Genomic DNA, 72,089 nt, shown 5'->3' with positions numbered 1-72,089 from the left:
AGTTTTGATGGCCGAAACTTGCAAGGAAGAAGAAGGTGCTTGGTGGTTCTCATCTCGGAAGATCGTTGCCCACACAACGTCCGAGGTTAGAAGAGGAATATGGTAGAAGATCAAGAGGTCTTTCTAGAAGGTATAACTAGTAATTTTTCTTTCCGCATCATGCTAGTTATTTATGGAAATAATACCAAATACAAGAGGCATGCGATTCTAGTATTTCGAATATGTTTTTCGATGTTATGTTCTTTTGTTTTTTTTCCTTGTGATTTGATTGTTCTTTTCGGTTAACCTAAAGTTATTTTAGGAAATTAAATATTAGCTTTCCATAAAAGGTTTTGTCTAGTCGGTGGTGGTTGCTCCCATATCCAAGAAGGCTATGTGCCTCGCCACGTCAGTACTGGGAACCAATTATGGAAATTAATATTTAATGAAATTAATAACTTAAGGTGATTTGGGTCGAACGTGTTAAGTTCCGCAGGAGACCCAAGTCAAAACCTAAAAGAACGAATAGATTAAGTTTTGGATCAAACGTGTTAAGTTCCGCAGGCGATCCAAAATTTAATTTAAAAGAACACATGGTAGCTAGGAAAAGGTTCAGACCTTTGTACAAAATTTTTGTACAGTGGAACCTCTAGGTTTTCCGAGTAGCAACCAACACTTGAACCATTGACTGCATTGAAATATCAATATTATTTGATGTTTCAGGAGCTGTAACAGTAGTCCCAGAATACGAACCACCAGATGACCCAATTGGTTCATATAAATAAGGCTCTCCGTGGCAATACCAATTGTAGTAATTTGGCACAAATCCATTTCTACATATGTGCATTTTTACGGTATCCTCATCACGAAATGCTCTATTTTGACATTTTTTATGATTGCACGGACACCGTAACTCAGAACCATTCATACATTCTGGATGACTTTTAGCAAAAATCACAAACTGTTCAACTTCAGCAATAAAATCATCTCTGATAAAACCATTGTCTAATCGATTGTACATCCAAGCTTTGTTCATATACATTGTTATAACCAAAAGAGAATATAAATTGAAACATTATTAAACTTGTTGTATCACTTGAAATAAGTTTAAATAAAGAATTATGTGCACAATTTCATCTCACGATCATCATATCATATTACCATAAATCACCTCTACACTAGAACAATTAAATGAAAATATTATAAACATGTTGTTCCTTATAGCATTATCAAATGAAATAATCATACATATATGAGAAACATCGATCAAACACTTGTTAGCCACTACGTTTTATGCAAGTACAATAGCGAAATAGATCAAAATATGTCACGACACTTAAATTTTCTAGGGTTTACATTGTGCTCAGCTACGAACAGTAACAAAGCACCGCTATAATTGCGAGCAGGCTGCTGGCCGCGAGTAGCGAGCCGTGAGCAGCGAGTCGCGAACAGGCCGCCGAGCGGATAGCCAGTCACATGATACAATCAACGATAGCCTGGTTATACTGCTGAGCGGCTCGCTCATCAAAAATGTACGGAAAACCCCTTTGGGGTAAGACACAAAGAAAAAGTTGGTCAGTGAAAGTTAGGGATATTAGCATATAAATGCCGAGCGGTTACGTGCGAAAGCCTAGCGGCTGCGCGGTCGCATGATAGATGTCATTAAGACGATCGAATTGGGCCGGACAGAATCGTTGTGCTGAGCGGAAAGGATATAAAGAACACTTTTAAGTCATTACAGAGATAAGTTGGGCCGAACGGCGGGAATACAAAAAAGTTCATGAAAACGCTCCTCACACATCAAAATCAAAAAGAGCGTCGGGGATGGAGTCCATCACGCTCGCAAGGTCCTCGGGGGGGATGGTCAGCTTGGCAGGCAGGTGGCCTTTGGTCTTCAGATAGCCCACCGCCGCCTTGATCGCCTCCTCGAAAGTAAGGGATATCTTGTCGGTGAACTTCTCTCCGAAGTCTTCCGAGCGGAGGAACGCCTTCCTCCCTTCTTCGGAGCGAGCCGACTCCCCCTCTTGATATTCTTTGAGCGCGGCGTGGGCAGCGTCGCTGGCGGCCTGAAGATCCTTCAAATCTCCATCAAATCTTTGGAGATCGGCCGAGCGGCTCTCTTTCTCGGTGGCAAGCAGGGCGTCCAAATCTTTGATACGTTGTTCTAGCCCCCTGATCTCCACCTTCATGCGGTCCATATCATTGATGGCCTGTTGCTTCCGAGTGGTCACCGTTTTGATCTCCTTATCTCGTTGCTTGATCATCGTTTCAAGCCGAACGACCTTGCTCACCAAATCGTTAGCCCTTTTCCGTTCGGCATCCAGTAGTTTTTTGGCCTTCTCCAAAGCGGTCGTCGACTGCTCGGTACCCCCCGCAGCTTTTTGTTTTTTCAACTCGTCCTCCAGTTCGGCCAATCGATCGCTAATGGCGATCTGCTCCACCCAGTTCTGCTAGCAAATGTGGGCAGGTTAAAAACATAATTTAAATACGCAAACAAAGAAACAGAGCATACCCCGATGACCTGTTGTAGATTGCTGTCGCCGAGCTGCCCGGGAGTCAGCCTGGCTATTCGACGCCGAGCGTCCACCCAAGCTTGGGCCAGAGGGCCTGTCAAGGTAATCTGCTGCTCGGGAACCGCAGGCCGATCAGCAGCAGCCATGTACGCCTCCGAAGGAAGACGCAGAACAGTTTTAATTAAATTCTGGCCGCTCGGCTCGCTCTTGGAAGCGTCGGCCTTACCGGATGGCCCACCGATGGACGAGGAGGGAAGCTCGCCCAAGCGCCTGATACGGCGCAAAGTTCTTGAAGGGCTGGACGGCAGCACCTCAGAGCTGGCCCTTGGAGAACCACGAGGGGTCGGAGTACTCTCGAGGGAAACCGTCTCGGACAGCACCGGTGCATCCGCGCCCCGCTCGGGCTGTGACTCATCAAGTGTAGTCGAGGCAGATGCGGATTCCGGTCGTCGGCGCTTCCGAGTGCGTAGAGGCGCGTCATCGGCCGAACGACCCTCCACCTCGGCTTCGGTAGGAGGTTCTATGTCGCCCGCGGCCTCATCGTGAGAGGCAGGGGCGTCTGAGGCTTCGGGGACAGTTGGTGTCCCCTCCCCTTCTTCGCCGGCCGGATCAGCTGGAGAAAAGCCCCGTTCGGCGGCCTCCTTGTTCGTCACCGCCTCGATCTGAGCGGCCTTCAATTTGAGCTTCTCGGTAGCCTTGGCGCGCCACATGACTTCAGCTGCAGAAGCAAAAAATAAATCAGTTAGAACAAAACAAACGGGAAGATAAGGGAACTTACTCATGCTGCAGGGCAAATCGGCTGTGGTAGAAGACAAGCCGAATATGTGCATTACTCCCGGAAGGAGCAGCTTGTCGATATGATAACGCTGACCAACCAGCCGTTCGACTGTATGAAGGTAGGCCGCGTCGCCTCTAAACTTGCCGAGCTCCGGTTGCGCTGGCATAGCCGTCTGCCACTTGGTGCGAAAAGTTGGCCGCTCGGGAAAACGTATATAGAAAAAATGCTCCTTCCAATGTTTGTTGGAGCTCGGCATGCTATTGAAGAGGACGAAACCTATCCTGGATTGAAAAATAAAAGTACCCCACTCGGCCTGCTTGGGATAGTAGAAGTAATGGAAAATTTTTGGGTCTAAAGGGATGTCGTTCAGTTTGAACAAAACTATCACTCCGCTCAGCAGCCTAATAGAGTTGGGAACTACCTGGCCGAGCGGAATGCGAAAATAATTGCAAACTTCTAAGAAAAACTTGTGGGGTGGAAAACGCAGTCCGACCAGAAATTGGTCTCGGAAGAAAAGAACGGTGCCGGGTGGCGGTTCATGAGGCCGATCGGCCGGTGTAGCTAACACTATTTGGTGGTCGGTCGGCAGGTCGTAAGTTCGAACGAGACGCAATGCGTCTTCCTCATCAAAGCGGCTCTCCATGGCCGTGTACCATAGACCCGGAGCGCCGCCGGTCGACTGCGAGGTGCTAGTCATAGGCGAAATATGAGAATACGGGACCAAAAGAGAAGGTTCAAGCAAGGAATGGAGGAAAACCGACTGAAGGAAACGAGTAACAAAGAGCAGAAAACGTTGGGGAACAAGAAAGAGGATCTTACGAGCAAGAAAGATGATCGACGAGGGCCTAAGGTTTGCCGAAGAGTGGAGGGGCGAGGTCGCCGGAGAAAAAAACGAGCAGAGAAGCGCCGGAGGAGGATGAAGCAACAAGGCGGCGGAAACGGAGTCGCGGGCTTTATATCGCCGCCCGGGAGCAACCTCCACCGTCCGATCCAGGTCGTCGATAACGAGGTCATCATCCCGCCGTCCATTTCAACGGCGACTGTCCCATCGGAAGTGACGCCACCGTCATACTCTGACAAACGCATGATCGCCACGTGTCAGCGAGATACTGGCCGCATTTAATGAGCTCCCCTTACCGTGCGCAGTGCACGTGATGAACAGTAGGGGAGAGCGTAGGACATGGAGTTCAAGAGACCACAAGGCACGTACCAGATATCGCCGAACGGACGAGCATCATTAGGCCTGGCCGAGCGGCCCAATGCAATGATCGTTGTTCTGTCAGATCGGCAGTCCAGTCAGTCGGACTTCGCCTCCCTCGACTAGACTCGAAGGGAAGGCAAGTGATCCGGTGGTAAGAGCCCGGGACCCCCTAACGAGGGGTCAACGCCATGTAGACGTCAAATGGCCAAGCAGTCCGCCGAAGAATTGTGAGCCGACCGGACTTCGAAGAATGGATAAGGCCGATCGGCCGACCAAGGGACATTCGGTACAAAAGGCGCCCTGACCGGGTCGGGGTTCCGACGCTCTGTCGAAACAGTAGTTAAGAGCCGAGCGGAAGAACCAGGGAAAAGACACTGCTAACAGTCTCTACATAGCGCCTACTGGAAATTTCCTCAGCACACCAATGTCAATGGCGGGCCGGATGCGAGGTGAGTGCCGTCCGGCCAGCGCGTAAAAGGAGGAAGGGCCGGCCGGACGGACTCCCTGTCCAGCCGGTCGGACGCCCCGGATTATGAGCAGTAAAGAGGGGGGAACATCTTCTGACAGCCGTCGAATCATATGGCTAGGTCATACTCCTAGTCTGACAACGGGGTGTCCTGTTGTCCCATCAAAGGTGCCAGGGGACTGTCGCAGTATGGCGTCAGGTAAGCTCTCTGACAGGTACACACCGAGGCATGGGCTGCGGACACGCACGCGCCTCGATAGGCGTGTAGGAACTTTTTCACCGCCCTATATAAAGAGCCGTAGACTTCGCCGGAGGTACACATTCTGCCAGCTTGGGAGCTCCTTTTTCCACCACTTAGCTGACTTGAGCGTCGGAGGGTCGCCGCCGGGAACCCCTTCCCGGCCCGACTTCTGTGCAGGTTCGCCGGAGATTCGTGCGACCAGACGGAGACCTACACCATCGACTAGGAGCGCACCACATGCCCAGCGTCCTTTGGTTCGGCGATTCGGACAGGATCAACTATTAAGAGCACTTCAAAGATCTCCTTCAAATATGAGTTAGAGGTAGAGAAATCCCTTACAATGGTTAAGCACAAAAGCAATGAAAATAGGAATGAATATAAATGAATACAAGTATGTTGTAAACTTCAAGCATAAGTCCTCCTTTTATAGCCGTCATATTCGATTTGACTATTTGCTGATGTGGCACATTTAGGGTGCCTATATTTGATAAAATTGATCCACTCGATAATAGCCTTCTCAACGACTTTAGATGACTTCGAGCATACCAGATGCCTGGAAGCGATACGAGCACTTCGAGTATGTTGATGTGGACACCATCTTAATTCGTTTCAATAATGCCTCTTGCCGATGTGGCCACAAAACTCGAGCGCTTGGAATGGATTTAGGCGCCTAGAGGTCTGGTGCATGGAATCATTCTAGGTGCCTGGGATGGTCAACTTGCAAAGTATTGAAATCGTTCTAGGTCACTTGGGATGGTCAACTTGTAGACCATTTTCTTCTCTAGCCATATGGGTGATTGCGTCTCAGAATTTAACTCACCTCTAACTCAATTCCGTTCTTCTTGAGTAGTCTTTCTCCCAACTTCTCGTCCATCGAATCCATCCCTTGCATCCTTCATGCTCCATTAGAATATTCTTTCATAGCTCCTCATACCTCAGATGCACCAAACCCATCTGTCCTTTCCTATGTAATTCTTCTTGCTCACCTATGTCTTCTGCTATCTCAGGTATCTATATGTTCTTCTAAGTCCCTACGCACTTAAACATACATATTAGATCTTCAAGGTCTAACTTAATCTCTGTTAAACTCACATCAGAACTAGGACTCAACCACTTGAAGTACTTATAATCTTTTCTTTTTTGATATGAATCAATACAGACTAAGTTAAAGATAAAATAAAAAGAATGCATGAAATATTTCAAAGCAACAAAGTAATAGATATTAAAAACTCTGTCAAGAGTTATGCATTTTTTCTTATAACTTTGTATTCTTCCTATTTAATCACAATACAAATAATTTTAACAAAATTTGTTTAATTGTCAAAAAAAAATCTAAAATATTTAGCAGATGTAGCTCACAATATTTTCTATCACCGAAAATTAATTTTCAATGAAAATTTATTTTAATTAATTTTCATATTTTCAATGGAAGAATTTTCTTTGATTAATTTTAAAAAAATATTAACACAATCAAAATTTTTGAAAATTTAGATAATGACAGAAAACATGTCATATTTTCATAAAAAATAATTCTTATACAAAATTTATTACAAAATATAAAAAAAATTTAAAGTTGATCAGAAAAAAATCCTTTTCCTTAGTTCATATATTTTTTAAATGATTAAAATAGATTTTGTCATCCAAAATAAATTCATGCCTACTTGATTTTTCAAATACTTTTGAGGGATAAAATATTTTGATTATTTTCTAATTGAGCCCCTAGAATTCTAAAAATTATATTTTAGTCCTTCCCTTGCAAATTTTCTTCTTTAGTTCTTTTGTAAATCTACTTTAAGGGTTTCTACTTGTTCCTTAATTTTGCATTTTCATTTTTAAGATTTTCAAAATCTTCATGTTGGTGCGGGAAACATCTGACAATCGAACCTATGTTTTGATTATGTCAAAGGGTTTAAAGTTAAGTTGTTTTGTTATCTAACAAGATTTGTTGAGTTTGCAGGAAAGTCCTAAGTTATCTTAGGTAAAAATCCTAGTGGATTCTAGGCAGGTGGAAAACCTTAGGGGGTGGTAACCCTAGGTCTTAGGGGTCCTAGGGGCGATAACCCTAGGTCTTAAGGGGCGGTAATCCTAGGTGATGGAAAGTCCTAGCTACGGTTAAGCAGGTGGAAAACCCTAGGGGTGGTAACCCTAGGCTGAGGAAAACCCTAGGGAGTCGTAACCCTAGGCAAAGGAAAACCCTAGGGGGTGGTAACCCTAGGTCCTAGGGGATGGTAACCCCAGGCGAAAAGTCTAATCGGTCTGGAGGACTGAGCTGGCAACAGGTAAACGCTCCTGAGTGGAGTAGGTGAGGACGCGTTTCCCAGTGAGGGAACAGTAAGCGTCGGTTCGACCTAAGGTTTCCGGAGGTGAAATCCAAAGTTAGAATCGGACAGTCCGGAGACTGTCAAAATAACTTTCTATTTATCTTATTTTATTGTACTAAGCTTGTTTTACAGGGTATACTTTGTTTGTAGACTAACATGCCTTACATAACGGAACTTGAACAAGAAAAGCCTCGGATGAACAGTCCCGAGGCACCCTCCATGGAGCTTGGAGGTGCCTCGGGTGACTTAATCGACAACCTTGCAGCAAGGTGCGAGGGCGCCTCCATGGAGCTTGGAGGCGCCCTGGACACTGGATGGAAGGTGCCCTCCATGGAGCTTGGAGGCGCCCTCAAGCGGATAAGCAGTGAGCGTTGTGGAGCTTATCAACGCGGCTGACTCGGGGGGCTAGAGGCACCCTCAACAGGCTATTTAAGCTTGGTTTGAGCAACAACTTGGACAACACTTGAAATCACGATCCTTCTTTCGTGAGCTGCCCAAAGAATGATCCGAAAAAACTGTAACTCGACTCCGACGACCAAAAGCTTCAAGTTTACTGATTTTAGTTGTTGGTATATTTTACTGCATTTAATTAACTATACTTAAAGTTGTAATATTTTCGAATTGATAGTGATTTCTCAAAGTAAATACTCAACGAGTATGGGCCTTGGAGTAGGAGTCGCCACAGACTCCGAACCAAGTAAAACTCTTGGTGTTCGAGTATTATTTTTATTTTTTCGTGAATGTTTTACTCTAACGAACGAATTAGCCATGAGCGCTATTCACCCCCCCCCCCTCTAGCGCTTTCGATCCTACACTTCATTTGTGCAAGAATTGCCCAACTTATTTTCTAAGTCTAATTTGACCTTTTTCAATTCTATGCACTTATTTCTAACTTTGCATAAGGAACTACAAAGATTTTTTAATGCATCGTAAAGTTGATCTAAGGGTAGATTACGTATCTCACTTACCATTCCAGATTTGTCAGTTGAGACTCCCCCTACACTATTACTTTCTTCAAATAAGCTATACCCTTCATCTCGATGAGTCATCATCATTGCAAGATCCGCTATTTGTTCTAACTCTAATTCTTTTGAGGAGTCATCCAATGTTGCTTGTAGATTTTTATATTTGTCTTATGTAGGCTTCTTGTCCTTGCCTTTTTTTCTCTTGAGTTTGGGCAATTATCCTTGATGTGGCATTCCTTGTCATAATTGAAGTACCTTACTTTCCTTTTCTCCTTTCTTCTTAGCAACCTTGAAGCCTGGTTCTTATCAAACTTGTTAGAATTAAAGATTTTTTTCATTTTTCTTACCAAATATGTTTCTTCATCTTTGTCCAAAGATGTGTCTGATTCTAATTCGTTCTTCTTTGCTTTTAGAGCGATGTTGTGGTTTTTCATTTCTGTTTCTTCCATATAGGCACATCTAGATGTGTATAATTCCCTAGTAGAAAAGAATTCTTCTTGTATGATCGAAAAAAATGAGGGGGGGGGTGAATTTAGTTTTTAAAATTTTTCTTTTTGACTTTAAAAACTCATCAGAAAACTAAGTACGCAACAGATAAATTTAAGTAAAAACAGTACAAAGGAAAATAAGTATGCCTTTGGTTTTACTTGATTCGAAGCCTTCGATGACATCTATTCCAAAACGCACGATCCCTTGGACTATATCGATTGGACAATCCACTAAATTCTCCCCTGAAGAACCTTTCGGAAGAGAGGCCGAGTACAAAGATAAAGAAAGTGTAACACCCTACACTTCTATATACAACAATAATAATAATTAAAAATAAACTTTTACAGACAATAATAATGATTGAAAAGTGAGGCTTGAAGTCGATGTCATTCTTGTTGCAGCAATTGAGAGTAGTAGAGTCACAACAAACAGTTGTTGAGAGATGACATAGCTGAATCAACTTGGAACGAATAGTAGAACTTCTGTATTGGGTGTTGGTCGAATAGTCCTTTTATAGTGCATTGGGGGCGCTTTAGTTTTGTTAGGACCAAAAGAATTAAGATATCTCCATAATAGTATGATATTGTCTACTTTATGCCTAAACTCTCATGGTTTTATTTTTTGACTCTACCCAAAAAGTCTCATACCAATGGAGATATCTTTCTCTTATAAGCTCATGATTCTTTCCACGTGTTTTCAATGAGAGACTTTGTTTACAACAATTACAAACTAACAATTCCCCCTCAAATGAAGGACCGCCCCCTCAAGCCTATCTTATCATTTGATCCTTGACCCACCAAGAATTTCATGTCCCTCGATCAACCGACTTACTAGGACTTCCTTGCCTCTTGGTCCAATCGATCTACTAGGTTTTCCTTGCCCAGCCGTAATTAGGATTTCTCTGCATGGTATCTGGTCATCTTGATTCAGACATGGGAGCCCCTACTTCCTTCATTAGAGGTCAATATTCCATCCATATGACTCGATTGGACCATGACTCTTGTGTACAATTGGTAATTAGTCATTTTAGCAATCCAATCTTTGATACTAATTATTATGACCAAAAGAATTAAGATATCTTTATAATAATATGACATTGTCCACTTTGAACCTAAGCCCTCATGATTTTATTTTTGAGCTTTACCCAAAAGGCTTCATACTAATGGAGATATCTTTTCTTTATAAGTCCATGATCTTTTCCATGTATTTTTAATGTGAGACTTTGTTTGCAATCATTGCAACCCAATAAGTTCATCCGCAACTCTGATCCAATTCTAAGTCTTTGGACTTTATCCTTCTGGAGGTACCTCCAGTTATTTGAGAGTGCCTCCAATGCCATCTAAGGCGCCTCCAATCAACCCAGGGTGCCTTCACCAGCTAAAATTTCATCTACGAAGTTTATTTATGCGGAGGTGCCTCCATCACTATTCATCCAAGGCACCCTCCATTTAACTAAGACACCTTGAGCATTGTTCATCCAAGGCTTATTTTTTACTCTGACTCATGCAAAACATATTAGTCTAAAATAACAATGAATATCTACAAAACAGAGTTAGCATACATAATAAAATTATAAATTAGATCATGTCTGACACGACTAGGATCTAATTTTTGTCTCAACTTAGATTTTTAAAATGGATCTAAGTTAGATCAACGCATATAGTCCACTGGGAATCGTCCTCACTGGATCTTTCTCCTCTAGTTATTTACCTGACCTTACCTATCAAATATCTAATCCTCTAGACCTATTTGGATTTTCTCTAGTCCTGATTAGTGTCAGATCAACCTGATCAACTAAGACTTATCTACAATATTGAGTTAGCACAATAAATATAAAATAGAAAGGTACAACATGTAGGATCGAGATATGTTAGAGGGGGTGAAAAACACTCGTGACTTTTTCAGTCATTTCGTAAAACACAAAGTAAACATGTAGCAAAAAATAAAGAAAGAACCAAAAGCAATCAGTAACACAATTTCTTTTACTTGGTTTGAAGCCTGTGGCAACTCTTACTCCAAGGCCCGCAATCATTGATCACTTATGTTGGCCAATCACTATAGATCCGGAAATAGGTACAGATATTAAGTACAATTGCAATATAATAAAGTTACTGACAACAATAGAAATAAAAGTCTTTAGTCGATTGTCGGAGTAGCGTCGGAGAGAGCAGCAGTTGTTCATTCTTGATCTTGGAGTTGTTGTTCTACAAAGTTGTTGATCAACCCTCCTTTTATAGTCAAGCTAGACCTGATCCAGATCGATTGATCTCGGGATCAGTCTTTAACTCGAAGCTGATCGGTTGACTGATCCAGGTGTTTGGTCGACCGAGCCCTCTGAACCTGCCCAATTTCGCGTCTAGGTGATTATGCTCGGATAGAAGTCTTCGTTCGATCAACCGATCCCGCTGTTCGGTCGACCGATCCCCAGCTCATCTGATCTGATCAACTCATCTTGACAACACCGATGCTTATCCATTGTTCGGTCGACTGAACCCCAGGTTCGGTCGATTGATCCCTTGGTCGAACCTGATCAGCTTGCTAGAAATATAATCCTTCTGTTTGAGTATTTGGTCGATCGATCAGGACATTCGGTCGACCGATCAAGGCTGAATCTAACCCTGTAAAAAGTGTTAGTCTCTTATAAAACAAAGTTAGACAAATAGCAACTAAAGCAATATGAAAGAATAACTTCTGGCAATCTTCGGACTATCTGGTCCTGACTTCGGATTTCCACCGGAAACTGACACCTACTGTTCTCTCAATAGGGAATGAGTCCTCACCTACTCCTCTCAAGAGAAGTTACCTATTGTCAGATCGACCCTCTAGACCGACTGGACTTTTGCTCAGCGCCCGAGACTTCAGGTCTTCATGCTGGACGTCTGCTCCATGACCCGTCCAGACTTTCACCTAGTCTGCGACCACCAGAATTTTCACCTAGAGTCCTCAACTCTAGGATGTAGCCCAAAGTGCTTGATCCGCCAAGACTTTCCACCTAGGGTTACCACCCCCTAGGACCTAAGGTTACCTCCCCTAGGGTTTTCCATATCCTAGTGTTACCATCCCCTAGAACCTAGGGTTACCTCCCCCTAAGGGTTTCCACTTGCCTATAATCCACTAGGACTTTCTTGCAAGCTCAATCATACTTGTTAGATAACAAGATATCTTAACTTTTTAATCCTTTACCATTATCAAAATACAAGTTTGATCGTCTGGTGCTCCCTGCACCAATAATCTCCCCCTTTTTATTATGACAACCAGATTCAAAAGTTAAGTAAATATATAACAGTTTAAAGAAAAACAACATTTAAAGAAAAATATAGCATTTTCTTACTAAATATTAGCTCCCCCTTGATTGAAACAATATTTAAAGAAAAACATACATTTTCTCACTAAGTATTAGCTCTCCCTTAATTTATCATTCCCCTTAACTTTTGATCATTCTCTCCACCTTTGTCATATAACAAAAATAATTTAGAGAGGAAAGGTACATTTAGTTTTTCAAATACTTTAAAATATACTTTTCCTTAAAAAAAACAAATTCCAGGTAGGGAGTTTAACATTGCTAAAAATTATGAAAAACCTTTTGAAAAATACTTAAGTTTTAGAAGGATAACAACATAGTTTTTGAAACTTAGTTTTTCAAAAATTTATAATTTTACCTTAGTCTTTTTCTTTTAATCTAGACTTTAGTTTTTTTTCTTTTAATCAAATACTTAATTTTATCAAAAGCTAGTTAAGTACTTAGTTTTTTTTAAAAAGAGTTAAAAGAAAACTTAGTTAAGTACATAAGAACTTAGTTAAATATATAAAAACTTAAAAAAATATTGGAACTTGCTTTTCAAAAAACATTTTTCAAAAAAATATTAAGGTTGTTTTTCCGAAAAATAGTTAAACATTATTTTCAAAAAACTTTAACTTCCATTTTAAAAATACTTTAAAAGTGTTTTGAACTTTTTAAAAAACTATACTTGGAAATTTTGAAAAAAAGAATATTTTAAATTTTGAGAAAATATTTAATTTAACTTCTTTTACTCCCCAGATTAATGTTAAAAAAAATAAATTAGTCATTTTGAGGGGTCCTAAAGTCCAAGCAAGAAAATAAGTAAGATAAAAATTATTAGACATGTGAATCTTATGAGTTTATGTGAGATGGATTTAAGTTTATTTTAAATTTTAAAAATTATTAAGTTTGAATTTGAAGATTTCAAAATATTGAAATTAAAAGTATTTTAAATTTGAGTTTTAGAATAATTAAGTTTGAATTTAAAGATTTTGAATTTCAAAACGTTGAAGTTTGAAAAAGTATTTTAAATTTGAAAAATAATTAAGTTTGAATTTCAAAATATTTACATTTGAATAATTAAATTTTGAATTTTGAAAATTTTTAAACAATATTTAAAAATAATTATGATTTGAAACTTAATTATAATTAAGATTTTAAAAATTAAATCATTTGAAAATAATTAACTTTGAAATTTGAATTTAAAAATTGATCTGGTTTAAACTTGATCAGATCTGATTTAAGTTTGATCAGATTCAATTTTGGTCGTGATCAAATTTGATTTGAAAATTAATTAATAATTTACAATTGATTAAATATTTTAGAATTAATTAAAGTTAAGAATTTAAAACTAATTATACTTTTGAAATTAATTAAGGTTTGAAAATGATTAATATTATGATTTTTTAAAATAATTAAAATTTTGAAATTAATTATGATTTGAAAATATTTATAATTTTGAAATTAATTATGATTTGAAAATAATTAAGATTTTAGAAATAATTATGATTTAAAATTAATTAAGATTAATTATAATTTTGAAATTAATTAGGATTTTAAAATTATTTAATATTTTGAAATTAATTAGGATTTAAAGTTAATTAGGATTTTGAAATTAATTAATATTATGAAATTAATTAGAATTTTGAAATTAATTAGGATTTAAAATTAATTAATTAAAATAACTTTGATTAATTAATTTAAATTAATTTTAATTGAATTGAACTTAATTAATTTGAATTTGATTAACTATTTTTTATTTTAAATCTACGTCCATCTCACCCTTTTCTAGATTTTCAATCAGAGAACCTTATAAGTTATGTGAGATTGTTAATTTAATTTTTAATTTTAATTTTAATTTAAATCTAAGGATTGATTTACATTTGAGTTAGACTAAGGTTTAACAGTTAGTCAATTAAATATTCATTTCAATAATTAACCTCCAGACTGTGGTGAGGCACTAGACCTTCCTGGGTATGAGATCATCCACCACTTCTAGACAAAACCTTTTAAAGAAATTAAATATTTAATTTCCTTTCTAAAAATCCTAGGTCTAACTAGTTAAGTGTGAATCAAGCCTAAGTCCTTATCCACCCTAATCTAAGCATGAATAATAAAGAGCAGTAAAACCATACATCAAGCAAGTTTATCTAATGAATATGATCTTTCTATTGGCTCCCCCTGGATCATAGCCTTGATAGGGCTTATCAAGGTAATGAATTTGATCCTTGGGGATCTAATATTGACTAAGTCCAACTTGATTAATCAAGTTAGATTTGGAGACCCATGCTTGGACTGTTCTTCCATGCGTTCAATTAACAAGCGATAGATAAGATCTAAACTTACAGTTAGCCTTATATCCAAGTCCAGATCGATTATATACGACTCTTTGTTTTCCAAGAATCAAATCAAGATTCTTGGAATCCAAGGCGAACCATTCCAATGTATCTTTCAGTTCCTTGATTTGACTTTTCAGGCTGGAATTTTCTTCCTCAAGCTTTTAGACTTGAGTTGAAGTTCCAATCTGACTCGATTCAGTCAAGGAGCTTTGGTTAGTTACTTCCTTAAGGGCTTTGATCTCCTCTTGGAGTGACTTGACCCGGAGATTGGACTTAGCTAGCTTTCTCAACAAATAAGAAATTAAGTTGTGCGATCTAATTAAAGAGATACTTACATTGGTTTAGGAGCCTTCTGATTCGGATGTGGATCCGTGGCTTCCATTAGACTCGGTTTCAGATTTAGCTCCAGTTTCAGACTTGGACTTGGTTTCGGCAATGTAACTTGTACTGGTAGGGCAAGGTAGCTTGCTTGTTCGTGTCCTTCTTCATCTGACTCTTCTGATGACTCGCAGCATGTTCCTTCAACGCCTTCCTTCTTCCTTGCTTCTGGTTAAGACATTCAGACTTGTAGTGTCCCTTCTGGTTGCAGCCGTAGCAGGTAACTACAGACTTGACCTTCATGTTTAACTGAGTCACTTTCTTCTTCTTAAGTGCTTTCCGAACAAGTTTGATTAGTTCGACGATGATTTCGTCTTCTTCTGAATCCGATTCATCTTCAGATTTGGTCCGACACTTGGCTTTTTGTTCCCTCGTTCTGCTTGTTCTTGTAATCAGGCAATACCTTTCTCGGCTGGGCATGCATTAATCTGTTCGTGTAACTCAAAATCGAAAAATAATTCATCTAATCTAATAATTGAAAGATCCTTGGATACTTTATAAACATCTACCATGGATACCCACAAAATTTTCCTTGGAAATGCATTGAGTGCATACCTTATGACATCGTGATATTCCGTCAACACTGACCAATGGTGAAAAAATAAAAATGACTTTTTTGAAAAAAAAAATTAGAGGGAAAATGAAAGGCGTAAAAATATTTTTTACACAAAAATGATATATATTTTACTTTCAAAAGGATCCCCTGCTTGATTGGTGGTTTCACCAATTCAGAGCGACCTAACTCTGATACCAATTGTAAGATCGAGATGTGCTAGAAGGGGGGGGGGGTGGATAGCACTTGTGACTTTTGCACTCGTTTCAGAAAACACAAAGTAAACACGCAGCGGAAATAAAGAAAGAACTAAAAGTAATCGCTAACATAATTTCTTTTACTTGGTTCGGAGTCTGTGGAGAATCCTACTCCAAGGCCCGCGATCGTTGATCACTTACGTTAGACAATCACTATAGATCCGAAAATAGGTAGATATATTAAGTACAATTGTAATATAATAAAGTTACTAACAACAATAGAAATAAAAGTCTTTCGTCGATTGTCGGAGTAACATCGGAGAAAGCAGCAGTTGTTTGTTCTTGATCTTGGAATTGTTGTTCTACGAAGCTACTGGTTGACCCTCCTTTTATAGTCGAGCCAGACCTGATCCAGATCCACTGATCTCAAGATCAGTATTTGACTCTAAGTTGATTAGTTGACCGATCCAGGTGTTCGGTCGACCGAACCCTCTGAACCTGCCCAGCTTCACGTCTAGGTGTTTCTGCTCGGATAGAAGTCTTCGTTCAATCGACCGATCCCACCGTTTGATCGATCGATCCCCAGCTCATCTGGTCCGATCAACTTGGCTTGACCACGCCAATGCTTATCCATTGTTCGGTCGACTGAATCCTAGGTTTGGTCGGCCGATCCCTTGGTCGAATTCGATCAGCTTGTTGGAAATCTAATCCTTCTGTTTGAGTGTTCGGTCGACCGATCAAGGACGAATCTAACCATATAAAAAGTGTTAGTTTTTTGTAAAATAGAGTTAGATAAATATCAGCTAAAGTAATATGAAAGAATAACTTCTGACAGTCTTTAGGCTCTCTAGTTCTGACTTTCAGATTTCCTCCGAAAACCCTAGGTCGAACTGACACCTACTATTCCCTCAACAGGGAACGCATCCTCACCTACTCCTCTCAAGAGAAGTTACCTGTTGCCAGACCGGTCCTCCAGACCGACTAAACTTTTGCTCAGCTCCCGAGACTTTAGGTCTTCATGCTCGACATTCGCTTCACGGCCCGTCCAGACTTCACCTGGTCCACAACCACCAGAATTTTCACCTAGAGTCCCCGACTCTAGGATTTCACCCAAAGTGTTCAATCCACCAAGACTTTTCACTTAGAGTTACCACCCCGTAGGACACAGGGTTACCACCCCCTAGGATTTTTCATAACTTAGGGTTACCACCCCCTATGACCTAGGGTTATCTCCCCCTAGGACCTAGGGTTACCTCCCCTTAGGGTTTTCTACTTACCTAGAATCCACTAGGACTTTACTGTAAACTCAATCACACTTGTTAGATAACAAGACATCTTAACTTTTGAATCCTTTGCCATCATCAAAATGCAAGTTTGATCATCTGGTGCTCCCTGCACCAACACAACAGTGATAGTAACTTTCAAAATTCGTTGGTCCGGTCGACCGTACGCGATCGACTTGTAACCATTTGATCACACATGCTTGGAGTTCACCCTTACAAGACTTCTCATTACTTAAGGTTACCTTTTCCTAGGATTTTCATCATCCAGCTTCACTCACTAGGACTTCCTACTACCAAGCTTATCTCACTAGGGTTTTCACTACCTAACTCACTCACTATGGCCTAACTTTACTCACTATGACTTTCACTGTCTGACTTCACTCACCAGGCTTCCACCACCTAACTTCACTCATTTGGGTCTAGTTTCACTTAATATAACCTTTACTACCTAACTTCACTCACCAAGACTTCACCTTGCCTAACCTCCCATTAGGACTAGTCACTTAGTAGAATTGTCACCTGCTTAACTTTTAGTTAGGACTTATCCTTACCTAATCTCCTGTTATGACTAGTCACTTAGTAGACTTCTCACCTGCCTAACCTCCGGTTAGAACTTATCCTTGCTAGTTATCTAGTTTTGACTAGACTTCTCTCTTCCAAATATCAAGTTCTGTTTGGATCAACTCTTTGTTAAACTAACCAGACTTAGGTATATTGCCAAACATCAAAACTTAGAGGCTGATTGCACCAACACTTCTAAGCTACTTACCTCAAGATATTTTAAAATATAGTAGAAATCTACTGTTGATACCCATTCTTAAGTTTTTAGAAATGCATTAAGCATGTATTAGTTTATGATTACTTCTCAGAGGTTGCTGAGGATGGTGAGGATCTCTTTCAACTTTGCATGTAATTACGCTATATTCTCACCCTTTTCTAATCGGAGGTTGTTGAGTTAATTCCTAAGCAGATCTCACCTTGCCAATTTTACTTTTGAGGTTTCTTCATGGAGTTTTAGGAACTTCTCCCAAAGATCTTTGGTAAAGTCATAGGTGTCAATTCGGTTGAGTTCTTATGCTGGTAGTATGCTTAGCAAGTGAAACTTAACCTTACTATTAACCTTGAACTTGTTTCATTGTTTTTTGGTGCACAGTTGTTCCTCCATTTCTTCACCATCCTTGTTCATTAGCACTTCAAAATCATATTTTATACAAAGCATAATAGCAAATTTAGTTTTAAAGAATAACTTTATTTTCTTTTCTATATGATAAACTCGCCCTCGAACTTAAGTAGATGGATGTTAGATCCGACCATTTCTTAATCCCCTTTTTGTTAATGCATAGTCGATGATTAGTCATCTGGTGGTCCGATCTCTAATACTAATTGTTGGTGTAGCGAAAGTGTTTCATAGAGCTAGAGGTGAGGGGTGAATAGAGAACTTGTAAATAAAATAATTATATTTCTCTTGCTATCAAACTAGCAAGGACATTAATTAGAGAGTGATGAAAACATAAAAAAGGAAAGACAGAATTTCTTTGGTTTGCAACTAGAATATTGTCAGTCCAAGATTATAAAGAGCACTATGAAGATCTCCTTCTTTGAACAATGGTTAAGCATGAAAGCAATGAAAACATGACTGAACAAAAATGAATATGAGTGTAACAACCACCCTTCTCACTACTATACTACTCTCTAAGGTGACCGTTACTTAACTATTGACTCTACTTAACTGGTATGATCAAAACCACGAGGAGTCCTTACCGAAAAATTTCGACAGAGTCTCCCCTGTACCGGTGACCATAAACCGAGATACAAACATAGTATACATCAGCCACAGACAGCTGGAATATATATCAAACACTCACGCAGTTAAATAAGTGACAAACATCAAAATATCTACTTATTAAATGGAACTCATCTCCGTGCAATCTAAAAGAAAAATAATCTCAAATGACATGAACTTAAAATACAACTTCAAATGTTTACTAATTACTAAAATGCGGAAACTTAAAAAATGCCACAAGTCTCTCTCATAGTCCTGGCATCACACATCATCGAACACCTCCTTGTCGCCTTCCTTTGCTAAATCTTTTCCTTTCCTGTATCTGCAGTAAGAGGAAATGCAATCTATAAGCAAAATGCTTAATAAGCGCTATCTAACTCACAAAAATCTCGATATGCATGTACATATATCTATAACATGAACTAACTGAATGCTTACTGAAGACTACTCATGTTCATCCAATAGTAAAGGAATTAAACAGACTGAAATGCTAAACATGTAAAGCTACTCATGCTCTTCTAATAGCAAAGAACAGTAAGTTAATCTAATTAACATGCTAGAATAAAAGAAAACTAAACTTGCTGATTTAAAACAAAATGAAACTTATCTCATTTGTTCTAAACTTATTCTTTTATTCCACTTGTTTACAACTTATACTTTAATACTTTTATACTTATGTGAAACTTATTTTACTTGTTCAAAAACTTATACTTTAATACTTCAAAATAATAATCAACTTCTCTTGGACCCGACAACTGTACTTACTATGCGCGCATCCCTAACTAGACCCGAGGTAGCTAGTCCCGAATCTAGTAGGGTTACTAGGTTATCTAAACCTAGGGACGACTATGGGAGCCCAACCCAAGGACAACTGAGAGTCCAGCACAGTGCCACTGATAAAAGTAAAATACTTGTTATCTTTTAATACTTCTAATATATAATACCTCGGTATTTTGTTTATCACCTTGTGTGCTAAAATCCCTAAAGTCTTGACTTTGGGATCTACTTAAGGCCTTGACATTTTTCTTTCTTTTCTTTATCTTTCTTATACTTTTCTTAAACTCAAAATACTGTTAGGGTATTTTTTCCATATGCATCTATAAGTGAAATCAACTAGGTAACACACAATCATGCATATTTAAGGGAAATCTAAAGCCTTGTTCTACAATGCTATCCATAAACTATCTATTAGCAAATCTGCACTACTAAAGAAACTAAATACTTAAAGCAAATCTACACTACAATGCTTAACAAAATTCTGTACTGCAATGCTTAACAGAAATCTGCATTGCAATGTTAAATAAAAATCTGCACACTAATGCTTAATAAAAAATCTGCACACTAATACTTAATAAAAATCTACACTACAAGGAGATCTAAACTGCACTAAAATTCTCACATGGCAATTATAAACCTAGAATTTCAGATTCTAGTAACCGGCTGAGACCAAATGGAATCCTTGATATTGACACATCCAAGTACTTTAATTCTGAACATCAATTATGCCATTAAACTTATCGTCAGAAAGGAATTCTCAGTATAAAATCTATATTAATCAACATATAAATATCTTTTCTCATCTTCTAAACTAAACTTCTACTCTGAACTTACTACTTGCATATCTAAATTACTCACATACTTCTCACCTGTTAAATTCATTACATCAATTCAAATCATCTTTAGTCTTAATACATGATACTCACCAAAATAACACATTACATATGCTCATCTTCACTCTTCCATCCACACTTCTGCACTAAAGAGATTACACTACCTACTTCATCATAAAATAAACCAAAATCACTGCCGAATCAACCTCCAATTAGCCTAATAAACCAATACTTAATCCAAGTCATTCTATGTTCATTGCCTAATAACAGGACAAAGGGAAACTAAAAGCTTAAAGAAAAATCTAACTATATACTTGGAATAAAAGGCAGTTCGTTGCATAGATATATATATAAACTAAAACTAAAAATCTACATATGAAATGATACGAGGCTACATAGACTAAACTAAAGCACTTCCATAATTGAAACATGCACCTTTCATTAAAATCGAAATATCTTAACAAGGAAACAAACCTAAATCCCTTCAAGCTTCCAATTCTTTAAGCATGCTACTGCCGAATTAAAAAGGAGAAAGCAAATCTCAGAATTTCTTTTAAATCCCTGGCAACAATTCTTAAAGCATGCTACTGCCGAATGCAAGGAAGAAAAACCAAAACCACAACTAATTCTCCTGTTCTGTGCCACGGCAGAAAACCAAAGGAAGCAAAATACTCTACACACTTATCCTTTTTCATGTACTTCCTTTGTAACTCACAGCAGAACATCAAGAGTCACACACTTTACAGCAAAAAAATGAAATTACAATTCAAAAACTACCACTATACAAATCTGATATACTGATCAGTATACAACCTCTACACTTTACCCCCAAATCTTCACAGCATGCTTCAAAAATACAAGGAAGCACCAAATCAATTATAGAGATTCATGGCAAACAACTTCAAGGCCATATATAGACCAAAACTAAACACATGTCTAATCTGATATACTAATTATAGAGGTGGAAGGATTCGATTTACTTGCCCAAACCAAACGATTCATCCCCTTCCTTCTTTTGAGATTCACGGCAAAACATCCAAACTAAAAATCTTGCAACATGCTTCGAAATTAAGGAGAAAAGACCCGAAACCACTCTTACCGTAGGTGAGAAGCAACTTACCATGCTTTCTTGGACTCATAACCGGAGAAAGGAACTTCTAGGGTTCGGTACACTAGAGCTCTCAACCCTTGCTTCGCGCTCACGGTTCCTCCTTGACGCGAGGATCACGACGGTGAAGAACCCCCCCGGAGTTAGCTATCCGCTGGCTGCCGGAATCGTGCCCTAGCTGCTGCTGTGTTTTCGCCCGAGAGAAGCGCCGACGCACGTGAGGAAGGAGAGAAGGAGAGAAAAAGATTCGGGGGAAAAAGAAAACCTAAGTTCTCTTTTCTTATAACTAGGGTTTCAATTATAACTTATATATATATCGTTCCATATTTGTTCACAAAACACTTGCAGAACAGTTGGCTAGCTGCATTTTGACTGAGTTAAAGGTTGCTGGTTCGAGCCTCAGCGTGGACATTTTTTGTCGAAACTTTTTTCATTTAGTAAAAATACCAAACGACCTCAAAAAATTACATAAAAATACTCTAAAAATCTCTAAAATTTTTCTATAGCATTTTTAAATATTTTTGAATTATTTTTTGGGGCTCAAAATGAGGAAATTTGGGTTGTTATAATGAGTGTGTTGTAAACTTCGAGTATCAATCCTTCTTTTATAGCCTTCATCTTCGATCTGACCGTTTGTTGATGTGGCACATTCCGATGCTTAGAAACAATCAACCTACTTGTATTCGACAAACTCAATCCACTTAACAATGGTCCACTCAACAATTCTAGATGACTTTAGGCATATCGAGCACTTGGAGTCTGCTGACGTGGGCACCATCTTGATCTATTTGTTGGTACGGTTAGCACTGACGGTCTAACTCAAATTTTGATAAATGACAAAATAGGTTAAGTTAGTTTCATAGTGATCTAACACTTTGACAAAGTATGCAGGAGAAGTCCAGATAGGTCAACGGGTTGACATGATATCTGGCACAAAGCCTAACTAGGTCAACAGGCTGACCTGATAGTTGGCATGAAGCCCAGCTAGGTCGACGGGCTGACCTGATAGCTGGCACGAAGTCCAGATACATCGACGGACTGACCTGATATCTGGCATGAAGCTCATCTAGATTGACGGGTTGACCTGATAGTTGGCACGATGTCCAACTAGGTTGACGGGCTGACCTGATAGCTGGCACGAAGTCTAGACAGGTCAATGGGCTAACCTGATGTCTGGCAGGTAAGTCAAGGTAAGTCACCAGAGGGGAGTGACTTGGTGAGGATGTGTTCTCCGTTCGAAGGAATAGTAGGCGTCGATCCAACTTAGAACCATTTCGGCAATCTAAGTTGAGATCGTGACTAAATTCTGGTCTCGGTGAGACGGAATCTAATTATTGTTCTTTTACTATAATTATACTAACTTATGTTTTACAGGGTAGTTTAGCTTTTATTTTACCTCGGACTAACACTTTCTTGCAGGAGAATGACTGTAAAATATTGAAAAAATGGCGAATAACTATAAGAGAATTTTTTTGAAATTTTTAGAAATTTTCTGACAATTTTTCGGAGCTCATATGACGAGTTTACGGGGATAAAAACTGGACCCCGGAAAGCCTATTTTGACTACTCCATTTTAACGAGAAAAAGTTTATTTATTTTCTGTCTCTTTTCCTCTCTTCCTTCCCCGTTTCTTTTCCCCGACCCATGCCCACGCCTCATCCATCGTCGCTGCCGTTTCTTTCCTTTCCCAAACCGTCGCCGCCGCCGCGTCGATTCCTCTCCTACCCTCGCGTACAAAACGGCCAGCCAAAGGAAGCTTCAAGGTCTTTCCTCCTTCCGATCCCTCTCCCTCACCCTCTATCCTCACGGCGAATTTGCCCTAACCGACGCCACCATCGCCGCCTCCTCTGTGCTAGCCACCAAGCACCACTTGACCTCTCCCTCTCTTGGTCGCGGTCAACAGGAGTTCGCCGGGAGACCAGGCGTCAAGCCGTGCCCTAGGCTCCGCCCTCCTCTCCTCTTTCTTACCCGTGCCCTAGTCTCCAGCCGACGCCTCCTCGTCGGCAGCCGAGTCCCTTCCACCTCCGACCACTACAAGAGCTAGCTCACTAGTGTCGAGCTTCCTCTCGCATCTTTGCCCAAGATTCGACCAGCCGACCTCACCGTTCCCTAGCATTGTCGCCGGATCCTTGATCACCTCCGACCAGTGGAGAGGAAGAGGTAAGATGAAATCGATTGTTTTCTTGAATGACTAGTTGAACTCGTGATCATTTCTTCTTGATCCGGTTGATGGATAACAACTAGTTGAGGGCCGTGGAGCAATAAACACGGTTGTGAGGTATAGGTATTGTGTCCTGTGGATTTGAAATTTTGTGTGTTATGGATTTCTCTTTGATCCAGCAGCTCACCTTGGTTTCAGCAGGACCTCCTTCTGGCAGCAACCTTTTCGGCTGTGAATTGAGGTAAGGAGTAGGTAATTGATCTTAGTGGTAGATCATGGTATAATTTGGATTACATGATTAGTTGTTCATGTGACGTTGGATTTAGGTTTGAATTTTTAGTCTAATGGATGATTAGGGATTAGGTAACTAACCCTAATTAACTATTAGATTTAAATAGGTAAATTGAGGTTATGTGATTAGAGTTTTACCCTAAATTAGTCTTAGGGATTGTATTTAGCTATTTTTATGAATTTAGCTAAATAAAATATTTATATGTCGTTTGACGCAGGACTCTGATTCGAGACGAGCATCTCGACGTCGGATTTGGACCAGAGTGGACTCTTTTATTTAAGGCGAGTACCTTGACCTATCTATTTTGATACGTTTTGTTGATATGTCTAGTAGATTTTAACAAGTAGTAATAATTATGATTATATCTGCATCGGCATGTTACTATTTATTTCCGATCATGTATTGTTTATTACCTATTTATTATTTATGAGGTAGTGACATGCCATGCTCTATGATATACTGCACTGGTTAGATACCCTACTTGACATGTGTACCTAGATCATATTATTTGATCCACATATCTTGGTACACATTATATGGAGTGGGATAGGATTAGGATGTTTCTCGGCTTAGTGACATGCACCATCTTGCATGATCGTATGTTGAGCGGTTGGCAGCTCCATTATTGTGAGCGCGTCGCTAGTTACATGGATCTGTACACACAATCACTCATGAGTTAGTGGTTTTTATTCAGGCAGGGTGTGTGCAGTAGGTTGCTCCGTTTGACTCCGTTGGTCCGCTCATGGGTAGTGTGACGCAACATGGTAGCCGGCAGGGATCCCTCCCCGTCATCGCATACCGGGAGATGAGAGCATTGCGCTCTCTCACTATGTTTGAGGTAGGAGGATAGGTGTACTCCGACAACATCCCGTCCACTCGGTCACTCATCAGGAGCAGTGATGACAGAGTGCACGGTTGTCACAACCCTACCCACTCGGTCTCACCATCATGTGTGAGATGGCTGACTGGCATCAGGGGTGACCAGGACATGTTATTGGCATTATATGCATTATTTGCATTTATTGCTTGTGTTTGTTGCACTTTATATGCTGCATATTGTATGGATGCATTGTTTGACATGCATACATGATTTATGATACATTGGGTCTGATGGCCTTGATACCCCTATACCCAGGTTCTGGTTAGTACAGTTATTCCTTATCCTTCGGTTCTACACTTTCTATATGTTATATCAGGATACTGTACGCATAGTTATTATTATTTGTTATAGTTTACTATGCATGTCAATTAGGTATTCACTGAGTGTTGGACTCACACCCCATTATTTCTATTTTCATGTTGAGGCTGTCCAGAGGAGTTCCAGTCGCGAGGATGTATTTTTGTCTTTTGGCTTTCTTATTGCACTTTATAGACTTGTACTAGTTTATTTCCATGGATATTGTATGGTTTTACTTTATGGATGTTGTCGATGAGTTTTATTGGGATTTGCTTTACTACATGCCTGCCTGACGGCAGAAGAGGTAAGTAGATTTTGTTTCGTCGAGTTTTGAATTTTATGGGTGTAGTTGAGTAGGGTTATTTTTTTTAGTTTTCTTATCACTGCTTTAGTTTGTCTACTATTAAACTGCGTGGATGCTTGGTTGTTACATTCTTATTATTATTATTATTCCGGCTGTGTTGGTCGAGGTATATGTGGCCCTGAGGGCAATGTATAAGTTTCAGATTGTCACCCGTACAGGGGAGATGTTGCCGAAATTTCTTCTAGCAGGGACTACCTGGGGTGTGACAATTTATTTGGTATCAAAGCTAGGTTTGCGAGTCAAACTGGGTATTTTCAGATTTGTACAGATTTTTGTTATGATTATGTTTCGGACTTCCGTTTTGGATTTGTATGGATTTCCATCGATTTTCTCGTAAGGGATTCCGAGGTTATGTATGGGGACTGGACAACGACGGAACATCTCCAAACAGCAAATAGGTATGATGTTTAATTTTATAGTGTGATACTTGTAACAATATTTGTGTGTTATAATTCAACATATATGAGGCGAGGTGCACGTGTTCCCGCGCCAAGACGTGGCTCAAGATGGCCACGTAAGAGGACGTTGGAGTCCCTAGCAGCAGAGTCGCTAGAGACGTCTGTTGGGGTCGAGCCTGTCGGTCAGGGACAGACTCCACATGGTATTGCGGGCGCGTCGGGTTCTCATACTCCGATGGTTTCAGCGGTACCTACCCCGACCGTACCCGTCGTACCCACTTCTACAGTATTTACGATACCACCAGTGATACCACCGACACATCCGGTACCACCACCAGTGCCTACGGTGTACCAGGCACCACCTTCACCGGTGCCTATTGCACACCCGACACTCGCACCAGCAGCAGTAGTTGCTCCACATTCGGTACCACCCACCGTACCTCCAGCCGTGGCCACCTACGCTAACCTTCCGGTGCCACCAGCGACACCTGCTCCGGCTTATGCAGTAGCACTGGGAGTACCTCCCTCGGTTTATCCAGCGGTACTACTTGTAGCACCAGCTCCAGTGGTTCCGCCAGTTCCTGCAGTCGTCCCTACTCACCATATTGATATTGTTGCGGCACATGCCCGGATCCCAGCACTGGCAGAGTCGATGAAGAGTCGATTCACACTCTTCCGAGGAGAGACTAATCCGAGTGTGGCTTAGTTCTGGATAAAGACCATGGAGCGGACCTTCTTCTACATGGCTTGCTCCGAGTGGGAGAAAGCAGAGTTGGTTGTTTTCCATTTATGGGATGAGGCCGACACCTGGTGGGTTATGCAACGTTCCATCATAGGCGAGCAAGACATCACCTGGGCTAGATTCAGAGAGACTTTTGAGAGTCGCTACTTCTCACGGGCATATCAGATGACTCATCGGTAGGATTTTCTGAGTCTGCGACAGAACAACTGCTCGGTGATGGAGTACAATGCCGAGTTTAATCGGTTGACCAGGTTTTGTCCAGAATTAGTTGCTGAGGACAGTTCCCGTATGCATTAGTTTATCCAGGGACTTGATGGACATCTGGAAGTAAAACTTGCCGGTTTAGGGAGTTCATCCTACATAGAGACACTGGACAGAGCCTTGATGATAGTGTCAGCTCTGTAGAGAGCATTTCTGGACAGGAAAAGGAAGCAGTCGGGTCAGATATCAGGGCAGATCCAGCAGGTGCAGGCGACCAGACAACAGCAGAGTGGTCGCAGTCGGCCAGGTCAGGGTACTTCTGGGGCTTCTGGTCAACCTCAAAAGTCAGGGTGATCTTCATCAGGACGTTCCCGGTCTTCTCAGCAGAACCGGAAACAGCCCGCCAGCGACACTCACTGCACCAGATGTGGATCCAGAGACCACGTCACTACAGCTTGCTCCCTCAGACAGTCGGTTTGCTATTATTACAAACTGCCTAGGCACTTGAGCCGAGATTGTTCGCTTAAGGCTCAGCATATCGCTTCCGGAGTGTTTGGTCATGGAGGACAACCCAGTCAGACAGGAGCTTATCGAGGAGGGCGGAGAGCCCAATCTTCGCATAGCCAGTAGAGGACAGCTCCCCCGGTAGCAGTTGCATATGACATGCATGGACAGGAGCACTCCAGTGCCCTTATGGTACCATAGAGTTCTATTGTGGGACCTCTATATCAGTTGCAGCCCCAGCCCCTAGTCCAGTATCTGCAGCCTCAGCCACTAGTCCAGTACCAGTCACAGCCCCCAACCGCCGGTCCAGTATCAGTCGCAGCCCTCTCAGACTTCTCTGGCACAGTATCCAACACCACCTTAGTGGCAAGCTCCTGCCCAGATGCAGCAGCCTTTGGCAGCACTACCACCTCCACCACCGCCAGAGACTGGACATATTCATGCAGTTACCAGAGAGGATGCATAGCGGGCCGACGGATCCATTTTCCTCGGTATGGTTTTACTTTATGCATTATCCACTGATATACTGATAGATAGCTCACATTCTTTTATTTCCCGTGCCTTTATGAAGGACATAGGTAGACTACCTACTCTTAGACCACAGCGATTGACCGTCTCCCTACCGTCCGGTGATTCATTGGACGCCACTCAGGAGGTCAGAGGTTGCCCGCTAGATTTTGGCAACATGATACTTGTTAATTTATTAGTGCTGGAAATGGTCGAGTTCGACATTATCCTTGGCATGGATTGATTGTCAGCATATTATGCCACTGTTGATTGCCAGACGAGGGTGGTCATATTCTAGCCATTATGAGTTTTTGGTAATGCCATTTAGGCTTACCAATGCTCCAGAGATATTTATGGATTGTTATGGTAGAGCATTGCTCCCACATAATATGGATTGTTTGTGGTGGAGTGTTGCTCCCACATGTTATGGATTGTTGTGGTGGAGCATTGCTCCCACATATTATGGATTGTTTATGGTGGAGTGTTGCTCCCACATGTTTTGGATTATTGTGGTGGAGCATTGCTCCCACATATTATAGATTTCTTGTAGAGGAGCGCTGCTCTCATATAGGTTGCATTGATGGTGGTAGAGTGTTGCTCCCACATATGTAGTATTTCTTGTGATGGAGCGTTGCTCTCACATTCGATGATTTATTTCTTTGGTGATTTGTAGCTAGTGATCATATTTCAGACTTGTTGTCGGGAATCTTATAGTTGAGTATGCCTATTGTACGGGCATTATGAGTTCTAGGTTTTACCATTTAGGCTTATAAAGTCCTAGATGTTTTCATGGACTTGATGATTTTGATATTCCTAGGTTGTTTGGATCGGTTTCCATTGTCCTTGTTTCCCTTCACATACTTTTAGAGATGTTTTGACGGAAACATCTATATTTGAAGTTCACATGGATAGAAGCCTGCGAGACCAACTTCCAGGAGCTGAAGCGGAGATTAGTGTCGGCTCCAGTTTTGGTTTTGCTCACTGGAGAGGGTGGGTTCGTACTTTACATCAACACATCTCTTCAGGGTTTGGGCGCTGTCCTGATGCAGCACGGTAGGGTAGTTTCCTGTGCTTCTCGTCAGTTGAATGAGCATGAGAAGAACTACCCAGTACATGATTTGGAGCTAGCCGCCATCATCTTTGCTTTGAAGATTTGGCGGTATCATCTGTACGACATTACCTTTGAGATTCTTACGGATCATAAGAGTCTCAAATATATTTTCACCCAGGAGGAACTCAATCTCCGACAGAGGAGATGGATAGAGTTCCTGAAGGATTATGATGATACCATTAGCTATCACCCAGGGAAAGCTAATGTGGTTGCCGATGCACTCAGCAGGAAGTCCAGAGGGACTTTGGCTTGCCACCGAGTTTCAGTTACAAATTTAGTTCAAGGTTTCTCCGAGTTGGGCCTTCAGGAGAAGGGACAGACAGAGCAGGGTATTCTGGTTACCATGGTTACTCAGTCGTCGATCAGGATGAGGATCCGAGAGGCCCAGGCCGGTGATCAACATTTGCAGTTTATTGGCAGCCAAATAGCTTCCGAGCAGCAGACCGAGTTTACACGAGATGAGGAGGGTATTATATACTTTCGAGGCAGATTATGCGTACCTCAGTCTCACCCGGTCTTACAGGAGCTACTTCAGGAGGCTCATCGTTCTCGATTTACGATCCATCTAGGTGGGACCCGCATGTATCGAGATTTGAGGCGTTCCTACTGGTGGAACGGTATGAAGAAAGACATCATGGATTTTGTAGCTAGATGTCTTGTCTGTCAGCAGGTGAAGGCTGAGCACCAGAGATCTGCCAGATTACTTCAGCGGGTTCTTATTCCTGAGTGGAAATGAGAACATATTACCATGGACTTTGTGGTGGGATTACCGAGGACACGACGAGGTTATGACACGATTTGGGTAATCGTTGATCGACTAACCAAATCGGCGCACTTCTTAGCGATCCGGAAGGCTGATTCTCTGGATCGATTGGCAGATCTGTATTGTAGGGAGATCATCAGATTTCATGGTGTCCTTTGACTATTATTTCGGATAGAGACCCCCGGTTCACGTCTCAATTCTGACAGAGTCTGTAGCAGGCCTTGGGCACTCAGCTCCGTTTCAATACAGCTTTCCATTCGCAGATAGATGGACAGTCAGAGCGGACCATTCAGACTCTAGAGGATTTGCTGAGGTCTTGTGTATTGGATTTCGGAGATAGTTGGGAGGACCATTTGTCATTGATAGAGTTCTCCTACAACAACAGCTTTCATTCAGCTATCCAGATAGCACCATTTGAAGCGTTCTATGGTAGGCCTTGTCGGACACCTACCCTCTGGGATGAAGTTGGGGAGGCCCAGCTGTTGGGACCTCAGAGAGCTGAGCAGGAGGCAGAGTTGGTCTATACTATTAAACGGAGAATGTCTGAGGCACAGGATCGCCAGAAGAGTTATGTTGATTGGAGACGCAGACCCCTGGAGTTCTCTATTGACTACCATGTATTTCTGCGAGTCTCACCCACGAAAGGGGTGAAGAGATTTCGCCTCAGAGGTAAGCTAGCTCCGCGCTACATTGGACCTTTCTAGATCTTGGAGAGGATTGGAGCGATAGCTTATCGTCTAGCACTACCACCGTCCCTGGTAGGCGTCCACGACATATTTCATGTATCTATGTTGAGGAGATACATAGCAGACCCAGCTCATGTGTTGTCTGATATACCAATTTCCCTTCAACCTGACGCCACCTACGAGGAGGTTCCGATATGGATTCTGGACCAGAAGGAGCGTCGGCTGCGGAACAAGACTATCCGGCTAGTTAAAGTCGGATGACAGCATCATTCGGACGAGGAGGCTACCGGGGAGCTCGACGATACGATCCGAGCTCGATATCCCCATCTTTTTACTTGAGGTGTGTGAGTTATTTTCTGTTCAACATTTATACTATATGTTGTCAGTACTTGCTGATGGTAGATAACAAAAATTTGGGGACCAAATTTTTATTAGTGGGGGAGAATGTAAAATATCGAAAAAATGACGAATAACCATAAGGGAATTTTTTGGAATTTTTTAAAATTTTATGAGAATTTTTCGGAGCTCGTATGACGAGTCTACGGGGATAAAAACTGGACCCTGGAAAGCCTATTTTGACTACTCCATTTTAACGAGGAAAAGTTTATTTATTTTATTTCTCTTTTCCTCTCTTCCTTCCCCGTTTCTTTTCCCCGACCCACGCCCGCGCCTCACCCATCGCCGTTGTCGTTTCTTTTCTTTCCCAAACTGCCGCCGCCGCCACGTCGATTCCTCTCCTCCCCTCGCGTACAAACCGACCAGCCAAAGGAAGCTTTGAGGTCTTTCCTCCTTCCGATCCCTCTCCCTCACCCTCTGCCCTCACGGCGAATTTGCCCTAGCCGACGCCACCGCCGCTGCCTCCTCTGTGCTAGCCACCAAGCACCACTTGACCTCTCCAACTCCTGGTCGCGGTCAACAGGAGTTCGCCGGGAGACCAGGCGTCAAGCCGTGCCCTAGGCTCCGCCCTCCTCTCCTCTTTCTTACCCATGCCCTAGTCTCCAGCCGACGCCTCCTCGTCGGCAGCCGAGTCCCTTCCACCTCCGACCACTACAAGAGCTAGCTCACTAGTGTCGAGCTTCCTCTCGCATCTTTGCCCAAGATTCGACCAGCCGACCTCACCGTTCCCTAGCATTGTCGTCGGATCCTTGATCACCTCCGACCAGTGGAGAGGAAGAGGTAAGATGAAATCGATTGTTTTCTTGAATGATTGGTTGAACTCGTGATCATTTCTTCTTGATCCGGTTGATGGACAGCAACTAGTTGAGGGCTGTGGAGCAACAAACACGACTGTGAGGTATAGGTATTGTGTCCCGTGGATTTGAAATTTTGTGTGTTGTGGATTTCCCTTTGATCTAGCAGCTCACCTTGGTTTCGGCAGGATCTCATTCAGGCAGCAACCTTTTCGGCTGTGAATTGAGGTAAGGAGTAGGTAATTGATCTTAGTGGTAGATCATGGTATAATTTGGATTACATGATTAGTTGTTCATGTGACGTTGGATTTAGGTTTGAATTTTTAGTCTAATGGATGATTAGAGATTAGGTAACTAACCCTAATTAACTATTAGATTTAAATAGGTAAATTGAGGTTATGTGATTAGGGTTTTACCCTAAATTAGTCTTAGGGATTGTATTTAGCTATTTTTATGAATTTAGCTAAATAAAATATTTATATGTCGTTTGACGCAGGACTCTGATTAGAAACGAGCATCTCGACGTCGGATTTGGACTGGATTGGACTCTTCTATTTGAGGCGGGTACCTTGACCTATCTATTTTGATACGTCTTGTTGATATGTCTAGTAGATTTTAACAAGTAGTAATAATTATAATTATATCTGCATCGGCATATTACTATTTATTTCCGATCATGTATTGTTTGTTACCTGTTTATTATTTATGAGGTAGTGACATGCCATGCTCTATGATATACTGCACTGGTTAGATACCCTACTTGACATGTGTACATAGATTATATTATTTGATCCACATATCTTGGTACACATTATATGGAGTGGGATAGGATTAGGATGTTTCCCGGCTTAGTGACATGCACCATCTTGCATGATCGTATGTTGAGCGGTTGGCAGCTCCATTATTGTGAGTGTGTCGCCAGTTATATGGATCTGCACACACAACCACTCATGAGTTAGTAGTTTTTATTCAGGCAGGGTGTGTGCAGCAGGTTGCTCCATTTGGCTCCATTGATCCGCTCATGGGTAGTGTGATGCAGCATAGAAGCTGGCAGGGATCCCTCCCCGTCATCGCGTACCGAGAGATGAGAGCATTGCGCTCCCTCATTATATTTGAGGTAGGAGGATAGGTGTACTCCGACAGCATCCCGTCCACTCGGTCACTCATCAGGAGCAGTGACGACAAAGTGCACGGTTGTCACAACTCTATCCACTCGGTCTCACCATCGTGTGTGAGATGACTGACTGACGTCAGGGGTGACCAGGATATGTTATTGGCATTATATGCATTATTTGCATTTATTGCTTGTGTTTGTTGCACTTTATAATGTGCATATTGGATGGATGCATTGTTTGACTTGCATACAGGATTTATGATACATTGGGTCTGATGGCCTTGATACCCCTATACCCAGGTTCTGGTTAGTACAGTTACTCCTTATCCTTCGGTTCTGCACTTTCTATATGTTATATCAGGAGACTGTACGCATAGTTATTGTTATATTTTACTATGCATGCCAACTAGGTATTCGCTGAGTGTTGGATTCACACCCCATTATTACTATTTTCAGGTTGAAGCTGTCCAGAGGAGTTCCAGTCGCTAGTCCCCTGCAGGTCGCGAGGATATATTTTTGTCTTTTGGTTTTCTTATTGCACTTTATAGACTTGTACTAGTTTGTTTCCATGGATATTGTATGATTTTACTTTATGGATGGTGTCGATGAGTTTTATTGGGATTTGCTTTACTACATGCTTGCTTGACGGCAGAAGAGGTGAGTAGATTTTGTTTCGTCGAGTTTTGAGCTTTATAGGTGTAGTTGAGTAGAGTTATTTTTTTTTGAGTTTTCTTATCACTGCTTTAGTTTGTCTACTATTAAACTGCTTGGATGCTTGGTTGTTACATTCTTATTATTGTTATTGTTCCGGCCGTGTTGGCTAAGGTATATGTGGCTCTGAGGGCAATGTATAAGTTTCAGATTGTCTCCCGTACAGGGGAGATGCTGCCGAAATTTCTTCTGGCAGGGACTACCTGGGGCGTGACAATGACTTTCTAGAAGATGGTGGTCCAGGTGCTCGAAAGATATCCGGGCGCTCGGAGTTGGTCCGGGTGCCCAGAAGGCAAAACTCTATCCTGTCACAACGAGGAGTGCGCTGATTGGCCAGACCTACGTCCCGGTCGAGGCGCTCAGAAGGGATCCAGGCGTACTGAGCACTCCTATAAAAGAAGGCCTCCTCCAGAGCTGAAATCAATAACAAGAATTCCTTCTACGATTGTTCTATTGTGCTTTGTTTCTACGTCGCTGCGAAGCCTCTCCGACAACCTGCTGCTCAAGTTCTTCTTCTTATTGTTGTCGGTATTTTCTTTCTAAAAAGTTTTTATTCTTGCATTTGTAATCTAATTTTGCGAACTATTAGTGATTGACCAACGAAAGCACTCGACGAGTGCGAGCCTTGGAGTAAGAGTCGATGAAGGCTTCGAACCAAGTAAAACTAATTGGTGTTAGCATTGTTTTGCTCTTATTTTTCCGCTGCTTACTTTAACTCGCTATGAATTTTTCCATCGCTATTTACCCCCTCCCCCCTCTAGTGACTTTCATGATCCAACACTATTTTGGCAACGACTCCTGCTAATGTGGCCTTGAAACCCAGTTACTTAGAATATATCCACACGGCTTGATTCTGAGTGCTTGGAATCATTCAAGGCATCTGGGATCGTTACAAGCGTTTGGGATGGTGAGTTGACCAATTTATTTTCTAGTCGTCTAGGTGATTGTGTCCCTAAATTGAGCTCACCCCTAACTCAATTCAGTTTTTCTCAAGCAGTCTTCTTCTCGGCTTCTCATCCCTCAGATGCATCTCTTGAGTCCTTTATGCTTTATCAGAGTACTCTTTCGCAGCTCTTCATACCTCGGATGCATTGAGCCATCGACTCCTTTCTCATGCAATCCTTCTCGCTTGCCTACGTCTTTTGTCATCTCAAATACCTGTGTGTTGTCCTAAGTCTATGCACACTTAGATATACATATTATATTTTTAAGGTCTAAATTAATCTGTGTTGAACCGACATCAGAATTGTAGCTTAACCACTTGGGGTACTTATAAATGTTGGTTAACCTGTTTGGGCAAATTTTGCCCTAACTAGTTTGACATTCAACGTGCGCAGTGAAATTTAGGTATTGGATTTGCACCCCCTGCACACTCATGCGTGAGAGAGAGTCTATCTTTATGTATTTGTTCACATTATATATGTATGTGTAACAATATAAACCAACCAACCAACCATAAAACTCTCATCGTGTGATTAAAATCCCATAGAGTCTCTTTCTTCCATCCACCTCTTTTCTATTCAAATTTCCAACAGTAATTTCCCCTATCTTTTTTCTCAAATATTTATCAAGAGCAGAGAAGTCTCTTATAACACTTATTCTTAAACAATACAAAAGATAAAGCAAAATAAATACAATATAAATAAAAATTACAACAATTTTAGAGCTTTACTTTTCCTTTCTTTCTCTTTAGATTGGTTAGGATGGCTCAAGAATGCAACGATGTACTCTTAAAAATTGACCAATACCCTCCAAGAATTAGTGTTGAAGCTATTTGTTGTTTTTTGGAATTTGTCATCTTAGTTGACTGATTTGCTCCATTAATCTACTAATATATTATAGTCTATGGTTGTCATGTAACTTTTTCACTTCAATGGCTCCTTCCTCAATTCCTACATTACAACATTGATCAATCTCTCTTATTAGTTGGCTAGTAATGCTCAGTTGACTACCCAATTGACTAACTTTCAAATAAAAGCATTCTATTTGTAGGCTTTCCAACTTGAGTTAATTATGTTCGGCCAACAAACTTTAGTGTCAAAATTTTCAATCCTTCCTCCTTTTTATAGGCTATTTGTTGTCTGGAATTTGCCATATTAGTCAACTAATTTATACCATCAATCCATTTATGTATTATATATCTGATTATTGTTGTGTTACTTTTAGCTAATGATATCTCCTTCCTAGATTCTTGTATTGTAATAGTCAACTAATTTGTTTTATCAATTGATTAATAATGTATTGGTCAACTACCTAATCGATTTACTCCTAAGCAAAAACATTATAGTTATTGTTGTTAGTACCTGGTTGAGGGAGAGATCGTTGGAATCCCAAGTGGTTGCCATGATTTTGATGTGTTATCAACTAAGTTTAAGTTAAGTCTTGCTTTGTAATTGATATGTGTGTTAAAGTATACAAAGACTTAGGAAAACATATTGGTTTATGATGCCTCAGGATTTAGTGAAGTATGATGAAGAGTGGTATGAGACATTTGAGAGATCGAAAATGATGAGGACCATAAGAGACAGTGAGATTTTGACAAAAGACGTAAGCGAGTGAAAAAGATAATACGAAAAGTGAGTCGACAAGTTTGATGCATCTAAGGTACGAGGAACTGCGGAAGAGTATTATGGTGGAGCAAAAATGAGGCACAAGGAGCGAGCCAAAAGGATTATATGCATATGAGGAACTAGAAGCGAGGAGGAAACCTATGCAAGATAAGCTGATGAGATGAGGTGAGTAATCTGTACAAGAGACAAGGGTGGACTTAACTTAGGTGGACTCGGTCGTAGTCAGCTTGAGTCAGAGTTCCAAGCAACTATAACAACCGGATGTGATCCAGGTGACCTATGCATGATAATTTTATTTGTTGAATAGGTCTACGATCCGACTAATTTGGGTGGTTCGGGATTTCGGAAGAGCATTAGAATGATAGTAAGTACATGTGTATGACAAATCAAAGTGAGCTGATCAATATCCAGATTGATCAAGTGTTTGGGCGCTTGGATTTGGTTCGGGCTACTATATTGGTGCCAAGTTAGTGAGGTCAAATAAAGGATAACTAGTTTGTTGATAAAGTCGAGATGTGTCCAAGTGACTAGAGCTAGTCTTGGTGACTGGAGATGTGATACATCAGCAAGATGGGATATGGAGCGATTTATTCGTGGATACAGTGCGTCAATAATATTGGGGTGATTAGAATGGCTTTCAGGTGATCAAAAAAATATCAGATCAATACAATGATAAATCAAGGTGAATATTATAAAAAGAGGATTGAGACCAAGGAACACAAAAGCACGTGTCGAATACTTTCGCTTATGCATTGTTTAAAGTTTTTCTCTTTTATTATTATACTCAACTGCTATATAAGATGTTTTTCCACCTCCTACATTTTATCAAAGAGGAAATTTAGTGGATATACAAATCCATGCATAAGCCTTGGACCTAGCAATCTTAGGGATTAAAAACTAAGCGACAATTTACCAAAAGGCGTATCCAAGTTTTCAAATTTATCAAAAGACACATTCTATTTTGTTATTTACCAAAGGATGCACCTTTTTATAGTGCTTTTCCCATTCTACCATTCTGATTACTTTTCTTTTTATTTTCTCTGTCATTTATCTCCCTCTCTTCTCTTTTCTCCTTTGCATGCAACGTTTTTCTCTTTTCTCTCCACTTTTGTACATCAATTATTCTAAAAACATTTTAACACCTCTGAGAAGCCGAAATAAATAATGGATAGTATATTTGAACTTTTTGCAACTTCAAAAATCTACAGAAACTAAAATGGGTGCAATCAGAGCTCTCTAGGTCGATAAGTGAATTTTGGTTAAAATCCACTAATGGACCTAGAGAGCTCCGATTGCGCCTATTTCAGTTCCTGTGGATTTCTGGGGTTGCAAGGAGTTCAAATATGCTATCCATTGTTTATTTCAGCTTCTCAGAGGTGTTAAAATGTAATAAAAAAGAATCGCTAAAATTCTTCACGTTGGGCTTGATATGGAATCATATCAAAACCAATGTGGACCTGATATGGAATCATATAAGGCCCACGGTGGGCCTGAATATCAAGCCCAATGTGGCCCTGAATATCATGCCCAATGTGGCCCTAATATGAAATGATATTAGGCTTACGTTGGGCTTGATATGATTTTATATCAGGCCCAACATGAGCCCGATATCATTCTATATTAGACCCATATTAGGCCTGATATGATTCCATATCAGACCCAACGTGGAGAATTTTTGTGATTTTTCCTTATTACATTTTAACACCTCTGAGAAGTCGAAATAAACAATGGATAACATATTTAAACTCCTACAGAAATTCACAGGAACTGAAATGGGTTCAATCAAAGCTCTTTAAGTCCATTAGTAGGGTTCGATCAAAACCCACTATTTCAAAGAAAACTTAATTTCAAAGAAAACTAAATTATTAATAATAATTATTGTGCATCATATATATTTATTAATAAATGATAAAATATGATATAATTAAAAGATGATTTGATAATACTTAACTGTAAAATATTGTAAAAATTTTGAAACGTTGCAAGTCATACAAATAAGTAACTAACTAATAGTTAATCAGATAATAGCTAACAAATAATAAAGAAACTATAAATTTAACTTCTTGGCATGTGAATAATTTTGATTGAGAGAAAAAATATGCATATATAAATATATCTATACATTTTTTTTTGATATTACTTATAACTGATTAAAAAAAAAAAATAGAGCTCTTCGTGCTGATAACAAATTATGAAATTATATAAATAATTATATATAAAAAAGAAATATTATTATCCCATTTCTTTTTTCCACTCTCTTTCTTACTCTGAAACGAGTATATACATATGTATTTATAGGTACACAATCATATTGAAATTTCTTATGAATTTACATAACTTAAGAGTTTAAAAAATGACACATTTATATAGATAAGAAATTTATAAAATTAGTAGGGATTATGAACATTCACATATTCTATTTTACAACAAATAGTGATTTGATAAATTTTCGTTAACAAACAGGCACCATTAAAGGAAATGATTCTTTAATTTTTTTCAAATATTATAATTGGAAATCTTTCAGCCGGCGAGTTAGTCATATTGGATCAGACCAGAGTCGGCGTCCGATTCGGCTGTAACCCGGTCATCCTTCACCTGAACCAGATGTCTCGAATTCGAGATCATGAAGACCGGTATAAAGCGGACGAAGCGAAGCAAAGCTTATTAGTTACTTGCGGAAAAAGAAAAGGCTTATCAGCCAACCTAAACCTAGCCATCTCTGCCTCCTCTCATCTCACTGTGAGTTTTGATATATTTTGCATCTCTTTTCTCCAATTGCTCTTTCTTTCTCCTCGCTGATCTCGGATCTGCTCTTTCTCTCTCTCTCTCTCACTTTTTTTCCCGGCTAGTAGAAGGAAAGATGACTGCAGATGTCGAGATGAAGGAGGTTCAGACGCTGTCTAATTCTGTCGTACCTGCCGCTGCTCCTTCCGCTCTTCAACGTGCGAATGATCTCCTCGTTTGAACCTCTGCAATTTATTGATATTTTCTCGATTTATTGAAATATATCATGGTTTTCTGTTGCTTATGGGTTCAGATTTGAAGGAGATCGCTGCCCTAATTGAGACTGGTGCGCAGGCCAAAGAGGTTAGGCGTATCGTGCGGGCCATACGTCTTACGATGATGCTTCGCAGGAAGCTGAAGGCGCCGGTGGTGTCTGCTTTTCTTGGTCATGTCCTAACTGCGGGGTCAGAAGCTTTTGCTAAGCTATCTTCGTTTCTCCCTAAGGTAATGGATTGTTTGGCCCTTTACTTTGTTTCTGCGGTTAGGTTATTATTTTATAGTGATACTTATGCTATTGATTAGTAGTGTGGCTTTGTGTCTGTGAGTTCAGGTGCAGTTGCACATACTTAGTTTAAGTATTTATTGCGAACATTCATTGAATTCTGAAATCTCTATAAACCCTTGATTTGCAGCTGAGTTGCTGGCATTTATATTTTTAGTCTTTTCTCTGGCTTTGTTTGTCTATGCTAATTTCTAATTAGATGCAGAAATGACTACAGTTTTTTAATGCCAAAAATTTAACAATAGTGCCATACTAGATAGCTTGTGTATTCTTAGTACGTTGAATAGCTACTTTTCTCCTTTTAGAATTGCTGCATGATATCACAAGCCAGAATGTGAGATAGCTTTGTTTATCAAAGGTTTTCTTGGCATGAGCTTTTAGTATGAATTTGACTATGAATAAAAAGTAGTTCTAGTTAACACATTTTAGTTAAACAACTTGCATAATGGGGCATTCTATGTGCTAATTATATCTGACTTGACATCTATTTTATTTGACACATTTAGTTAAACAACTTGCATAATGGAGCATTCTATGTGCTAATTATATCTGACTTGACATCTATTTTATTTGACATACATTGAACAATTTTCCAGCTGAAGGTGTATAATATTTATATGTATTATGTAATTGCTAAATAGGTTACATGCATAATCCAGATGAAAGTTATTTGCTAAAGAGTCTAATGCAATCACAAGGTTAGGTATCAGCATAGTTTTCTGTGACAAAAACATGGAGAAGTTTCTTAATTCTCTCTTAATATTGTCGTCAAGTCTAGTTGTTAGTATTCTTCATTGTATTACAATTTTATTTGATCATGCTGTTGTGGTAGAAGTTGGTTATACATAGTATTAAGTATGCATGTTTAGTTGTGGGTCCTTTGGATGATTTAGTTACAAGAGTCATGGGTCTTGATTTATATCATGTATTTATACACCAGAAATGAAAAAGGGAGATGTATTCTATCTTCCAAAAATCATAGTTGTGCACAGTTGAAGAGCTATAGTGTTCTTATATATCAATGAATGCAAAGAGATCCATGGGTTTTTTGCTCCACTAATAAGCTTGAGTTGTTACTTCTTCACCCCTTGATTGATTCTAACTCATCCAATTGGTATCGTGGCCGCCATGGGTGACCCTTTCCTATCACTTCAAGAATTCCTTCATCAACATGAGCTAAGCTCGTTCTTAAGATCCCTTATATTGGATGGTATTATTTTCCTATGTAGGGAGATTTTCATCTGCACTGATCACTCCTAATAGAGTATTGAGATTCTTGATTGCATATCTCAATGACGTGGTTATAACCATGAACCTTGGCAATTGATTTTCTTCATTCATTTAAATCAGCTTGCTGGCTCCATCTCTTACCCAAGACCCACCTTCATGCTATAAATTATTACCCTGAACCCACTTCCCTGCAACATGTTGTTCTCCTGCATGACATCCTTGACATCATTGTGCATGCCCCTCACTGCCTTCTCTATATGGACATCCTCTCTATATGGAAGAACGTCTAGACTTGCAAATATAAATTTCTTACTTCTCTTGCACTTTTACCAAGCCAAAGGAATATTAGTGATTATAATGGTAAATATTTAGCAGAAATAAAAGACAATAACGATGCTAACAGGATAATTAACGTGGTTTGGACTCCCGGTCCTATTCTATGGTATATTGACTACATTAGGTGAGTCACTCCATATAAAATCTACTATAAAGTCATTCTTCTTTAGTGGTGGTGAAACCTCTTACAAGAGCTTGAAGAAAATGGATCTTAAGCTCTCAAGAGCTTGGATAAGCTTCAAAGATCTATTCTATTTGAATCCAATTGGCTTAACTTTGCTTAAGTTGACTGAAACACGATTTAATTGCTGCAAAATTCTAATTGACTCAATTAGCCGCTATAATGAACATATCCACCCAACAAATATTTTTGAGTCGACTCAAAGACTTTCTAGTTGATTCAATTCCAACAAAGAGCAATCTTATCTCGAGTAGAGGGTTTGTAGTCAAATCAACACTAACCGATTAAAACTATTGATCCTGACTTTGCTTGTCTTACGCCTTGTAAGCCCATGCAAAGCTCTAAGATTGAGATTGATCTTAAACTAAAATCAAGAACTCATTGTTCCTTAGTTAAATTCTCTATACAAGCCAAACTACTTGGCCCTTACCTAGTTAACCCACATCACCATCCCTAGATCCATGTTGCCTAAAAACATGAGATTACAAGTCACCTAGAATCTCTCATAGCTCATCATCTTTTAGGTGTTCTTTTGTCGCAGCTTTATGTTGCCCAACAATTAACCTCCAGCTAAGTCCTCATTTCTTCGAATGTATTAAGCTCTCCATGCTTTCTCTACATGTCTTTCTTAGCCAGGTCACTTGCAGAGTTCTTGTTCCATGTTGTCAAAGTTCTCGACATTTCAACTGCATACACTCCTTGTCTAACAGTCAACCTCACTTAAATTTTTAGTCCCTTGATGCGCTATACCTTCCTTTGTTGCTTACCTCTGACCCTACCTTGTATTAGACTTTAAGCCATTGAGCTAACTTGGCCATGCCAAGTCCTTTATGTATAACCTACTAAATCCTTGTAAACTTGATGCGCACACGTTTGTATCATAGTTGTCAAAAGCGCGAAGCATAAAAAAACATTGGTCTTTGGGCTTAAAGCGTAAAGTGAAATGCACACTTTACGAAAACAAGCGTAATAAACAAAAGGACTATTATATCTATTAAAAGTCTTTGAAAATCCAAATGATCATAAACAAGATATTCTTTGATGAAACTTTAGATTATTCAAAAACTAAAAATAAATAAAAAATATTTGAAAATGTGATAGAATTTCTTAGAATATAAATTTGATTTATATGAATTAATAAAATTTATTAGATTTTTTTAAAATTTTAAATATATTTTTTATATATTTTATTGACATAATTTAATTAGGATTAATGAAAGTCTGTTCGAAGTAATCCCATTTAAGTTGGGAGTTAATTGAATTAATTAAATCCTCTCCAAAGTTTTTCATAGTGCTACAGTAACCACGGGCATCACGATGCCTCCGACGCCACTTGTCACGTCTCGCGATGAGCCAATGGAGATATCTTATATCCTTTTAAACCCATGATTTTTCTTAAATGGTATCAGAATCATGGTCCAGACCGGATGTTCGCGGGGAGACCCGTTGCAGGTCAAGGTGACCAGATATTCGTGGGATGGTCCGGAGCAGGTTAGGGTGACCGGATGTTCGCGGGGAGGTCCGGGGTAGGTTAGGTTGATTGAATGCTCTTGGGGAGGTCCGAAACAGGTCAAGAGTGACCAGATGCTTGTGGGGGCCCGGACCATAAGAGTAATGGTGATCCTTCATTTGAGGGGAGGATTGTTGAGATTCAATCAAAGTTCCACATTAGAAAGATTTGGGAAAGATCATGGGTTTAAAAGGATGTAAGATATCTCCATTGGCAGGAGCCTTTTGGGTAGAGCCCAAAAGCAAAGCCATGAGGGCTTAGGCCTAAAGTGGACAATATCATGTCATTGTGGAGATATGTAAACATTCTTTGGACACAATAAGGAGACTCCGGAAGTGTCATGCAAAAGCGAATGCTTGTGCTTTTACACGAAGCGCAAGGCTTGCGCCTCACTGCGCTTATGCGAGCGAAGCGCAAGGGTTGTGCCTCACTGCGCTTAAGCGAGCGAAGCGCTCGCACAACGATAATTTAAACATTCCTTGACATATCAAAACACTTTGGATAAACCTAACTACTTGGGCACAATTGCACCAACATAAAAAAAAAAGTTGCCTAATTTTTCTACCGATATAGTTTTGGTTAGGTTGAATTGTTCATATTTTGTATTGTGTAATAATTTTGTTGTATAAATGTGTCATTTTACTTAGCACTGTTTTCAAAATTGGCCTAGGTGCCTTGGTGTTTAAACTTCGTGTCACTTGCCTTGTCTTATGAGATATAACTCAACTATAACTCTAATTTAATTTATAAGCTATAACTAATAACTTTAATAGTAGCCTAAATATAATGTTAATATTAAATTAGGTGTCACAAGGTTAAAGGTTTTAGGCTAGTAGAGTAAAGATATGATATATAAAATTTAAGTCTAGTAATAATAGATGTAACGGAACGATTATTAAGATAGTTTTAGGTATTTAGGATCTTTTTTATAGAAAAATGGAGGGGTTGATTTAAATGTTTTACATAGGAGAATGGTTGAAATAGAGGAGGGTGGCACATGTTCTTTGTGATCGTAAGATATTCCTAAAGCTTAAAAAGAAGTTTTACAAAATGATGGTTAAATCTGCTGTGTTATATAGAGTGGAATATTGTATTATGAAGTGAATAGATCAGCAAAAGATGAGAGTTACGGAGATGAGAATGTTAAGGTGGATGTGCTAACATACGATGATGGGTAGGATAAGAAATGAGAATATTAGATAGAAAGTTGGAGTTACACCTATTGAGAGAAAACTTTAAGAGATGAGTTTAAAATGGTATGAACCATGGTTTAAAATCCTGACCAATATTGGAATTTTGATTTATAATCGGAAAATACAATTTCAGTATTGTATTGTGACACGTCGATTTCAATATTTTTTAAATATAAAATATATTAATTAAAAATAAAAAATTTAATCTAAATATTAAAAAATTTGAAAAATAAAAAAGTTTTTTTTTTAAAAAATAAAAAATACTAGATCATGGTGCGATAAATAAATAAATTTTTTATTATTATATATATATATAACTTACGTATAGTGTTAAATAGACTAGAGTTCTCACACCATAGGTTGGATAAGAATAAATATGATAAGACAACTAATAATCTAAGATTTAGAACATGGAACATATGAACCTTCACTCGTAAATCAATGGAGGTAGTAGATACAATGATTAGGAGAAGATTAATATTTTGTGTGTACAAGAGATAAAATGGGTAGGCGAGAAGGCAAAGATGATAGAAAACTCGGGTTTTAAGTTATGGTGAAAGAGGAAAGCAAAAAATAGAGTGAGTATTATTGTAGATAGTTCGTTAAAGGATAAAGTTGTAGGAGTAGTTAGAAAAGGTGATAGAATTATAGCCCTTAAGATAATATTGGTGAAAGAAACTATGAATATAATTAGTGTATATATACCGCAAGTAGGATTAGATGAAACTACCAAATCAAGATTTTGGGACGATTTAGATGAAATATTACAAAATATTTCACCAAATAAAATGATTTTAATAGGAGGTGATCTAAATGAGCATGTCGGAGTAAAAAAATGAGGAATTTGAGAGAGTACATCAGAGTTATGGGTTTGGAACGAGAAATGATGAAGGGAAAACTATATTAGATTTTGTGATAGCATATGACCTTATATTAGCTAATACATTTTTTTAAGAAAAGAGAAGAACACTTAGTCGCGTTTAAAAGTGGAAATAATAAATCTCAAACTGACTTTTTTATGATTAGGAAGAAGGATAGAAAGATTTGTAAAGATTGCAAAGTTATCTCTGGAGAAAGCTTAACTACCCAACATAAGTTAGTAGTGTTAGATATATGCCTTAAATATAATATTAATAGAAAGAAAATATATACAACTCTAAAAATTAAGTGGTGGAAGTTAAAGGATGGGAAGCAAAATATATTTAGGAGAAGGTAGAAGTACAAGCATTAGGTGAAATATATGATGACTCTAATACAACATAGAATAAGATGGTATTAAAGTTGAAAATAGTAGCTAAGAGTGTACTCGGTGAGTCAAATGGACATACATCACTAAGTAAGGAATTTTGGTGGTGGAATGAGAAAATACAAGAGAAAGTAAAGGAAAAACGAATAACTTATAAGGAATTATATATTTGTAAGAACGAGAAAAATTTAAAAAAATATACAATAGCCAAGAAAGAGGCTAAGAAAGTAGTGAGAGAAGTAAAGAATGAAACTTTTGAACGATTATATAAAAAATTGGATACAAAAGAAGGGGAAAGAGATATTTATAGAATAGCTAAAGTGAGAGAAAGGAAAATAAGAGATCTTATTTAAATAATATGTATTAAAGATAAATGTAATAGGGTATTAGTAAACGATGGAGAAATAAAAGAGTGGTGGAAGAGGTATTTTCATCTAACTTTTTAATGAAAGTTTAGGTGACCAACTTAACTTAGGTAATTTAAGTAGGTCAAATGAGCATAAAAATTTTAATTTTTATCGTAGAATTCAAATTTCAAAAGTAAAACAAATTTTAAATGAGATGCACAATAGAAAAATCATTAGACCAGATGATATTCTGATGGAGGTATGGAAGTGCCTAGGGAAACAAGGTATTAAATAGTTTACAAAATTATTTAACATGATATTAAAAATGAAAAAAATGTCTGATCAATGGAGGATAAGTACTCTAGTTCCCTTATATAAGAACAAGGGAGACGTAGAAAATTGTGCAAACTATAAGGGTATTAAACTAATGAGTCATATTATGAAACTTTGGGAAAAAGTAATAAAAAAAGATTAAGGAAGGAGACCACAATGATCGAAAATCAATTTGGGTTCATGCCTGGAAGGTCGACAATAGAAGCTATACATCTTCTTAGACAATTAATTGAAAAATATCGGGAGCAAAAACAAGATCTACACATGATATTTATTGACTTATAAAAAACTTATGATAGACTCCCAAGAGAAATTATATGGAGAGTTCTAGAGAAGAGAGGTGTTAGCGTAATATATATTGAATTAATTAAGGATATGTACGAGGATGTAACGACCAGAGTAAAGACTTAAGACGGAGTAATTGATGCATTTCCAATAAAGATAGGGTTACATCAAGGATCAATGCTAAGTCCCTATCTTTTTACATTAATTATGGACAAACTCACTGTGCACATTCAAGACACAGTACCGTGATGCATGTTGTTTGCGGATGATATTATTTTGGTAGATGAAATACGCGAAGGAGTAAATGCTAAATTAGAATCTTGGCGGGAAATACTAGAAGGGAAAAGTTTTAGGCTTAGTAGATTAAAGACAGAATATATGAAATTTAAGTTTAGCAATATTAGAAGTAATGAGACAATTATTAAGATAGGAGAAGATGAGTTACCCTTAACCTAGAGCTTTAAATATTTAGGATCATTTTTGCAAAACGATAGAGGGATTGAGAGAGATGTCTTACATAGAATACAATAGGATGGTTGAAATGGAGGGAAACGTTGAGTATTTTATGTGACCGTAAAGTACATCTAAAACTTAAATGAAAGTTCTATAAAATCACAATTAGACCTGTTATGTTATATGGAGCTGAATGCTGGGCTATGACTTGAGCACATGAGCAGAAGATGAGAGTTGAGATGAGGATATTAAGGTGGATGTGTGGACATACGAGGATGAACAAAATAAGAAATGAGATCATTAGAGAGAAAGTCGGAGTTGTATCTATTGAGGGAAAATTCCGAGTGACACGTTTAGAATGGTATGGATATGTACTTAGACGACCAATAAATACTCCAGTTAGGCGATGTGAAACTATGACAAACACGCATATCAAACGAGGAAAAGGAAGACTAAAAAAGACTTGGTTAGCAACAATAAAACAGGATAAAATTTATTTAAATATATATGATGATATAGTAGAAGATTAAGCTCAATGGCGTAAAAGGATTCATATAGCCTACTTTACTTAGTGGGATAAGTCTTGGTTGTTATTGTTGTTGATTATATATATATTTATAAAGTTAATAGGATAGTTTTATTAAGCTTACTTAGATTATCTCTATTTATAACTAGGAGTTGATTGAAATTATTAACTTAAATTTAATTATTAACTTAAGTTTAACTTTTTCACTGCCCATACGACGTCTCATGTCCTCGTTGTGACCCGGTTATTGCTAGATCACGATGCCTCTGTCACCCCGCAACCACCCATAGTGTAGGGTGGCGGGCGAAACCATAAATTTTGTCCGTTTCGTCTAGCACGGAATATTTTAAACCATGGTATGAACATGCACTTAAGCAATCAATAAATGTCCCATTAAGATGATATGAGACCACGACAGATGCACATATTAATTGAGAAAGAGGGAGAGCAAAGAAAACTTTGTTAGCAATAATAAAACAAGTTAAAATTTATTCAAATATAGATGAAGATAGAATAGAGGATGGAGTTCAATGACGTAGAAAAATCCATATAGCCAACTCCACTTAATAGGATAAAATTTGATTGTTGTTGTATTAAATTAAGTATCATAATGTTGTAATAAATTAGGCATAAGGTTAGGGCCATTATATTAATTATATTAAAAAAAAAGACAGCCCGGTGCACGAAGCTCTTGCTATGCAGGGTCCCGGGGAAGGACCCATTGTACGCAGTCTTACCCTGCTTTTTGCAAGAGACTGTTTCCAGGATTCGAACCCATGACCTTTTGGTTACATGGCAACAACTTTACCGTTGCGCCAATGCTTCTCTTCATTATATTAATTATATTGATTAATATTATTAAATTATTTTAATATTAACTTTAATTTAATTTTAATATCTCTATTAGCTATTATAAAGATAGTTAATTCTAAATAATTTACCGTTTCTTTAAATTAATCAGTTATACTACAGACACAACTAATATGTAAATGGTTTACTATTAGATAACTAATAGTATTAGTTAATAGTAGTTTACTATATACTTTACAGTTAGTTAATAAATTTTTATACTTTATGAATTAAAATTTGATCTTAGATAATAATATTTGTAGTTATACTTAAATCATTATTTGTAGTTTAATCATTATATACTCTGCAGCCAAACTTAATTATTAAATTTTGTTTAGATTTATATAACTTGATAAATTAACTTTCAAATTATTATATCATGCTTTTTGAAATAATCAAGCTTGGCGGAAGAGGATTTAAGGGCTGTAATTAACTTACAATCATCTCAGCATGCTTTGACCCATGTTGAAGTGTGCAAAGTGTTGCACCATATGGTCCTAAAATTGTACAATTCCAGTTGAATATCGAAACTCTTGCACGAAAAAGTTTAAACTTTGCACTGTATGTTCACTCTGGAACTAAGGAGAAATTCATGGTCGTCGTAGTTGAGCAACTGAAAATTTCTGTTATACCATAACAAGCTTGGAACCCAATAAGGAATAAGCAGTAGAAAAAATTATCATGTTCCTTTTTCTGAATGGTAATCCCACAAGCTTGGTTTGCTGATTGCAGCAGGCAAGATGTGGACACAGGCATAGTAGCTATAAGCTGCACTTGAGAGTGCAATTAGGACACTGAACGGGGAGATGGTAACTATCTAGTGCCCTGTCTACTCAGAAATTTGGTTGGAAAGTTCTTGTATGTTGGTGTGTGCATTATTGTGGTAGTGTGCTCGCAAGTCTAAACAACTAGGAGAAGTATGTGGTGGCTGAAAGAACTTCCTGTGAATTGTAGAAATATTCTTTGTTTTCTGCAATTTTTTTGTCACTCTTAATTGTTTGTAGTTTCAAGAGGTAGGTAAGTTATAGTCTCATTTCCTGTATTTCTTATTCTACTCTTGCAGAGGTAACAACTATACTTAATCTTCTTTTTCACATTTTCTCATCTGCTGGATTAATATCATACTTGGTCTCTCTCCTGATATTAACTCGTCCAAGATTAAATACTAGAACCTTAATGACTTAATCTATCTTTATTTTTGTGTAGTCCATAATTTATTACTTCATCTTCAAAAACTTTTGTATCCTTTTGTATTTGCAGTTTGAGAGCTAGTTATGAAAGAAGATTAGGTATATTCTTTTGAATGTCAGATCAACTTAGATAAAGTTTTTATAGATCATCACCAACTCAAAACTGTACCATTGTCAAATCTCTTATATCTTGTTAGTATAGGATTTCCTATTTTGTACAAGAAGTTAGATATTGATTAATATCTTAATCCATACTAGATATAACTGTATTTTATCTCATTTAAATTAATATAACATAATTTTAGCTGTCTAAATGAGACATAATGAGACCCTACATGCACATTCCATTGAATCACCTGGTTGGCAATACCATCTATTTGACCCAATCTCATCCATTAGTTTGAGACAATCTCAATTATTAAACATTTTGTTTGGAAACATTTTTTTATTTCATAATTAATTTTTAAAATTTAAATATTAGATCTAAACTAGTTGGAATTCCCCCTTTAATTATGTGGATATTTGCCTCTAATATTTGCCCTTTAATTTCCACTTCTATTCTTTATCTATTGTCATTGTACACTTGCCAATCTCTAAGTTTATGTAAATATTTGCAATTTATGTATGATTGAATTAAGATATATGTAAATCGGATCATATTTTAATTAAATTAAATCTAAATTAAATTTATTTTTTTATTAAACTTATTTAATTTTTCTGTGTAGCCGACCCCACTTAGTGGGATAAGCCGTGGTTGTTGTTGTATTTATTCTTCTGTGCCTGAACCTTTTGGATTATTCTCTTCATTGGAGTGATAAGGTTGTTAAGATTTGTGATTTAGGTGACGTTGTCTAGCATAAATAGGAAGTTTAGATTAATGTGATTCAGAAATTAGCTTGAATGATATGAAATCTCTACAATTCAGGATCGGTCTTTAACATTTTGAAGTTACGTATCCATAGATGAAAAATCCAAGTCAGGATCGGTCTTTAACATTTTGAAGTTACGTATCCATAGATGAAAAACCCAAGTCAGGATCGGTCTTTAACATTTTGAAGTTACGTATCCATGATGAAAAATCAATACAAAGTGCAGTTGTTTTGTTCAAAGTGAATACAAAATGTAGTAGTTAGTTGAAATTTGAAAGTTTGTATAATAACTGTGGATTATCCTATCATTTGACACCCATTAGACCAATGTGATTTTCTTTATTCCATAGTTATTAAAGGCACTCGCCTAGCTGCGCTTAAGCACAAGGGGCAACCAGTCGAGCCTCTTGCACTTGTGCGCTTTAAGCATGTGCCTTGTGAGAGGAGGAAGAAATCTGTCTTGAAACTGATCAAGATTCAGTTATACAAATTTGAAACATCTAATAGTGATGATAATAATATAATTGAGGAAGATGATGAAGATTTTGATGATTTAAATATTTGAATTTTTTTTTAAAATTTGAATTATGCGCATAACATATTTATTTACTAGTGAATTTTATATTTACATTATTGTTTAATATTTTATGGACTATAATTTTGTTAGTGAAATATTTTAGTAAAAATTTTCTATATATGTTTGAATTGTAAAATTTATACTAGCTTTACTTTGGTAAGACGTGGGCCTCACTTCCGCTGTGTGCCTGGGGTCCCATAGCACCCATGCGCGTCTCACACCTTAAATAGCTATGCTTTATTCTATTTCACCTCTTTTAAGGAATTTTTAAGTTGTATATTAGCAATAAGACAAACCATTTTATCCTCCTTTGCCTCTGTTGTTGTTGTACTTGGTGTGACTATACGTAAGAAGCACTCGTGAGATGAGAATCAAGTAAGTGCGTCAACTTGGTTAGGCTAATCATGACTTTGCTTGGCTTGGCACTTGAACATGTGGTTCGTAGGCTATAATATATTTTTAACATAAATTTTTCATGTAGAATTTTATATATTAGTCTTTTGTTGTCTACTCCTAAAATAATGTAATAGGATTCAACATCTTATTAAATTACCCTTAATTTTTAAAAATATATTTAATAATCCTCATTTAAAATTTAAATTATTTATGATTTTTTTATTTTTTATTATTAAATTTTAACAAAATGGATTGACATAGAGCATGACTTGTCCTGGGCATGGCACAAGACAGTTAGCCTTGCTCTTGTGCTGGGCTTGGAGTTGTGCTTGGTCTGGTATAACTTGTGGATCACTTGTTCAATTGGGTTGCTTGGGCATGGTCCAATGAGGAATAAGCCGTCATTAGATGGGATGAAATAAAAAAGATGGGGGAAGCACGCCACATATTGAAGAAACAGAAGAGGAAAAATGTCAAATCATTGGTGTTGGTCATCGAAACAATGAACTTGCTGTGTGTATTACGTGGACCAATTTATTTTCCTTGAATCCACTTTGTATGCCCTAGACATGGATGAGCCACCTACACCAATTAAGTGGTATGTTTGGAGTGCTATTTAAAACACCTACATATACGGGGACCACATATTATATAGGTGAAGTGATCCTCTATGAAAGTTGCTGATGTAACAGCCTACTGCATTTTAGAATGATACTTTAAATAATGTACTATTTGATATAGAAAATGTGTTTACTTACATAGCACATATCTAACCGTGATAATAAGATGACCACATGAATTTATTGGTTAATGCTTGTCAATGTCTTTTAATTCAGAAAGTCATCTGCCAATCTAGTCCTCATCCACATGTCGCTTAATAGTCACAAAAAACTTGTAGTATTCATAACCTCTAGTATCCCTTCCACCACCTACTAGACATCCTCCCGTTAGCTCTAAATTTTGATGCATATGTGCAGCCTATGCAATTGTAATTCATTGGGATTAAGATCAATGCCATTTCAATTGCAGCAGGGGAGAATTTGGCAATCTGGTATTTTTGTTTCTTTCCATTCCTTTCCCTTCTCCCCCCTTTCCTTATATAGGTAAACATTTTTTTCTTTCCTTTACCCACTTCCTCGTCCTCCTAGATTCCTATTTCCCTTCTCTCTTCCTTCCTTGAGGGTTAAGAAAGCCTTAAGTTCACCGCTAAGACCTAATGAATACCTCAAGAACCTTAACTAGAACTTAAGGTCAAATGTTGACTTTTGTCAACATTTTGGATTTTGATTCTCAGATGAATAATTGACTTTTTTCTAAAATGTTGGTGGGCAAGGTGATTTCTGAAAAGGAAGATGCCATTCTGGTAGAGTTGAGTGCTTAGTATTAGATTTAACTCAATATGCTGTTATATAATGTTGGATGATCATGGATTGTTAAATTTTATTGATTACCTGCTGCATTTGTTGTCTTGCTCTTTTGTTTGGGTAAGTGCATTGCTTTGTCTTTAGTTGTCTAAAACATAGGATTAGTGAGCAAATTCTTGGTTAGTTTCCAATTTGCAAAAGACAAACTTTAGTTACACATTGCTATTTCAATTATTCATCTTAGGCCTAATTGTAATGAGGCTCCAATTTACAGGCGCCTCATGGACTCTAACTGGCCCTATTTTCTGGCCTTCTCAATTAGGTGGCCCATATATAATGATGGTAAATAAGTTTTGCTGTGTTGGCTTTGAACCATAATGGAAATTGGAAGGTTGCAATTGATTAGTATCTGTTGGAATATAGCTGGATTATCTTATTCTTATGTGCTACACATTTTCTCCTTGCTGGTACAAATGTTAAATATGTTCAATTGGTTTCTGTAACTGGAAGATTGTGGTTACTATGTTTCGATCATCATGTTTGATTTTGAGCTTACTAACGCTGGTCATTGATATGTGCCTGTAAGTTATTACCCTATTCAAATTTGATTCCCCTTTCTATCCTGTAGAGGCCTTTTTATTTTAATGTGTTTTAGTCTGTATGGAATGTATCTCTGATGCATCAAGTGCAAATTGCCCATTTGTATGCTTGCATATACTAGTTGACAAATTTAGGTTTTTTTTCCTCACAGGAAAATGAGAATGACATGGAGGTGGATACAACAGCTTCATCAGTCCAAACTACTGCCAAGCATTCTCTTCCAGACATAGAAGTTTATTGTTACTTGTTAGTTCTCATATTTCTGATTGATCAAAAGAGATATGATGAGGCAAGTTTATTGCGTATGTATTCTTATTCATTTTCTTGTTAACACTGATTTTGAATTGTCTTGTTTTACCTTCTGTTGTGCACTAGGCTAAAGCATGTTCTTCTGCAAGCATTGCTCGACTAAGGAACATCAACCGAAGAACTGTGGATGTTATAGCTGCCCGTCTGTACTTCTATTATTCATTCGCTTATGAACTCACCAATAGCCTTGCTGAAATTCGTGGGTGTGTGAATCAACTTATATGATCTCACGGAGCAACAATGCCATTTTGTTGTCTCTTGTTAGAGATATTATCTTTCGCTGTTGTGATTTTTAGCTTCACATATTGTTGGGATTCATAGCTTGTTAATACGGTATTGTTCTTCCCATCAGGACCCTTCTTGGTTTGCATAGGATGGCTACCTTACGACGAGATGAATTGGGTCAGGTTTGTTGGCTCTAAACTAAAAGGCCTTTTCATAAAGACTTTCATGTAGTCTTTATGAAATCTAAGGAATCGTGATGGCTGGCTGCAGGAAACCCTTCTGAATCTTCTACTTCGCAATTATCTCCATTACAATTTGTATGATCAGGCAGAGAAGCTGAGGTCAAAAGCACCACGTTTTGAAGCACACTCAAATCAACAGGCAAAATCTCAAACTTATTAAAATTATTATTGTAATGGGAAATGATTAGATTGCATTCCTTGGCATTGCTGTTTTCCTTTTATTATCAAAAAGCGCCCTAGTACTGTTATTTAGCTGTATCAAGATTATTCATGGGATTAGAAAAATAATTTGTCTACTTTGTTTTTTTTTCGATCCTGCAGTTCTGCCGTTATCTGTTCTACCTTGGAAAGATACGGACAATTCAGTTGGAGTACACAGATGCCAAAGAGAGTCTCTTGCAAGCTGCTAGGAAAGCACCAGTCTCTGCTCGTGGCTTTCGAATCCAGTGCAGCAAGTGGGCTATTATTGTCCGCTTGCTGCTTGGTGAGATCCCTGATAGGACTGTTTTCATGCAGAAAGGCATGGAAAAGGCATTGTCTCCATATTTTGAGCTTACTAATGTGAGTAAATGCTCACCGAAGAACATTACTATATCCTAACTCTATATATATTAACAACACTGTTTTAGGCTGTTCGAATTGGAGATTTGGAGCTATTTCGAACTGTTGCAGAGAAGTTTTCCAGGACTTTCAGTTCAGACAAGACTCACAATCTAATTGTCCGATTACGCCACAATGTTATACGGACTGGATTACGCAATATTAGCATATCATACTCCCGGATTTCCCTTGCTGATGTAGCAAGAAAGCTGAGATTGGACTCCCATAACCCTGTGGCTGATGCGGAGAGCATTGTGGCCAAAGCCATTAGAGATGGGGCAATAGATGCAACCATAGATCATGCTGATGGATGGATGGTATCCAAGGAAACTGGGGATGTCTACTCAACCAACGAACCCCAGATTGCATTCAATTCCAGGATCGCCTTCTGCCTCAATATGCACAACGAAGCTGTGAGAGCTCTGAGGTTCCCGCCAAACTCCAACAAGGAAAAGGAAAGTGAAGAGAAGAGACGGGAGAGGCAGCAGCAAGAGCAGGAGCTTGCTAAGCACATAGCCGAGGAGGATGATGATGATTTCTAAGCAAGTCAATAGTAATTCAGATGCTATAGGGGACCATGCTTTTGAAATTGCAGTAACTGATAAGATTGCGTTTTATTTTTTCTTCTCAATTTGTCATATTTTGAGAATGCAAGCTCCAGAAAATCCTGAATTCTCATTTCATGCCACTCAATGATGCTTCCTTCAACTGCAAGGCACTGTGATAAATCTATGTTTTAGTTAACCTCCTTATTACATTTGACTTGAACATCTTTTAAATCAGGTTGTTCAGTAATGATATTCATTGCATTAGATGGTTTCATATTACTTGATTTTGTTAGAAGATTTGCCTTTATTATTATGATTCTATGTCCAGAATTTGATGATGGAAAAGGAATTCTTTAAAGGAAATCTCATACAGAACCACCTTATACGATTTGCATAGAGGATGCGAGGCAAGAAGTACAAGGTACTGATGGTCACCGAAGACATAAACAACGACCGAAAAGGAATTATTTGGAAATCCCAAAGAGTCTTTACGTTCAGACGTCCTCCATTCCTCTGATCGATCAAGTATGCCAATTTTTCATACTTGCATACTGATCCTCTCATAATATTTCGAATTCAGATAGTTGGTTTGACTTAGCACGTCGACTAGGAAAATGACATTATAGATATATAAAGGTCTATATATATATATATATATATATATATATATATATATATATATATATATAACTTTTAAAAATTTAATTTGTGCCTTTATACACATTAAAATATTTAATATGAATTTAATAAATTTATGAAAAATCAATGATGGATTATTAAAAATGTATAATGCTAATACATTTATGAAAACAAAGGGAAACCGGATCGAAGTTGTTGATTGGTTCGCAACAACATATTCCTGATAGAAATATAGCGTCCAACAATCACAGACATTTTCAATGCTTTGCCAAAGAGATCTGTGCTGTGTTTGTTAATGAAAACAGAAAATCATTAAGAAAGAAACCTAAGTAATTTTAATCTTCAACTCATCCCGTTTACTTGTACAGAATTCAAGGGAAGTAACTCCATTTAAGTTGTATTTATATTTGGTATGAGGATTTCTTTCTTTTCATTCATTATATTTTGGCTTCAACTAAGAAAATTAAGAGAATAAAGCATTTGAGTCCTTATTTTGAACCTTGGGTCCTCATTTCTGGTTAATTTAATTTGATAATACAATTTGAGTAAGATAGTTGTATTTAATTATTTGCATCAGAGGGCTTGTCATAAGATTACAAAAATTGAAGTGATGAAACTTGGATATGATCTTCATAATTAGAGAGTAAAGTTGTGAGTCGCTTCAAATCTCATGGATGATCACTAAGCTTCAAGAAGGATCCAAAGATTCATATGTTGATTATGATATTTTAAGTTTGTTTTTGATGAATATCAAATTGTATGGGTAAAGTTTAGGTCACCTAGAACTTATTTTATTTCAAGACCTAGACTTAAGAGTGTTTTCATGTCATATGTTTGTCGACAACTCGAGTTTTGGGTCGTAGGAAGGGAACAAAATGTTTCTATTTGCGCTTTAGATGGCTAAATAACTTTACCAATCAACACAAAGATGACCATTTGATTGGGAACGCTTTCAAGTTCACCAAAAATGTTATTGTTGGATCAAACATTCATGTTTTTGAACGTTAAGATGATTGGAGAACATTTTTTAGCCTTGTGTAAGTATAAGTTAGATCATGATTTATAAGCTTGGTTTGTGGATCTTTTGACATTATAACTCACAAGGAAACATCTCTATTCATTTTCTATTTTACTCAAGTGATAGATTCACCAAAATGCTTTGGAAGCATGACAAGGTTTCATCATTAGTTTTATAGTTCTCTTGGGCAACATGATCCTTATCGCCTAGGGTTAACCTTTTATTTATAGGGTGAGGGATAGCATTATACTATGTGTATTTATATATCTTGTTGGGCTTGTGGGGTTTCATTCTCAAGTGAAAATTCCATCTTGTTTGGATCAACCTTTATAGCTTGCAAAAATCCTATTTAGTTAGGTCAAACTTTATAGCTTATGGAAATTCCATTTGATTGGGTCAAGATTTCTAGCTTGTGGAAATCTGTTGGGTCCCTTGGTTGGGTCAAGTTCTTTGGTGTACAAAATTCTATTGGTAAAGGTAAAGTTTCATTCTTGCCGAGGTTTTATCTTAAATTTGTAGTCTCACCCCATTACCTCATTTAAAAGAGTTTTTTTTTGTGGATTTTGTTTGGTGGTGGCAAATCAAATCACGTCATAAGCTATAAAGTAGGAGTTGTTGATGCTATCATACCTCAGATGTGAAGTTTCAATGTTTGACGAGTATTTAAGTTTAGATAAAAATGTGGATCTTACTTGTATGACAAGTGTGTAGGAAAAGTCCCCGTGGGTCTCGAGATTGGATGCAAGGCAAGAGAAGTCCAAAAAAATCGAGAGCCAGGTTCTTGGTAAGGAAATATTTTTGTATGTCGGAAGACCAAATGCAAGACATGGAAGTCCAAGGAGGTTGAGGGTCAGATCCTTGGTAGAAGAAAAGTTTAAGTAGATCTCGAGTTTTGATACAAGGGTGAATAAAGACTTAGAGACAACGGAGCTCCAAGCACAAAGTCTAGGAAATAAGAGGTTCATTTGACATGAGGATCTCGTGGGATAAGGGTAGTGAAGTTAGGTGTATTTTGACTATTAGAATGGTTGAAAATTGTGTATCAGTTGATTGATAGAGCCTAGCAATCAATTGACACATTGTAGATGAAAAGGAGATTTTGTGATTGAGGGGTTAATGTGCAAACCCTAAAATAGGGTTTAGCAATAGGTTGTCGATTTTCGACAATTCAACTAATAGACTAAACCCTAAATGGGGAGAGGGTTTAGCACAACAATTGATTGATGTGGTTTAGCAATCTACTACGGAGCTACACCCCAAATTTAGGTTTACACAATAACCCTAACAACAATTGATTGGTAAATCACTTCGAGCAAACAAAATGCTCTCAACTCGATTGGTCAGTTCAATTGATAATTGATAGTCGATTGATAGGTTCTAGCAATCGATTGACACACAAGTTTGAGCGAACAAAACGTTCTTAATTTAATTGATCAGTCTGACTAATGGCTAGTAGTCTAGCAATCGACTAGTAACCTATTTCAAACAAACATAGCACTCCCAATACAATTGGTCAGTTCGACTGAAGGTTACCTGTTGACTAGTGTTTCCTATCAATCAACTGTTATTAAAAAATATATTGATATTAACTGCTAATACAGAGTCAGTGACCATTTAACAATTGTGTTAATGGTCAAATCTCTACAACAATCAATTGGTGGGTGATAACATATACTAGGGGCGCAAAAAGGTGTAGGAAGCAACCCAAATGAAAGAGGACTAAAAGGGCTTCTACAAACACTTCCAAGTTGCGATTCTCCTGCAAGACTAAAGTTCAAAGTGCTCAACCTCTGCAATCCCCAAGTGAAAGAGAGGAAGGGATTTTGTTCATAAGGTGTCATTCATCCTTGTCTCTTCTCTCTCATTGTTTCTCTTTTGCTGAAATCTATAATATTGCTGTACGAGGTTTCTTCACTTGAGTATTTAATTTAAGAAGGAGGAAATCTATTAGTGGTGATAGATTGTTAGTGTTAGTCCTTGAAGTACTTGCCTTGGGAGGTGGTGAACCAAGTAAACAACATGCGTTAGCATTAAGTGTGTGCGATTATATTGTTCTATGCATTTAAGTCTTTTACTGCACAAACCTCTCAATCGACAATGCAAATCAGAGCTATTAACCTTCCTCTAGCTCGTAGGGGTCCTAATAGGAGCAAGATCTTCAAATCATTTGTGCTTGCATTAGTATTGTGTATTTTTTTTTAAAAAAATATATTATCACTTTGATATATTAATCATTCACACTTACAATTTAACATTTATAATTAACATGCATTTATGCAAGAGAGATCGAAAGAAAAGTGCACCATCTATTTACCTATTCTCTCATTCGTCTATATTCAATCTTAGAATTGGTATTAGAGTGAAGTTCTCAACATAAATACTTAACATCCAAGAGTGATTGTTAGCTATTTAGGTGGATATTTTATCATGCATCCACTACTCTATGATAGAATGGATTTTACCCCGAGGTAATGGTGCAGCAGCAGAGTATCTTTTTAGTTTTTTATGCATCTAAGGATTGAATTACAACTTCAGCGAATTAACGAATAAATTTCCTTTAATAGATAGTTGACCTAAGAATGCTAGGCTGATGAGTCGCTTACTACGAGCGTTTCTTAATTTTCCCTGGTGGTAGGTGGAAAACATTTATTAGCTCGGGTCGGGCAGGTCACTCCCAAGATTAGTCGGCATAACTTGGATACCTGGTGTCAACTAAAAAAATAAATTTTGAATATTATAAGATTTGATTGGATGATTACTTCAAGATGTATTTAAAGTCCAATTGATACTCATGAAAATACTATTGAATGGAGTAAATGGACGGTTGTAAATTAAAAATTATTTTAACTCAAAACTTATCTAATACATGAAATCTAGCTAATGCCAACTCAAGGCATATGCCACTAAAGCTTATGCCTAGGGATCCTATATGTTAAGCGCCCCCGTGGGCACCTAAGTGAACATGGAGCACCCAAAATATGTTAGGCACCCCCTCGTGGGCACCTGAGTGCGCACGGGGCATCCAGAATATGTTAGGCGCTCCTCGTGGGCACCTGAGTGCACACAGGGCACTTAGAACACTTTCGGGCGCCCCATGTGTACTCAGTCGGCCACGCTGGATGCCCACAGGGGGCGCCCAACATATCACTTTTATGTTATATTTGAGAGGTGTTTTAGGACAATTGCTTTAGATATTGTATTATTTATTGGATAAATAAATTTCTTATTTGAGTGTCCATTTTATATGTATATGATATTGATCTTAACCTTAATTAATGAAGTCTATAATACAATGCATAACATGTGAGAAATTATGATTGGATCATAATAAATGGATATCTCTCCATAAGTAATTATTGTAGGATCATTGCGCTAGAGGGTGAGGGGGTGAATAACGCTCATGGCTTTCACGTTCCTTTAAAAAGTTTGAGTAAAATACAGCGAAATAGAGATAGAACAGAAAGAAAGAAAGTAAAGCAATCGCAAACACCAAGAGTTACTTGGTTCGGAGCCTGTGGCGACTCCTACTCCAAGGCTCACATGTGAGAGTGCTTTCGATGGGCAATTACTAATCAATCAAAATAATACAAGTAGAGGTTTACAACGTTTTTGCAGAATAGAAATAAAATATACTGATGATTTACAGATTTGAAGAATTAAGCCTTCGGTCATCGGAGCAACGGTTAGGCGTCGAGGAAGCATTTTCTGATCAGCGCGCAAGAGTAGAAGTCATTCGGAATGTTATTTTTTAGCCTTTGGTCGAATGCTGCTTTTATAGGCTATTTCGGGCACCTGGATCCCTTTCGGGCGCTTGGATCTCTTTCGGGCGTTTGGGCAGTGACGTAGGGGCGTCCAATCAGCGTGCTCCAGCGTGGTAAAGTGATAAACTTTGGCGTTCCGGGCGCCCGAACCAGGTTTTTCCAGCCATCTTATTTTCTGCAAAATGAAGTTAGTCCAAGCAATAGATAATATATATAATAAGAATTTGACAACCTCTAACTGTCCGATTCTGACTTTGAGTTTCGCTGAAACTCTAGGTCGAACCGACGCCTACTGTTCTCTTTTCGGGGAATGCGTCCACACCTACTTCTCTTAGAAGAGTTTACCTTTTGCCAGAGTGGTCCTCCATGATCGTCTGGACTTTTGCTCAACGTTCAAGACTTCAGGTCTTGATGCTGAACGCCCGCTCCATGACCTGTATAGACTTCCACCTTATCCGCAACCACCAAGATTTTCACTTAGAGTCTTCGACTCTAGGATTTCACCCAAAGTGCTTAACCCACCAAGACTTCGTCTTGCCTAACCATAGCTAGGACTTTTCACCACCTAGGGTTACCTCCTCCTAGGGCTTTCCAGCTGCCTAGAATTCACTAGGACTTTTGCCTAAGAAGACTTAGGACTTTCCTGCAAACTCATTCACACTTGTTAGACATCAAGTAACCTTAACTTTGAACCCTTTAGCATAATCAAAACTTAAGTTCGATCGTTTGGTGCTCCTAGCACCAACAATCTCTCCCTTTTTTATTATGGTAACTTGGTTCAAAGTTAAGTAAAACATAATACTAATGTAAAGAACATAAACATGAGCATAAATGAAACAATTAACAGAACTTAAGCATAAAATAACTTAAGCATGAGTAAAACACTTTGGCATATTTAAAAAAAAATCTCCCTTATGCTCCCCCTTAATCATAAATTATATGTTTAACTTAATTTTAACCTTTCTCTCCCCCTTTGATATACATAAAAAAGATACTAAGTTTAGAGAGAAAATTAATTTGTAAAGATAGTTAAAAATTCTAATCTCTTTCAATAATAAGCTCCCCCTTAATTAAACAAATTTAGTTTTGAAAGGGAAAAAAACTTAATAAAAATTTTAAGTACTTAGTTAGCTTTAAAAATAATTTATAAAACTTGTAACAACTTTAAAGCAGTTTTCTTTAAAAGAATTTTGATAAAAGTCTTTTAATTTTTTTTTAACTAAATACTTTTGAAAAGATTTCAAAAAAAATTTAAATACATAACTTTTAAAAGATTTTCTGAAAAGTTTTAACTAAATACTTAGCTTTAGCTTTTGAAAGATTTTCTTAAAAGTTTTAACTAAATACTTAGCTTTTAAAAAGATTTTCTTAAAATTTTTTAACTAAATACTTAGCTTTTGAAAAAAAAACCTTAGTTAAGTTCATAAAAACGTAGTTAAAATGTGTTTTCCCAAATAGAAATATTTGAACTTCCTTTTGTTGGCGTAGCGGGACCGGCAATAGGAGGTGAATTGCCAGTAAAACAAAATTTCTTTCTCGTTCTTTCAACTCAGATTAGTAGCAATAGTATAATTATTAAAATTAAATTAAACAACTACAAAATGAAAGAAGAGGCACAAGATTTACTTGGTTACAACTTAGGTAGTTGTTAATCCAGGACAAATGAAAAACTCTAAAAAGTCTCCTTCAATTAAGGCAGAGAAGTCTCTTACACTCGTTGAATACTCCGACAATTACTAGGAAATGAATATTAGAGTTGATGCTTAATTCCTAGGTCCAGGGGTCTTTTTATATCCCCTAGAAAATCTAATCCATGGTTGGAAGGTGTCTCTAACAAGATGGAAGGCGTCTCCAGTAATGCAAGAAAGGTTAAAACTTTATCCTTCGCCAACGACAGTTTTTGCCTAGTCAAATGCACCTTCAAGTGATTGAAGGCGCCTTCCATGAAGGGTTGAAGGTGCCTTCAATAGCTATTGAAGGCGCCTTCCACCAGAAAGGCGTGAGGGTGCCTTCAATCCACTTGAAGGTGCCTTCAGCAACTACTACCGAGCTCTAAGTCTTCTCCTTTGGCTCTTCCGCTGCTCCGCTCGCTTGGGTGATTTCGGTCAACCTAAATAGGGCTCACCCGAACCCATTTTTCGGTCTTCTCCTTGAGCAGTCTTCCTCCCCGGCTTCTCGTCCCTCAGACCATCATGCGCGTCATTCTCATCCATCGGTGTACTCTTTCATGTACAACACCTCATCCTTCGGATGCACTGAGCCCGTCGACTCTCTTCCCGTGCCATTCTTCTCTCTATCTGCGTCTTCCGCTCGACTTCTTGTGTTCCTAAGCTTCTGCACACTTAGACACAAGGATCAAATAAACATGACCTAACTTAACTTGGTTGATCATATCAAAACTACCACAGGGCACCAACAATCTCTCCCTTTTTGATGTGCATTAACCCAAGTTCAAGTTAGGGTTTTAAAAAAAATATAGCATAATAACATGATTAATGTATAAGTATAAAGTTGCATTAAATTTAAATAGATTAGTTGCAAAATTCAAAAAAATCCTAACTCCCTCTTAATCTTCCTGAACTTTTACTTATTTCTGTTGGGTTCGTCGGGCCGTGAAAACCATTTTTTCGCATCGCGGAAACCCCGAGTCACCCAAAGCCATGGATCTCGTGCAAAGATTCGGAAACAAAACTTTTCGAAAAACCTTTTCTTGTACGAGTTTGAAAAACCTTTCGATCTACACTAGATGAGAGTTATACCTTCGAAGCGAAGCCCTTCGCGTTCCCGCTCGTCCAAATGGTGCCGGATCTCAAGACCGTCAAGTGTACGGTCCTCTAGAAGTATCCACACGGACACACTATATGGAGATGACCAAAAACCAAGGTGTGCTAGCACCTATGTGGTTCGGCCAAGAGAGGAGGAGAGGGAGAAGAGAGAGCTCTAGAGGAAGAAGATGACTTAATCACACTTGAATGAAAAATCAATATTTTCATTCCCCACTAGAGTGGCCGACCACATCTTGGAGGTGTAACTCTCCACATTAATTCCAATTAATGTGGAGACCATTAAGAGTTGTAACCCCCATGAGGTGGCACTCTAGGATGATGTGGATCAACACTATTGGTCCACATCTTGCCACCTCACTAAATGACATGGCAACAAATGTAACCTCCTCATTTAATGTGGGCCGGCCACATTAAATGCTATGGAGGCTTGTAACCTCCATGAGGTTACACACATTGATGATGTGGAGCAATCCTATTGGTCCACATCTTGCCAACTCACTAGTGATGTGGCAAAAAGTCAAGTCAAACATGACTTTTCCTCTTCCTCTCAAATCAAGTCAAACTTGATCAAATCTCTCTCATGGTTGATCTAATCCAACCATATGATTCAAGCCAACTTAATATAATGAATCTAATTTATTAAATTAAGTTGATTTAATGAGTCATAATCTAAATTAGACTCATTAAATACATGAATCAACTTGAGTCCAACTCAATTAGCCCAATTTGGATTACTCTTAATCCAATATGATTCATCAAATGAATCTAATCCTCTTGGTTCATCATATGAACCAAATCTCCATTTAATTGTCCTTAGTGTGTGACCCTATAGGTTCTTGTAACGTTGGCAATGCCCTAAACCCATTTAGGAGCATAAGTAATGAGCGGTATCTAGCAACACATCATTACTACCCAAGTTACAAGAATGTCTAGATCCGACATCACCTTGTGACTACCAATTGTGACTCCTCACAAAATATATGACATTGTCCTTCTATCCTAGACATCTAGATTGATCAATATGAGGCATAGACCGTGTCATCCTCTAATTAATCTAAATCTTGAACTCCAAGTAGACTCACTCGATCAAATGAGCTCAACATCTAATGTTGACTCATTTGGGCATGACCATGCACTTCGTGGTCTAACTCTATCAAGAATATTGATGTCGCTCCCGTCATATGGGAGGGATAGATCCCATCTACATCACTCACATCCCTCTGCATAATTTGTTACATACCCAGTAATCGCCTTTATAGTCTACCCTGTTACGGGTGACGTTTGACGAAACCAAAGTACATAACTCCTTATGTAGGGATTCATGGTGACTTCAGGTCTAAGGACTAATAGTCATACTAATAGCCACATGAGAAAGTATATGACACTCATATAACGATCCATGATACTTTCTCATGGCGGGTCATTCAGTATATATTCTCCAATGTATACCCATGTGTCAGCTTGATATCTCTATATCCATGACTTGTGAGATCAAGTCATCGAACTGACCTACATGCTAGTCTTATTGCATTAACATTGTCCCTGAATGTTAATACTCGACTAGGAATGATTTAGAGTAGTGTTCCCTATATCATCTCACTATCGATTCAACTAATCGATTGATATAGGTATGAACCTTCTACTCAAGGACGCTATTATACTTAGTCTATTTGGCACTAATACAAATAAGTATAATAACCAAACAAATGCCTTTATTAATATACAAGAATATGATATACATGAGTCCATACAATCATCAAATGATTGGCTCTAGGGCTCTAACTAACAATCTCCCACTAGCACTAGTGCCAATCAGTATAGGCTCTAAGGCCTAAAGACCTAGTGTGACCATCATGCTTCCTCTGTGCCAAAGCCTTGGTCAAGGGATCTGCGATGTTAGCCTCTGTAGGTACTCTGCAAATCTTCACATCTCCTCTATCGATAATCTCTCGAATGAGATGGAAGCGCCGTAGTATATGCTTGGTCCGCTGGTGTGAGCGAGGTTCCTTCGCCTGTGCTATAGCTCCATTGTTGTCACAATAGAGCTCAACTGGGTCAGCGATGCTAGGAACCACCCCAAGTTCAATGATGAACTTGCGGATCCAAACTGCCTCCTTTGCTGCCTCTGATGCAGCAATATACTCGGCTTCTGTTGTAGAATCAGCTACTGTATCCTGCTTCGAACTCTTCCAGCTAACAGCACCACCATTAATGCAAAATACGAACCCCGACTGCGATCTATAGTCATCCTGGTCGGTCTGGAAGCTAGCATCACTGTAACCCTTTACAGCTAGCTCATCATTGCCTCCATATATCAAGAAATATTCTTTAGTCCTTCTTAAGTACTTAAGAATATTCTTGACCGCTATCCAATGACTTTCACCTGGATCTGACTGGTATCTGCTCGTCATGCTCAAAGCATACGAGACATCTGGTCGAGTACATAGCATGACGTACATGATCGATCCTATGGCTGAGGCATAAGGGATCTGATCCATGCGGTCTCTCTCCTCTCTAGAAGAGGGACTTTGAGTCTTCGAAAGACTCACACCATGTGACATCGGCAGAAATCCCTTCTTGGAGTTCTGCATGGCAAACCGAAGGAGTACCTTGTCAATGTATGTACTCTGACTTAGGCCAAGCAATCTCTTAGATCTATCTCTATAGATCTGAATCCCTAGAATGCGGGATGCCTTACCTAAGTCCTTCATTGAGAAGCAACTCCCTAGCCAGGTCTTGACAGACTGAAGCATAGGGATGTCCTTCCCAATGAGTAATATGTCATCCACATATAATATGAGGAAGACAACTATATCCCCTACAACCTTCTTGTAGACACAAGGCTCATCTTCGTTCTTGATGAAACCAAACTGTTTGATTGCATCATCGAAACGAAGATTCCAGCTCCGAGAAGCTTGCTTTAGTCCATAAATGGACCTATGCAGCTTGCATACTCTGCTAGTATGCTGTGGATCTAAAAAACCCTCAGGTTGTGTCATGTACACATCCTCGAGTAGGTTTTCATTCAGAAACGCGATTTTGACATCCATCTGCCATATCTCATAGTCATGGTAGGCTGCAATAGCAAGCATGATCTGAATGGACTTAAACATCGCTACTGGAGAAAAGGTTTCATCATAGTCAATACCATGAATCTGCTTGAAACCTTTAGCTACCAAGCGACCCTTATAAATAAGTCCATCCATGTCAGTCTTTCTCTTAAAGACCCACTTACACCCAATGGGTTTTACCCCTTCAGGTGGATCAACCAAAGTCCATACTTGGTTGGTGTACATGGATTCCATTTCGGATCTCATGGCTTCTAGCCATTTCTCGGATCCTGATAGGTGGTAGGCTCATCCTCTATGAGCACAACGTCATCATGGTCAGACAAGAGAAATGAGTATCTCTTAGGCTGACGACGTACCCTATCAGACCTGCGAAGAGGTATGTCTACTTGAACTGGTTGTTGTTCCTCAACTCTTTGTGGAACAACATCATCCACAACACTTTGTGGTTCCAGTTCAACTTCCATCGAGGCATCAGTGCTATTGTTCGCATCTTGAACTTCTTCAAGATCGAACGCGCTCCCACTAGTCTTTCTAGAAACAAAGTCCCTTTCTAGAAAGACCCCAGTCTTTGCCACAACTACCTTGTGCTGACTGGGAATGTAGAAGTAATATCCCTTAGTTTCCTTGGGATATCCGATAAAATAGCACTTGTCAGATTTGAGTCCTAACTTGTCTGAGACTTGACGCCGAACATAAGCCTCACAACCCCAAATCCTCATGAAAGACACCTGGGCATCTCTCCCAGTCCATATCCTATATGGTGTCTTTATCACGACCTTTGATGGAACTCGGTTGAGTATGAAAGCTGCCGTGTCTAGAGCATATCCCCATAGATATGTCGGAAGATCTGTGTGACTCATCATAGATCGTACCATATCTAATAAGGTACGATTCCTCCTTTCGGATACACCATTCCACTGTGGTGTTCCAGGAGGAGTGAGTTGGGATATAATCCCACACTCAGCTAGGTAGTCACGAAACTCATGGCTTAAGTATTCACCACCTCGATCTGATCGAAGTATTTTAATACTCTTGCCAAGCTGGTTCTGTACTTCATTCTTGAATTCTTTGAACTTTTCAAAGGATTCGGACTTATGTGTCATCAAGTACACATAACCATATCTACTGAAGTCATCAGTAAATGTGATGAAGTATCTATAACCGCCTCTAGCAGCAACATTGAAAGGGCCACATACATCACTATGTATGAGTCCTAACAAATCAGTTGCTCTCTCGCTATGCCCACTAAAGGGGTCTTGGTCATCTTGCCTCGTAGGCATGACTCGCATATCTCATATGATTCTAAATCAAATGAGTCCAGCAAACCATCCTTATGGAGCTGGGATAAGCGCTTGTCATTTATATGACCTAAGCGACAGTGCCAGAGGTATGTTTGGTTCATGTCATTTGACTTGAACCTCTTGGTACTAATGTTATAGATAGGGCTCTCAAGGTCTAGAATATAGAGTCCGTTTATTAGTGGTGCACTACAATAGAACATACCTTTCAAATAAATGTAACAACATTTGTCTTTATTATAAAGAGTATCCTTTCTTGTCTAAACAAGAAACTGAAACTATGTTCTTAGTAAGAGCAGGCACATAACAACAATCATCTAAATCTAGTACAAGCCCAGAGGGCAGAGATAGCTGATAAGTTCCTACAGCAACAGCAGCAACCCGTGCTCCATTGCCTACTCGTAGGTCCACCTCGCACTTTGCCAATGCTCTGCTATTTCTCAGCGCCTGCACATCAGTACAAATGTGAGAAGCACATCCAGTATCTAATACCCATGATGTAGAAATAGATAGATTCACTTCTATAACATATATACCTGAAGTAGAAGTCTCACTTCGCTTCTTCTTCAGATCCTCCAAGTATACCTTGCAGTTCCTCTTCCAGTGCCCGGTCTGACCGCAGTGGAAGCAGGTAGCATCCTTGGCGACCCCTCCTTTAGGCTTCAGTGCCTTGCCTTTGCCCTTGGTTTGGGACTTTCCCTTACCTTTGGGCTTGCCCTTACCCTTGTGCTTCTGGACCATCAGAATGTGGGTTAATCTCAGCAGTTCATAACATACTAAGTAGCTCGGGCAGTGGCTTGTCAATCTTGTTCATGTTATAGTTGAGAACGAATTGACTATAGCTATCCGGCAAGGACTGCAAGATCAAGTCAGCCTCTTGGCCAAGTGGGAACCCAGCCTTTGTAGGTTCTCTATGTACCCAATCATCTTGAGTACATAAGGACCTACAGAAGCCCCGTCTGACATCTTGAAACAGTGCCTTCGAGATCTGAAATCTCTCATGCCTCGCTTGTCCCGATATAGTTGGCGAAGATGCTCAACCATATCGAAGCGCCCATCAACTCATGTTGCTTCAGCTCGAGTTCATGGTCGCGAGCATTAGACAGAACACATCTAATGCGTCGCCTTGATGCTTCTTGTAAGCATCTTTGTCCGCTCATGGCATTGGCGGGAGGAGCCTCCGGAATGGGCCAGAACGTACTGCTACGCTCCCGGGTGAGAACTATTCTCAAGTTTCAGTACCAGAAATTCGCTCGTTGAGCTTGTCCTTCTCAAGGACAGATCGCAGGGAGAAGGAATTCGTGTTCGACGTCATGGTTATCTACAACAGAAAATTTGCAGAAATAAATATCATATTCTTTAAAAATCATTTAATTAGGCCTTTAATTAAATGATGCTCCCACTGAATTCTATAACTCTTGTGGGACAAGATCCACATCATACTAACCCTTGAGTTAGCTTTGGCTAATACGCCCAAGACTTAGTATGATCGGTAGGTAACGATTACCAATTACATCTCTATGCAACTCTTGTTTATAGAATCAATATCCACATTTATATTAAAACTCGAGTTAGCTTTGGCTAATACGCCCGAGAGTTAATATAGATGTGATTTTGACCTATCTTTTCCAACCGTTGGAATAATGCCTATAGTTGACTCGATCTAACCGAGCAACTAGGAATACTCAATCTAATTGAGTTTGTATTCACCCATGCGTTGATAGGCGGGACCAAGATTGTCCCTCCGTACCCTACCAAGATAATATGTATTGCTCTGCTTTGGCAGATTCAACAATACATGTGATCGAGGTAGTGATAGGTATCACGGCACGGTTAGGCATTTTAGAGTTGGTTCGATCTAGATCTAATCTAATCGAGAAGGATGCATCTTGTGCACGACTTAGATCTAATCTAATCGCAAGGGTGGATCATGAGCACGACTTAGATCTAATCTAATCGTTAAGGCACTTATTAATTAATTAATTATTAAACAGGCATCAAATACATAACAATTAATTAATTAATCTATTTGTGATTTAGTCATGACCCTACTACGATCTTCTCAAGCCAATGAGAAGATTGAATGGTCAACCTAGGGTCAACAGCTTCTCCAAGCTCCTCCCTTTGACCACCTTGTGTTGCTCGTGCCCGCCTCGGAACTCCGTCTCGTGTGGACCCTCCACCGCTCCAATTTGTACATTATAATTTGAAACTCGAGTTACATTCGAGTCTAAATCTAATTTACAACAAGAATATAAGAGAAGGCACGACGCGCAGGTCGCGAATAAATAAAAACATACAACACGCGCAAACACATAACGGCACGCAGGCCGTATTATGAATTACAACACAACCAATCATATTGGGTTTTTGGGCCATGACTATCACAAAATTTATATATAATTCAAAATTATATATTTTCATAATTTTCTATAATTTTAAAATTAATTTTTAAAATTTTTACGAGTAAAATTTCCCGGCGGTCGCGTTTAGCAATCGCGGAACGGATCCCCTTGCGGGGCCCAGGGGCAGCGCCCCTACCCGCGATCTAACCATCGCGAGGGTTCCTTTGCGATCCAACAGCGCCTAAACCCGCTGTCCCAAAACGATTTGGGCCAAGACATTGCCGTTTCGGAAAAATCTTCCCGGCAGGTTCGTTTTTAGCGATTTCGGGTGCAATCGCGAAGCAAATCCCCTTGCGGGGTTAGGGGCAGTACCCCTACCCACGATCTAACCATCGTGAGTTGCTCCTTTGCAATCTAATGGCACCCGACCCCGCTGTCCCAAACGGATTTGGGGCAAAACGAAGCCGTTTAAAAGAAAACTTTCCGGTAGCCGAAGCCTACAAGCGCCGAGACACTTGTGCTTCGCTTCTACGGAAAAATTACTTATAAAAACTCTAAAAACTCAATTTTTACAGAAAATTACAGAAGGTATATTTTTCATAAAAATACAAACGAACTCGTACAAGTCTTTGCACGTGGCTCTGATACCACTGTTGGGTTCGTCGGGCCGCGAAAACCATTTTTTCGCGTCGCGGAAACCCCGAGTCACCCAAAGCCATGGATCTCGTGCAAAGATTCGGAAACAAAACTTTTCGAAAAACCTTTTCTTGTACGAGTTTGAAAAACCTTTCGATCTACACTAGATGAGAGTTATACCTTCGAAGCGAAGCCCTTCGCGTTCCCGCTCGTCCAAATGGTGCCGGATCTCAAGACCGTCAAGTGTACGGTCCTCTAGAAGTATCCACACGGACACACTAGATGGAGATGACCAAAAACCAAGGTGTGCTAGCACCTATGTGGTTCGGCCAAGAGAGGAGGAGAGGGAGAAGAGAGAGCTCTAGAGGAAGAAGATGACTTAATCACACTTGAATGAAAAATCAATATTTTCATTCCCCACTAGAGTGGCCGGCCACATCTTGGAGGTGTAACTCTCCACATTAATTCCAATTAATGTGGAGACCATTAAGAGTTGTAACCCCCATGAGGTGGCACTCTAGGATGATGTGGATCAACACTATTGGTCCACATCTTGCCACCTCACTAAATGACATGGCAACAAATGTAACCTCCTGATTTAATGTGGGCCGGTCACATTAAATGCTATGGAGGCTTGTAACCTCCATGAGGTGGCACACATTGATGATGTGGAGCAATCCTATTGGTCCACATCTTGCCAACTCACTAGTGATGTGGCAAAAAGTCAAGTCAAACATGACTTTTCCTCTTCCTCTCAAATCAAGTCAAACTTGATCAAATCTCTCTCATGGTTGATCTAATCCAACCATATGATTCAAGCCAACTTAATATAATGAATCTAATTTATTAAATTAAGTTGATTTAATGAGTCATAATCTAAATTAGACTCATTAAATACATGAATCAACTTGAGTCCAACTCAATTAGCCCAATTTGGATTACTCTTAATCCAATATGATTCATCAAATGAATCTAATCCTCTTGGTTCATCATATGAACCAAATCTCCATTTAATTGTCCTTAGTGTGTGACCCTATAGGTTCTTGTAACGTTGGCAATGCCCTAAACCCATTTAGGAGCATAAGTAATGAGCGGTATCTAGCAACACATCATTACTACCCAAGTTACAAGAATGTCTAGATCCGACATCACCTTGTGACTACCAATTGTGACTCCTCACAAAATATATGACATTGTCCTTCTATCCTAGACATCTAGATTGATCAATATGAGGCATAGACCGTGTCATCCTCTAATCAATCTAAATCTTGAACTCCAAGTAGACTCACTCGATCAAATGAGCTCAACATCTAATGTTGACTCATTTGGGCATGGCCATGCACTTCGTGGTCTAACTCTATCAAGAATATTGATGTCGCTCCCTTCATATGGGAGGGATAGATCCCATCTACATCACTCACATCCCTCTGCATAATTTGTTACATACCCAGTAATCGCCTTTATAGTCTACCCTATTACGGGTGACGTTTGACGAAACCAAAGTACATAACTCCTTATGTAGGGATTCATGGTGACTTCAGGTCTAAGGACTAATAGTCATACTAATAGCCACATGAGAAAGTATATGACACTCATATAACGATCCATGATACTTTCTCATGGCGGGTCATTCAGTATACATTCTCCAATGTATACCCATGTGTCAGCTTGATATCTCTATATCCATGACTTGTGAGATCAAGTCATTGAACTAACCTACATGCTAGTCTTATTGCATTAACATTGTCCCTGAATGTTAATACTCGACTAGGAATGATTTAGAGTAGTGTTTCCTATATCATCTCACTATCGATTCAACTAATCGATTGATATAGGTATGAACCTTCTACTCAAGGACGCTATTA

General features: G+C 38.8%; 1 protein-coding gene across 2 annotated transcripts; it reads left to right on the top strand.

Annotated features, from left to right (window-relative positions):
- The first annotated feature begins 38,581 nt into the window (after positions 1-38,581).
- LOC122038463 (probable 26S proteasome non-ATPase regulatory subunit 3) lies at positions 38,582-54,949 on the top strand. Of its 2 annotated transcripts, none has more exons than XM_042598224.1 (9): positions 38,582-38,714; positions 38,828-38,917; positions 39,013-39,203; positions 52,898-53,035; positions 53,122-53,258; positions 53,408-53,462; positions 53,551-53,661; positions 53,844-54,083; positions 54,152-54,949. In XM_042598224.1, the coding sequence occupies exons 2-9, from the start codon at positions 38,836-38,838 to the stop codon at positions 54,662-54,664; spliced, it is 1,467 nt and encodes a 488-aa protein (XP_042454158.1). In that variant the 5' UTR covers positions 38,582-38,714; positions 38,828-38,835; the 3' UTR covers positions 54,665-54,949. The 2 variants fall into 2 exon arrangements, with proteins under 2 accessions (XP_042454158.1, XP_042454159.1); XM_042598225.1 differs by having other exon boundaries at positions 38,825-38,917.
- The last annotated feature ends 17,140 nt before the right edge of the window (positions 54,950-72,089 follow it).

This window comes from Zingiber officinale, chromosome 1A (assembly GCF_018446385.1).
Source record: "Zingiber officinale cultivar Zhangliang chromosome 1A, Zo_v1.1, whole genome shotgun sequence".
NCBI classification, from domain to species: Eukaryota; Viridiplantae; Streptophyta; class Magnoliopsida; order Zingiberales; family Zingiberaceae; genus Zingiber; species Zingiber officinale.
Note: the sequence above shows the minus strand (reverse complement) of the source record. Positions and strands in the feature narration are given on the sequence as shown.

Coding starts and splice junctions, on each gene's coding strand:
- LOC122038463 (XM_042598224.1), top strand. CDS start 38,836: ATGACTGCAGATGTCGAGATGAAGGAGGTTCAGACGCTGTCTAATTCT. Junction 53,036..53,121: donor ATCAAAAGAGATATGATGAG/GCAAGTTTATTG, acceptor GTTGTGCACTAG/GCTAAAGCATGTTCTTCTGC. Junction 54,084..54,151: donor CATATTTTGAGCTTACTAAT/GTGAGTAAATGC, acceptor ACACTGTTTTAG/GCTGTTCGAATTGGAGATTT.